Source organism: Peromyscus eremicus, chromosome 1 (genome assembly GCF_949786415.1).
Source record: "Peromyscus eremicus chromosome 1, PerEre_H2_v1, whole genome shotgun sequence".
Classification (NCBI taxonomy): domain Eukaryota; kingdom Metazoa; phylum Chordata; class Mammalia; order Rodentia; family Cricetidae; genus Peromyscus; species Peromyscus eremicus.
This window is the reverse complement of record NC_081416.1, coordinates 58,759,451-58,818,724: the sequence shown is the minus strand read 5'-3', so window position 1 is coordinate 58,818,724 and position 59,274 is coordinate 58,759,451. Positions and strand designations below refer to the sequence as shown.

Below are 59,274 nucleotides of genomic sequence, written 5' to 3'. Positions count from 1 at the left end.
TCGAGAGGGCCCCTCTCTTAGGCTATATGTGGTGCGTCCTGTGTCTGGCAACGTGCCATGTTGAGCCGGTCTCTGGCGACCTCTGTAGGTTGTGCTCCCAGCACAGGCCCCATACTATTCCCGTCATTGAGTACCCTCTAGCTTTTAGTTGTAGGGGTTTTTAGGTTTGTGAACCTGAGCCTTTCACCTGTTTTGATAATTTGATCTCGAGTTTCTATCCCATGGTAGTGTACTGAAACGGTTTTTGATGGGGCCGAATCGATCTGATTTTTGATGAATTGTGTTAGTCGTTGAAAAGCCCAAGGACCAAAGGTGAGGAGGAGAAGGAAAATGACCAGGGGGGCCAAGAGGGTGGGGATCAGAGTAGAAAGCCAAGGGGACCCCTTTAGCCAGCCCTCAAACCAATTGTTTTGATTTTCAAAATCACGTTTTCTTTGTGCCAATCTTTCTCTTAGTTTATCCATTGATTCTCTGACTACCCCAGTATGATCAGCATAAAAGCAGCATTCTTCCTTCAAGGCTGCACATAATCCCCCCTCCTTTAAAAATAGTAAATCCAGACCTCTTCTGTTTTGTAACACAACCTCAGAGAGCGAGGTTAAAGACTTCTCCAGGGCAGAAATGGATCTTTCTATGGCCTCTAGGTCAGTAGTCATAGCCATTTGTAACTGCATAAGGTGGTTGCTCTGCACGAGGGCAGTAGTTCCTGTATCAATTGCTGCAGCGATGCCTCCAATACCTAACAAAGGGGCAATAGTCATAGACACAGGTTCTTGAGTGTATCTACCTCTCTGCTCAAAGAATTCCATCACTGAGCTCTCTTGATAATAAGTGACATGAGGCCATAACTGGACCATCACACAAAATTCATGGGAATCATTAAATATCTGAGCAGATATGCAAGGGGTCAATCCTGTGTTACAGGCCCAGTAGGACCCGTTGGGGGCCTCGAGATAATAACTCCCTCTATAGGGTGTCAACGTTTGTTTACAGAGGTGGCTATGGGTCGATGGAATTTTGCTCAAACAAGAACTTCGTCCAGAGACTTCAGGGAGTGTTAGCTTATGTGGCTTAGTCTGATGCCTATTGCTCGGGGAAGTGAGGTTATTGGCAGTAGACTGAAAGGCGATTCCTTCATAATAAGGGGGACTGGAGGCAAGGCAGAGCCAGGAACCCAAGGTTTGGTTTGGATTTGTGGCATTTAGGGCCAGATAAGCTCCCTGGACCAAATTAAACAATCTATCTCCTGTTCCCCCAAAAGGAGTAAGGAGAGTGCCATTACTGGAGTCTACGATGGTAGTTACGGTGCTTGTATGGTTGGGAAAGGGACGAAGATGAGGTGAGGGGGGGAGGAGGCGGTGGTGATGGCACCCTTTCATGATTAGAGGGGACCTTTTGGTCAGAAAGAACTAAGTTGGGCCCTACCAACTTTGGGTACAGGTTTTCTATTGTTAGTAAGAACTTGAAAGTGACTCCTTTATCTGTGCCATCAAGATACCAGCGGAGTCCCCATGTTTTTCCCAAGGGCCATTCTCGATTCACCCTACCCTGAGGAGTGAAAGTTATGTTTAAAGGTAATGATAGCCCGTGATTATGGGCTTTCCAAGTATGGGAGCTAAAGCAAAAACGTCTATTCGTGCTAGGCTTACTGTACCCTCTTGTAACTGAAATAAGGTCCCAAGATGAAGTTGGTTTCCAGTAAGCTGCCCCTGTGGTTTCACAACCCCATTGAGCACAAAAGAAGGTCTCAAATCCCCCACATCTGGTAGCGGTGGCTCGGCTTCTACCATCCTTAGGACAGACATAAAAGTCAGATTGTGCTAACCTACAACGAGCTGTAGGACTAACACAGCCTGGGGCGGTCATCATGGCAGGGTTATTATCATGGAATGTCCCACAAGGGCTTGTCCAAGTAGTTTTAGGACTGTGAGGAAATTGATTGCAGTTTGGAATCGTTTGACCTCCTGTACCATTTAACTGGTGCTGGTCAATAGTAGTTATATCCCAAGAATCCAATCCTGCAGCCAGCTGACAGAAGTCGGGAGTGAATGACGGCCACCAGGAATAGGGAGCATGGTTTGCAGTAACCCTCCAGACTTCCTCCCCTGTTACTGTGAAAATTCGCCAGGTAAGCTTTTTAATAGCATGGGGGCTTTCCTCGGAGATGCAGGAGAGGGGAAGGGGGAAGAGTAGTAAGCAAGCGATGAAGTAGGGGTTGGTTTTCCGAGGCCCGCGACAAACAGGTCCTGCCATTGAGATGTCCGTGGCTCCCTTTATTTTCCAAGCCGGAGGCATTTCTGAAAGAAAAAGAGAGAATTTTTGTCTCAGGGTTGTTTCCTGGACATAACAGTTATTTTTTCCTTAGTCTAGGGAGGCAATCTGTGTAGAGTAAGGCTTAATCTGTCTTTCTGGTAGCCAACGAGCCCCATTTTCCTTGGAGTCATAAATACACGCAGACCCCTTTCCCCAGATTATAACTGGATCAGGACTGCCCCATTTTCTGGGTATTGGATCTTTCCAAAGGGCCTGCGCATATCCTTGTTTAGTTTATGGGTGCCAGTGTCGCTCAGCTGCAAATTTTCCGAAAACATCCAATGTCAGAAAATTTAATACGAATAGGGTGTGAGAAAGCAAAGCTTTGTGGTTTCCCTTAAGGGGAAATAGTGTCTCTTGTGAGCTGAGTTTATTAAGAGTATTTTTTAAAGTTTGGTGAGCTCTCTCCACAATACCCTGGCCTTGAGGGTTATAGGGTATTCCAGAGATGTGTTTAATTCCTAATTGTAAACAAAATTGTTTAAATTTGTTACTGGTATATCCCGGACCATTATCAGTTTTTATACATTTCGCCTGACCCAGCACTGTGAAGACATGTAACATATGATTGATAACATCTTTGGTGGCTTCTCCACTATGAGTGGAGGCACAAATAAATCCACTGAAGGTATCTACAGTAACATGTATAAACTTTAATTTGCCAAAAGAAGGAACATGGGTGACATCCATCTGCCATAGTTGTCCAGGTATAAGCCCTCTGGGGTTCACTCCATAACGAGGTTCAGGTAAGAGCATCAGGCAATTTTTACAGCTTTTTACAATTTCCCTAGCCTGTTCTCTAGTAATTGAGAACCTTAGTCTCAAAGTTTGAGCATTGAGGTGATGAAGGTGGTGTGCCTCACGAGTGGCTGCTACCTGATCATGTTCCAAGTGAGAAATCAAGATAGAACGTGTAGCAGAATCGGCAAGTTCATTTCCCTGAGCTAGGGGTCTAGGTAGGCCTGTGTGGGCACGAATATGGCCAACATAAAAGGGTAGCGACCTTTGTCGGATTAATTTTTGTAATTCAGAAAACATTTGGAAGGTGGGAGTAATGGGTTGGATATTGGGACCATTATCTGTTAAATGTATCTGAGCCAAACAAATCTAGGCCCAATCTTGAAAATATCTCTAAGTTTGGTAACAATAACCTGGCCAATTTGTTCTCTTATAGATATATTAGTCAAATATACCTCTTAGGTTTTTTTTTTATTAAAATAGAACAGTTTATGCTTTAAACTAGTATCTGAATAGCCAGATGACTAGTATTAACTTGTATTCCTTAACATAAAGAACATGCAAACTCAGACATTCAAAACCAAACATACATGTGGCCACATTTTTCATTCATACCTGTAGAGTAGACAGACATTTTTACAACTATGACCCTTTGGAGTCTCAATGTAACAGCAGAATAGCAAGACAAAGAAATTTGAAACATGTTTCATTTTTTTTTTTATATATCTCAAGTCATTTAATCATTATTTAAGCCTTTTTGTCCTCAGACCTTTATACCTTGCTTTTACGTATTTTAATAACTTGTATTTTACATATTTTTAAAAACATTTTTTATTTTTATATCTAAAACCTTTATATCTTATACCCCATATAAATTTTATTTTTCCTGTGGAAACAAAAGCATAATTTTCCCAGTATCTTGAACTGGTAATTTAACATTTCTTTTTAAGCAATACCAGGACAGAGAAGGGTTAACAAGAGAAGCTGCTGGCCAGCAGAAGAGACCTTGAAGTTATCACAGTAGAGGAAGGGAGGGGGAACAGTGGGCATAGAGCGCGTCCTTGGCTACCAGTGTTCCTGAAAAAAAAGTTTTTGTTAACTCCTCTGACTAAAGTCAGATTCTCTGTTCAGTGTTCACACAGTTTTTGTCAATTGCAGGCAGTCCCCATTACCCTGTCCAGAGCTCCTGTCTTTGCCCGCCTGTACGGAGAGCACGCACCCCCACCCTCGTGAGAGCAGCCAGCTGGCTGCAGTCCTGATAGCAAGAGAGCTACGGAGGGAGGGAGGTGGCCTTTGCTATGTCTCTCTCTCTCCTCCTCTTCCTCTAGGAAAATAAGGGAGGTTAGTAGACAGAAACAAATAACATTTATACAGACAATCCAAGTACTGGTACATCAGCACTGAGACGATGGCCTCATTCACAGCCAGCAAGCCCCTCCTGCAGTATGCAAGCCCCACCTGGCAGGAGCTACCTGTTTATCTCAGTTCAGTTGGGGAGTAGGGGTGGGGGACACAGTTCCCTTTATTGTGGCTCACAAATCCTTCCAGCGGGCTAGGCAAAGGTCTAGTGGAGAAGAAGGGAACTGTCCCATAGCGTCCGTCACGGTCAAGTCAACAATGAGAACAATTAATACATTACACACAAGACCAAGGACACACGAAAAAACTTTGCCCCAACGAGACAACCAACAAAGCTCCAAGAATAATGACAGCTTGATGTGCTGGGGGGGGGGGTTGACCCTCCAGGCTCAATCACACCAAAAACAATCCAGACTCGAGGATCTCTGTCCTTAATCAAACAGACATCAGGGGCTTCCACATCCCTGTCAGTCAGACATGCACCTTTTCTTCTTGGAAGAGAAGGAGAGAGTAAAGTAACAATGATCACAACAAAACATACAAAAAACCCATAAAATGGCTCTGACAATTTTCCAGGGACAAAATATAAAGTGGCACTTCCTCCCACCGTGGGGGAAGATACCCAAAGATGCTCCTAAACCAAATTGTCACCTCTGAGGTGGCCTTAGAGCTCTGGGATGTCTCCCTTCGCCGCCAGGTTCACTGTCTGGACACATCTGCCCCAGTGAGAGCCTGCAAAGTACAAATCGATCGATCGACCGGTACAAAACAAAAGTAACATGACAGAGAGACACAGACAAGACAGAGAGCGCTCTTACCGGTAGATGTCAATAAACCTCTGGACCCTTGGGTGTCAGGCAGGGGGAGTTTGAGAGAAAATCCTCTGCAAGGGCTAGTAAATGTGAAACATGCCCATCTCCCTCTGCTTCCTTTAGAACATCTCTAATCACACCATAAAAACTAAAAAAGGCGTTGGGGACATTTTCCCCATCTCTGAGTAATTTGTTAATATCTTTTCCAACCTTGTTCCAAGTCAAAGGGTGAATTCCTGGGCCGTTAATCACTAACCAGGGGCATTTCTCCTCCACAAATTGGAAGAATTTTATCAAATCCTTTTTCTTAACTCTTATTCCTCTCTCCCTAAGGTTACCTTTCATTTTTTTTTAAGAAAAAGAGCCTCTTTAGATAAATTTTTGCCCATGATCGATGGGACGACACACTTACCTCAAGACTCTCCCGCGTTGCACGAGTGATGCAGTCCGGGCGTCTCTACCCTGATCCTCTCTGGGGCCCCTTCCGTTGTCCGTCGTCCGGCAGGTCACCGTGCCTCGAGCCCCATGTTCGGGCACCACTTGACCCGTCCAGGCGCCACTTGACCCGTCCAGCAGGCCAGCTTATTGGGTGAGACCCGAGGAGGCACCTCCTGAAAGATCAATGGGGACGAGAGAGAAAGGAGACCAGGCGCATAAAGAAAGACAAAGTCAGTCTGAGTCACGTCAAGGTCTCGTTTATTGCAAGGGGAGTCAGGCTTATAAATGCTGGGAGCTAGGAGAAGTAGATAGGGGTATGGAAAAAGGAGGAAGTTAGGGTAGGGTAGGGTTCAAGGAAAGGTCTCTTTGTTCCAGGGCTTGATCAACAGACCATGCAGCAAACCATCATGTTTCAGGAAGTTAATCTAAAAGTACGTATTGTGGTTTTGTTGAAAAATGGTTGCTATTGAAACTGTTAATGGAAGGCTAGGTACACAGCTTTTTCTCATGAGAATCAATTAGGCTACTTGGCTCCTGACAGGAGACAAGAGACCAGTGGGTTGCTGGGGCTCACTGACTGGCCAGCCTAGTGAATTGGTGAACTCCAGGTCAATGGGTACAGTGCTTGCTCTGTAAGCTTGAGGACCTGAGTCCTCATCCACAAAAAGCCAGATATGAGCATCTATAATCCCAGGTTCAAGTCAAAATGGGAGCCAGAGGCATGTGGACAGAGAGCAGAGAACCCTTTCTCCAACAAGGTGAAGGTGAGGACCAATACCTGAGGTTGTCCCCCTTCCCCAACTCTCTCTCTATGTCTCTGTCTCTGTCTCTCTGTCTCTGTCTCTGTCTCTGTCTCTCTCTCTCTCTCTCTCACACACACGCACACACACACACACACGCAAAAGCTGATTTAAGCCCCTTAGAGGCTCCTCAGAGATGGCAGCTTCGATCTGGTTCTCCCTCAGCCTCCTCCACAAGCCACCGATGTTAGTTATCAGAAAGCTGTCTTGCTCCTGGCTTTCATTTGAGTAATTTTGTTTTCTGAGAGGCCCAGGCCTCTGCCTTTCCAGGTAGGCAGGCAGGTGTGAGCCAGAAGTCACAGATGTCATACCCAGGGCAGTGAGACCACGTGTCTCCGATGCCTTCCAAGTCCCCTGTCTTCATCTGTTCTTGCCACAGTTCTGTTTTGCAGCCCTGCTACTTGGCTCCAGCACCTTGGCTGGGAACTCTTCCAGGGCCGTGCTAGGCCAGGAGCCAGGAAGGAACTTCAGAAACTGGGAGGACCTGCTCTCAATCCTCCTCCCTCAGTCAGTGGAGGGTCATCAGGTCGCAGTTCCTAGAGCTCTGGTCCTGGTGGCAAGCCTCTCCTCTCAGTGGCCTCCCTGAGTCTCCTTGCTCTGCGCTCTTCTGTAGCAGCCTCCAGGATGGCACCTTAAGACCCACCTGCAGGCAATCCTGTTATCTGAAGAGCTCTCCACCCAGAATAGCACTGACCTGTGTAATCAGTAGACTGTAGTAACACCAAATGGAAGTCCTTCTTCCAGATCTGCACGGAGGTCATGGTACTTCAGCCTGTGGTCTCTGGGAGCCGCCACTTCTCCCCAGGACACTTAGCAGACTGGGCAGAGGCCTCCCTCCCACAGCCACACCAATGTGCCAAACATGAGCTGCCTTGGAAGCAGGTTCCCTGGCCCTGTTGAGTTTTCAGATGAGATGGCAACCTCCAAGGTCACCTTCTACAGCCTCACAGGGCAGCTCAGCCTGGGACTACCCAGCTCAGTGCTTCTGGACTCCCACACCTCAGAGATGGTGTGATACATGACAAGGTTATCGTTGATGGGTTTGGACTACTACATTGGAGGGTGGTTCAACAGCAGGTGGGGGGGGTCGGCGGGCATGAGGAGGGGGGAGATATAACTCATCCTTCTAGCAATGGCTTTGTGACTTGTGAATTAGTCTGGAAAGTTCTATTGAAAAGTCTTCCTTCCACTTGTTCCTACCTGTTCCCATGCCTTGGCTTCTGCTTATAGCAACTGTGTCTACTGAGCCAAGAGGTCCTGGCTGTGTGTCTGTGGCCTCTCTCAACTGGAACCTTGGACAGGATCCACTGCAGCCATTGCCACATGGGACTCTGAGAAATAGATTTCCAAAGTGCCTTGAGCCACCTCAGGTCCAGTTAAACATGAATAAAATCTCTGGACCCCAAAGCTAGTCTGTGGTGATATTGTGTTCCCCAATGTATTGTGCACCCTAATAAACTTATCTGGGGTCAGAGAACAGAACAGCCACTAGATAAACATAGAGGCCAGAAAATGGTGGCACACACACCTTTAATCCTAGCATTCTGGAAGCAGAGATCCATCTGGATCTCTGTGAGTCCACAACCACAGTGGAAACAGCCGGGCATGGTGACCCATGCCTTTAATCCTAGGAAGTGATGGCAGGAAGCAGAAAGGTATATAAGGTGTGAGGACCAGGAACTAGAGCCTGGTTAAGCTTTTAGGCTTTTAGCAGCAGTTCAGCTGAGATTCATTCCAGATGAGGACTTCCAGTTTGTGGAAACAGGATCATCTGATCCTGTTGGTGAGTGAGGTTATCTGTGGCCTGTTCTGTCTCTCTGATCTTTCAGTGTTCACCCCAATACCTGGCTCCAGGTTTGTTTTTATTAATAAGACCTTTTAAGATTCATACTACACTAGTCCATTGTGGCCCCTCATGTCCATGTCCTGACTCACCAAGGCAACACCAAATGGCCTCTGAGGAAGCTCAGTTTCAAGTTCCAGTTCTCATCACTTTTATTTTGTGAGACAGGGTCTCATATAGCCCAGGCTCGTCTCCAACTTGCTATGTATCTCCTGCCTCCACCTTCCAAGTACTGGAATGAAGGTACAGGTACTCACCACCATGCTGCTTTTTGTGGTGCTGGTGGTGGAACCCAGGGTCTCAGCATGCTAGGCAAGGACTCTAAGCTACACTGCCTGGCCACACCCTTCTGGAATGCTCTGTGTGGAGCATTGACTCCGTACTGTGGTTCCAGACAAGATACTGGGATGCACTCCCCCCTGACAAATGTACCAGTTTCTTTTCCTGACATTGCCTTGGACCTGCCCAAAACCCTGGGTTCCTCTTTACCCCTGGAATTGGAGTATCCTTTTGATCTCCCACCATGCCCTGGATCATCAGTTCGTGGCCAGGGCTGAGGGCAGGGCCTCTATAGGAGTTCAGATCTTTCTCTGACTTTTGGATCCCTTTGCTATCCCCAGATGACAACCTTGGTTTATTTACCCTTAGGTCCTAGCAGAACCGACATCTAGAGGGCCACACAACCCCAAATAAGAATGAACTCAGAGACAGTGAGGAATGAATGGGTGTAAAACCCAGAAGCTTCTCTATCAAGGTCATTTCAAGCAAGGGCTGATGTCCCTGCCTGGGTGAGGCCCTGAGGTCACAGCTAAGTCACAATGTCCAAATGTCCCAGCAACAGGGAAAGGCCTACAACACCCAGGGACCCTGTCATTGCAGAGGGGGTGGGGGGTGGGGGAAGGTCTGTGGTCTCCCTCAGAGACACCAGTGAGTTCCATTTTCCACTAACTTTATGATTTGGTTCAAGGGAGGGGGGTTTCTCCCTGATGGAGGGCAGGCTGTGCCTTCACAGCTGCTGTCGCGCTGTGTCGGGGTCTCAGGTTCGGTTTGGATGTCTCTGCTGCTTAAGTGTCTTGGCATCTCTCTTATTTTTATTAGGAAAGGGACATGTTCCCAAGCAAGATCAGCTGGTCCTGAATGAACACACGTGGGACCGGCCACAGATGCCCAGGCTGTCCCCAGGGAGCACGAAGACCTTGAGGAGACTCTAGCCTCCCGCCTGGCTGTTTCCAGAACCCTGGAACCAGGTCTGATGAGTTTCTGCTTTCTTCTGAGCAAAAGTTAATGGTTTTGTGCTGTTTGCTTGCCTCACCCTGCTCTGCAGAAAGAAAGATTGCTTTCTAGGTGGAAATGGGACCAGATCGTCTCTGGGACTTTGTTTATTCTCAGAAAGCAGGAAGCCCTGTGACTCCATGGGCCTGAGCAGATGGTGACATGTGCAAAACTCCTCCTGGCCAGAAACAAGAGTTGCCTGTTTTGGGTGGGACTTTTGTTTGTTTATTTTTTGGGGGATTTTGTTTTGTTTTGTTTGTTTGTTTTAGGATAGAGTGTCTGTATGTAGTCCTGGGTGGCCCGGAACTCACTATGTAGCCCAGGATGGGCTTGAACTCAGATCTGCTTGGCTCTGCCTCCTCAGTGCTGGTGTTAAAGGTATGAGTTGCCATGCCTAGCCACAAACATTTGTTTTAAATGAGTGAATGACTAGAAACCAAGTCAAGCTTCCTCCCAGGCTGATAGTAACTCCTCACTCCTGTCATGGGATCTCACTGGCTCATTCTACCAGAGTGGACCACTTTCAGAAAGGGCCAGATTTTACAGTTGTGCTGGTAACTTCTGGAAAGGCCAGCTTCCACAACCTATCAGCTCTGCCATAGAGCATGGGTTGGTGGAGGCTGGTAGTCTGCTAAGTTAGTATGTTTCAAAAGTTAGTATGGGGTTTCCTTCACCCCACAGTCACAAGGTTAGGCTGGATATTAGTGACTATTTATGGGACAATATCAGATATCCTACTTATCAAATATTTACATTACAATTCATAACGGTAGCAAAATTACAGTTATCAAGTAGCAATGAAAGTAATTTTATGATTGGGGAGGTCACCACAGCTCAAGGAACTATATTAAAGGGTAGCAACATTAGGAAGGTTGAGAACCACAGTCAGTCAGCCTTGTGCAGTCTTGAACACAGGGGTGTGTGTGTGTGTGTGTGTGTGTGTGTGTGTGTGTGTGTGTGTGTTTCTTCTGGGAACTTCAGTTTATCATGGAGAGGAGAGGCCATGTCTAGCTTTGAAGCCCAGGTTGTCTCTCCAGTCAGAGCAGATGCAGCTGGTGGCATTATGTGGGAGCAGATACTGTCGTCTTTCTTTCAGAAAACTCCCAATGCCCGGAAGATGATGCTAATTTCTGTGCTCCTAAGCAGAGAATAGGGTCTGGGGAGCAGTTTCCCTGTGAATGCCACGTTGTCTTTCCAGCACACTGTTGAGACCAGTGACTTCACAGGTGTACATGTGAATTTTGAAATTCTAGCCAGGTACAGTGGCTCACACCTGCAATTCTGGCACTCGGGAGGAGGCTGAGTCAGGACTGCTATTCATTTGAGTCTAGCCTGGGCTACAGAGTGAGCCCCTCATCTGCTGTTGGTAAGATGCAATCACACGGCACCATACACTAGGGAGAGACTGTTCATGGAAGGAAGAACTGGACAACACGGCGTCTGTCATTATTTTTAAGAAATTGCCACCATCACTCCAGCCTCCAGCAGCCACTGCCTGCTCAATTACCACTGTAAGTCCAGAGGCAGGATCCCCACCGGCAAAAGGATGGTTCACCAAAGCCCTGGAAAATTCCAAAAGGGCTGATTACTCTCTTTTACTCTGATTTACTGTTGTGTCTTTGAGAGGAACCAAGTGTCTTTGAGATATTCTTGTATCTACACAGTGAAGCACAAATACTATACAAAGATGAAAAATGAACCACATGCTACTCCCAGCAGCATGGCAGGGCCTCCAGAAGAGGAATAAGCAAATGACTGGAAGTTCTCAGATGTGGGCTCACAGGGGACCCTGAGGTAGACTGGTAGGGTAAGGAATTTATTAGAACATGGGCAGACAGAACAGCATGCTCTAAAGAGAGAAATCAGGGCCCACAGGTAGGTTTCTTATTACAGCTCTCAGAGGAAGAGGAAATTTTCACAAATGGAGTCTGAAGGTTCTCTGATTTCCAAATAGGAGGCAGGAGAAGGGTAGCCACAATCCCTTCCATATCCCTGTTGATGTAACTTACTCCCCTATGTGAGAATCTGAGCTAGAGATCCACAATGTGTCAGTGGGTGGCCTGGTATCTGAAAGAAAAGCTGTGCAGGTATTGTGGAGACAGAGATACTGGCCCAGTGTGCAATAGCCTCAGGCAGAGTTGGCTTGATTCTGTGGGGGGCCCTGAGTGCTGACCAAAATGTTCCTGTGGGCCCTCTATCTCAGGGTTCTGGGTGAGGTGGGGATTAACACACACGGGAATGCAACCTCATTCCTTGCCCAGTTGTAACCTTCATGATAGGAGAGAAGTGTCGAGTCCTGCTTGACCTGTTGAACAGGTTCTGAAGGGGGGAGTGTGGAACTGGGAAATGATAACTATGAAATATAGATGCAGATGAAGAAAAAGACAGAGACACAGGATAGCTTTGGGAGGGTTCTAGATCAATACTATAGATACTCGAGTTTTATTACTCACAGCCTTTATATACCCAAAGCAAGGGGGGCAAAAAGACCCCCGTTGAAGGACATCACGGTTCAAAGTGCAAAATATAGTTAAGTGTAAACACCTCCTTAGTACTCAAGACATATAGTGACCACGCCTTACAGCAAAGCATCCTGTAATTAGTCCTTGAAGTATAAGATACCTGGTAACCACGCCTTTGGCCAAAATATCCTATTATGCAGCCTTGCAGGGAGGAAACAAGCTCACACTCTCTGACCTTGAGTCAAGAGGAAAACAAGCCACAAGCTGGGGTCTCTGTGAGCCCCCACAACTCCCCCCTTCTTTATAATGTAAAGGGTCCCTCAGACCCCTCAGGTGACTGTGTCTGTCTTAGGTTGCCTTCTTCAACCAGACAGCCTTACCCATCTTCGAGATACATTTTCCACCAAGTGTACTCTGTTTTAGGTTGACAGCTAGCAAGAAGGATGTACTTGTCTCTGACTACCAGTCTCTGGCAAGGGAGGGTGCAAAGCTTAACTTTTTGCACCTCTAGATCAGTTTTCCACTAAGAGCTTGCAAACAGCTTGAATAATCATAGCAATACATCTGCTCCTTATGGCTGCTATAACTCCTAGTGAAGAAATAAAGGATGATCAAGATAGAATGGCCTTTTTTTAATGGTTCAGGATGTCCACAGCAATTTTAGCTATATCAAAATCCAACTTTGTCCTTTTAAAATCAGTGAACTCCTGTTGCAACCACATCAAATTTAAGGACTACTTTAGCATCATACCAAATTCCTCTCAGATAAGCTAACATTTTCATTGTAAACAGAAGAGGTTACATTCACCCAGTTAAATTTAGACTGACATTTCAAATGAGCTCTTATCTTTAACTCTTGAATCTCAACTCCTAACAATTGTGTTATTTCAAATAAAGCATTCAGCTTATGCTCCATTTTTATAACAATATCCTAAAATTAACAGGTTAATATCCTAATTCTAATATGAACTTAGCAGTGGACACACAATTGGTTAAATTACAATTTTCAACAACTCCAAATCAAGGACAAGAAAATGTTTTTGTGGTGGTGAGGTATGAGTAATTCCATAATTCTGAACCTTCTCTTTTTCCTCTCCTAAAATCCAATGCATTGCTGCCATCATCTTCCAAAGATACATTTGAGCTACCCAGTCCCAGAGTACCAAACAGCAGCAAAACTTTTGTCCCAGTTCCTCCTTATCAGTCTTGGAGGCCTCTTCAGTACTTCCAATTTGATTTCTCAACCAGTATACTGCCTCTGTAATAATGTTTGATTGCTCCAAAGAGTCTCTTTCCCACAGGGGGAAAACTCTGAGGCAACTGTTTCCAGGCATTCTATTTCCTCTAGGCAATCAGCAGGTAAACACTGGCAAAGGTGACCTCCATGTCCCAAGATATAATGTGGATAAATGGCCAAACACCCAGTCACAAACAGAGAGTCATTTCTCAGCCAGATTCAGAATAACTGGAACTCACAGAGGTCTAGGAAATTTGTGCAGCAGGCCTATCAGGAAGCTGGGAATCATTCCTTTCCTTCCCAGACTGCAGGATGTAACATTGGATGATCAGGAACACAGGTTCAGCAAATCTTACTCCAATTCCTCTGGAGGTGGGTCAGCAACGATGGTGTCATCAGGGCCAGCACTCATACTAAGTACTCAGGCAGCCATTGAGCTTCATTTTCTTCCTGTGAAAAACACAAACATGCCCTTGACCCCATATTAAAACAGGGTCAGGACCCTTCCATAATCCAGAGCAAGAATCTTTCCATTTCACCTAAGCAAAAGTCACTTGGGTGCCATCAAGACAAAATCTGTCTGTGGCAGATTGCTCCCAGACATCCACGTTAAAAAAAAAAAAATCAAAATGAAGAAGGCATGATTCAATGATTGGGGGTACAACTCTCCCCTCTTAATTTTTTGAAGCTGCATCTTGAGACTGCCATGGACTTGCTCAACAATGTTTTGTCCTTGAGGATTATAAGGAATGACTGTTTTACTCAATTTTCTATTGGGAGTAAAATTGTTGAAATGGTTTATTAATATATCCAGATCCATTATCAGTTTTAATAACTTTTGGCATCCCCATATAGGAGAAACATTTTAGGCAATGAACAATTACATGCTTATTGGCCATCAAAAATCCTGAATAAATATCTATTACCATATGCATGTATTTTAATTTACCAAATTTCACAATATTGTGAATTTATCATAACTGTTTTTGATGAAATGGCATCTTGAATTTGTTGAAACAGCATCCTAACCTGACCATTATTAGTCCAAATGCAGGAACAGTTTCTATAACTTGAAGAGCTCTATGAATATAATGACTATCTGTATATAAATTAAATGAATTATCTTTAATGAAATACTATAGTCATAGCTCTCAATTCTATTATCTGAGTTGAAGCTGGAGTTGTTTGTACTACATAACCTTTACAATTGATGACATAAGCAGCTCTCCCATTGGAGGAACCATCAGTAAAAACTAGCATAGCATCTTTTACGGGATCTTTCATCATAACCTTAGGAAATATAAAGGAATGCATTTGGGCAAATTGCAAGAATTGATCAGCTGGAAAATGATTATCAATTTGGCCCGAAAACTGAGAAAAAGCAATTGCCCAAGAATCGTTATTTTGAAATAACCAACCAACTTGTTTAGTAAAAGGAACATTGATCATATTTGGTTCTTCACCAAAATATTGCCTAGATTCCATCTGGCTTTTTTTGTATTAAACAAGCTACTGCTTCATAATAAGGGTTTAACACCTTAGCTGGTGAAACAAGAAGATGAAACCATAAAAGAGGACCATTTTGCCATAATACTGCTGTAGGAGTATGTCTAGTGGGCAAGATATATGCTTGCCAAGCTTGATCATAGTTAATATAATGCATCTGTTGATATTGAATAGCATTCTCAACTTGTAAAACAACCTGCCTACCTTTTTCAGTTAACTATCTGGGCGAATTAGCCTCATTATCTCCTTTTAAAATATCATTTAAGGGTTCTAAATCATTAGTAGATAATTTTAAATAAGGTTGTAGCCATTGAACGTTCCCTAATAACTTTTGAAAATCAAAGTTTTTTTTTTTTTTTTTGGTTTTTCAAGACAGGGTTTCTCTGTGTAGCTTTGCGCCTTTCCTGGAACTCACTTGGTAGTCCAGGCTGGCCTCGAACTCACAGAGATCCGCCTGGCTCTGCCTCCCGAGTGCTGGTATTAAAGGCGTGCGCCACCACCGCCCGGCTCATTCAAAGTTTTTAACCCACCCTTTCTTATTTTTAATTTTTGAGGCTTTGATTCCTTAGGGTATAATACATGTCCTAAATATTGAAAAGGCGGTTGTCTTTGCATTTTCTCTGGAGCAATTAATAACCCTGCATGGGCAAGGCCCCACTGAAGCTGTAAATATGTGGCAAGCAAATCTCATTATCAAACAACTTTGTAAAAACATCTACCTCTAGCAGTCCCTCTGGCAACATAGAGGGCTTTGTTTCATTATATCTGTTTCAGGGAGAAACATCCTCTGCCGCTGGGAGCCCAGGCTTCCCAGCCTTAGCAGCCCTCATACTGCCGTCCACAACCAGGCAAGAACCCCAGCACCATGTTGATGTCCTGCAGTGAGCACCTACTTAGGCCGGGCATGTGTGCATGTGTGCAAGTGTGCTGGCCATGCCATACCTGTGCTTCCCTGTGCTGCCCAGTGCAGCCATGTCCCTGCCTCTGCTGTGGCTTTGCCCTCCAGGGCTCGGCCACATTACCTCTTCCACAGCATCCTGGTCTCTCTGGAAACAGAGACTCCAGCCACACCAGCAGGCCCCCTGGGCCGTTCTAATCTAGCTATTACAGTAGGAAGAACAGTGCCTTTCTGAGAAGAGAGGAGACCTGCAGAGTCTCCAATTTTTGTGAAAGGGAAACTACTAAATCTCTCAAGACCTTTAGTCCCTCCTTAGTCTCCTCAAATTCAGCTTCATGTAGGTGTCCGCATCTAGTGACTCCAACAACTCTAGACTCAACTCAGGCCTGCATCCTCAGGACATCCAGATCATTCACTCAGACTCATGCTGTCATCCATTCAAACTACATGACATACCCAGACATACATATTTTTAAACCATTTACTTAGACCTAAAAAAAAAATTACAAACTCAAACCTTCGTGACTTATATGCTTGCTGCATCTCTAACTTCCTCTGGCTTTTAAACTATCTCCAAGCGAATGTACAAACAACTGTTTACTATTACTCTGAGTTTTCTCACTGCATTTGTATTTTTGACATCTGGAGTACTCCCTTCATCTCTTGGTGTTCCATCATTGGATTCAGAAAGCCCCACATTGGGCACCATTTGTTGAGTCCCGCTTGACCTGTTGAATGGGTTCTGAAGGGGGGAGTGTGGAATTGGGAAATGATAGCTATGAAGTATAGACGTAGATGAAGAAAAAGAGACACAGAATAGCTTTGGGAGGGATCTGGTTCAATACCACAGACGCCTGAGTTTTATTACTCACAGCCTTTACATACCCAAAGCAAAGGGGGCAAAAGACCTCCCCCTTTGAAGGACATCACTGTTCAAAGTACAAAGTACAGTTAAGTGTAAACAGCTCCCTAGTACTCAAGACATCTAGTGATCATACTTTTGGCCAAAACATCCTATTATGCAGCCTTGCAGGGGGAAACAAGCTCAGACCTCTGACCTTGAGTCAAGATGAAAACAAGCCAAAGCCACAAGGCACAAGCTATGGGCCCCTACGGAGAACTTATTTTAAAGATTATTTTTATTTTTGTGTATATGCATCTGTATGAATTTGTGTTTACTGCATGCATGTAGGCACCCGTGGAGGCCAGAAGAGGGCACCCTGGAGTTACAGTTGGTTGTGAGCTGTCAGTATAGGTGCTTGGAGACCTTAATTGCTGAGAAATCACTTCAGCCACAGGAGGGATTATTTTAGAATCAGTTGTGCTATGAGACTACTGAAACAATGCACTGGAATTGCCACAGGAGTCCCACACTGGCAAAGGGAAAGGCTGAAGTCTGGTGCCAGCCAGAGGGAGAGCTTGTCTCACAGAAAGATTTCACTGAGATCTGAGAATTTGTCAGGAGAGACTGGAGCTGACAGTGATGAGTCAGTGAAGGGCAGGACCACACCTTGACCAGAACTGCTTAGGAATGCACACCTCCTGCCCTCTGTTTAAGCCTGAACCTCATGTCCCGGCCTCAGAAGAGAGACTTGGGGGCAACTGGGCCACTTTGTTTCTCTTTCCAACATGGCCACATTGAATAAATCTTTCTCTGCTTTTCACAATTGCTTTTCAAAATGGTGTACTGGAGACAAGTGGCTGAACCTGGCTTATTGGGGCTGCCAGGGATCAGGCTTTTGCCACAAAATATCTGTTAACATCCATGGTTTACAGCTTCCTGAACTCTGAGCCTGCCTAGCTCTGTAGCCCAGCAATTCCTGTGGTGTTCTTCCATGCTGGAAGGAAGCCAGTTGCCCCGTCCCTGCCCACATGCACAATACTCTGCTTAGGGAGGCCTGGCCTTGTCCAGACCACAGGATCTGTCCCAGTTTGTCCACAACAGAGGTTTCAGAGACAATGTTTCTTTAGTGTTGAAACTGGGACAAGCCAGGCAGACCCACCCAGAGGTTCACACTCAGACAGGACTGGTTGCCTTGTGACTGATTTGTGTACTAAGCACTCCAAACAGCTTTCTGTAAGTGCTTCATTTGTTTTAGAGGGAGCATCTGAAGCAGGCCCCCAGGCTGCTGGTCCGTGGGATGACTGTATGCGCACAGCTGTTTAAAGCTCTCCATTCCTAAATTGCTACAGCACCTGCAGAGTGGCTCATGCTCAGGCCGACCTTGCTCTAGGTACATGGCGCCCATGTCTCGCTGCTGGCACAGTGCCTGCTGGGACAAGAGATGATGTGGTCTCTCCCTGCAGGTGTGTCCAGGCCACCACAGCACCATGGACCAAACACCCATCATCTGTGACTACGGTTCTGGCTTCAGCAAGGTGGGCTTTGCAGGAACCGAGGCCCCTCTGTCTGTCTTCCCCACCATCATCGGGAAACTGAAACATAACGTGAGTGACACCCTGGCTTCACCCTCCAGGCTCTTATGCTGCTTTGGTTCCTGCGACGGTCATAGCTCCCAATGTCCTGACTTCCACACTGCTTTCTGTTAGACATCTCAAGAAGGTGGCCTTAGGGACAGACTAGAGGACATGAGCAAGCAGCTCCCATTCAGGCTGCAGCCTCTTCCACACACTTCATAAGAGGCGGCTGCCTCTGGGTGCAGCTTCTCTTTGTCTCTAGTACCTCCAGTCCCAGCTGGAGTCACTGGCAGCCTTCCCCTCCTGCTTCAGGAACCCCTCCTCTAAGCTTGATTGGCAGCACCCCTCCCCACAGGTAGTGGCTCCCTCCTCCTCTGGCATTCTCTGCCACCAGCTTCCTCTGAAGTATGCATCTCTTTCTCTGTAGCTTAAGGTCTTAATGTGGGTTGTACCTGAAGTCGTCCCATAACACCAGGGGGAGGGAAGCACATTAACAGTGCTGTTGAGCCTCTCATTGGTGGGTGTGTCCTGAGAACCCCAGTGGATGCCCGGGACTCTGGAGAGTCCTGAAGCTTCATACTCATTCTTACTCAGACCTGTGTATCGTGTGAGTTATAAACCATGTACCCATCTACATTAAGCGAGAGATGCTGCAGTGTTGGTTGTGTGCGTGTGGCAGAGGCAGTCATGGCAGATGATGTTTGCAGAACATGGGTTCACAGAACCCCTGAATGAAGAACCATGGCTAAGGGGGAGTACTGTGCAAAGAGCATGTGGGGGCCAGCAGTGCTTATGGGTCAGTTATATGGGATGAAATAGAGGGTCGTAGCATGGGACAACTCCATTTCTCCATGAAGATGATAAGCAAATCTTCTACTCAGCCTGTCTCCTCCGTCTTCTTTCCTTCCATTAATCACATCCCCCGCCCTAGGCAGCAGGAGTGGCTCCTATGTTCAGGAGAGTTCTTTCTTTCCTTTCCTTTCCCAGGCATGAGACTCAGCTGTCTCATCTGTGACCCTGATTTCTACCCAGGGCTGGTGACCGGCAGTGTAAGGGCAGTGGGTCAGTCTCTGGAGGGAGGCCTGGAGGGAACAGAGAGGCTGAACAAGGACAAATTCATTCTTTCCATTGCAGTCCTGGCCTACAGGCCACCCAGGGACAGGAGCCAGGCCCAGCCCTGTCCACTTCCTTGCAGTAAATGGTGACTTCAAAGCTGGGTCATCAGACCCAATCCCCACACTCAGAAAACCACACTCAGAAAAGCATCAGAAGAGGCACAGCGTTGGCAATGCCATGTCCCCTTGGTCTTTCAGTCTTTGAGGTCTCACTCCACATGCTTCCAGCAGTGCAGAGGGTCCAGAGGGAATTGCTTCCACTTGACCGAGAAGGGGATGGGGGTTTCGGGAGGTGAGCAGCTCACCTGAGGTCTTGCTCAGACCAAGGCCAAAGCTGTGGAAAGGACTAGATAGCTCAGGGCACCAAGCTCTGTGCAGCTGGACTGTGGCTCAGAAACCTACTGTTCTACTGCAGTGTGGCATTACTGTAGCCCTGCAGCATCACTGTGATGCTCCACTGCAGCAAGGTGTCATTGTGCCATGCTCCCTGTGTCATGCACCACCATGTAGCACTGCAACACTGCAGCATGGTATTGCCACACAGCTGCATGGCTGCACCGTGGCACCATGCACCCATGCAGCCTTATAGCATCACTGTGCTGCTCCATTGCAGCAAGGTACCATTGTACCATGCACTACTGTAGCACTGTAGCATAGTCCCACCACATAGCTGCATGATAACAGATGGTACCACGCACCGATGCAGCATTGCAGCATCTCAGCATTGCAACATTGCCCAGCTCTATGACTGTCCTGTCACACTTGTACCATATCCTCCAACCCCCTTGTCCCTCTTCCCTATTGCATACTGCCTCATGCACACTGCTGCTCCCATCTAGCTTAAGCATGAGTTTATCCTGGAGACCCTGGACTCCTCTGATGAGTGAGTATGGCTCAGGGTTCCTCCATGAGCTCGCCGAATCAGCCTTCCTTGTACACTGAAACACCCACCTGCCTTGTTTTCTTCTTTCATCTGCTCAGACTCAGGTGTGGGCATAGCCTGATGGCTCTCAGTCTGTGCCCTTGCCCACTCTGCTCCTTCTCATCTAACCAGGCAAGTTCCTGCTAAATCTTCACAGCTCTAAACCTAATGTCTGTTTTTTGGTGAACTGAGGTAGATGCCCGGGCCCCTCTGACACCATGGGAAGTTCAATCCACCTTGAAAGTAGGCCATCTTCCTGAAACCCGGGAGCTAGCTCATGCTGCAGGCCCTTCTCCATCAAGCCTTCCAGACCAAGTGTACAGGATATGTCCCCGTGCCTTCTCTCCAATAACTTTTCTCTTCTGGCCTCAGTTTCCATACCTGCAGTGTGAGTGTCCTTATAGTGACCTTCAGCAGCTCTGGACCTTGCAGGCAATGGCTCCCTTTGCTAGCAAACCACTGCTGAAAGTGTGCATGGTTGGAGAGCCTCCTCAATGTCTGGGCTAGTGATTGGTGCCAGCTTCCAGCATCCTCAGGGCACTGGCTCATGTCCATAGATCAGAGCCAGGTATGGTGAGTCCAGTCCCAGCCTGCCGCTCAAGGGCTGTCCAGTTCTGCCCATGTTTTTCAGAACCTGCTGGTGGGGACGGAAGAAGAAGACTGTTTCATTGGAGCTGAGGCCCAAAATAATCTGGTACAGCTGAACCTGAACCACCCCATCACCCGGGGAGCCATCGCCAACTGGGATAATGTGGAGAAGGTTAGCTACAGCCTCTGGGGGAGGGCCCATCACACCCAAGCACTTAGCACCGAGGAAAGGATCTGCTGTTAGGGCCTAGCTCTATTGTCGCTCTCAGTCCCTCCATAGTCACAGTCTCAGGGGTCCTAGTTAGGAGACCTCTGTTACGGTTCTGCCTCCTCTGCTTACTGCCCATGCCACCAGGACGTGTGGCATGACATCTGGGACCCTCAGATCCCTTGTCTTATAAGATGATATGATTGTTCCTGTGCCATCATGGCTGGTAGGGAAGGATGGAAAAGAAGTCCTTGGCCTCAGAGGGAAGTAACACACAGTGAACGGTCTAACCAGCTGTCCACAACACCTGCACTTGAGGACCTGTTGCTTGCTCATGATCTAAGCGCTTGAGGCAGCTGTAATGAAATCCTACAACATGGCAGTAAAATTCTCAGACATTGGTTCTCTCGCAACCCTCAAGGCCAAGGTGTTGTTGGTACAGACTGCTGCTGAAGGCTGTGAGGGAAAGCCTGCCTCAGGCTGCTCCCTGGGTTCTGGAAGGCTTGCTGACAGTGTTTGGGGGCTCCTTCGCTTGGAGAGCGTTACCTCAGTCTCTGCACTCATCTCCTCAGGGCATCCTCCTGTGTGTGTTTGGTTCAGAATTCCCCATTTTATTAGTGTAGTACCTGAACTGGATCAGGGACACGCCACTCCAGTAGAGGCTCCTCTCAGTGTCTCCAACAGCACCCACTGCAGTCTATTCCAGAAATGGTGACACTGGGGTCTTGGGGCTTCCACAGAGGAGTTTTGGGCATCATAACTTGGATATAGCAATGGACTAATGCAGCTTCATCAGTCAGTTTCAAGCCCAGATTTATGCCTCCACCCTCATGGTTTCTGTGGATCAAGAATCTGGGCACAGCTTGGGTCCTGAAGGAGAGGGTGACACTCTATGTGATGAGGTGCAGTAAAGAAACTACCAAAATGGCTGCTCCATGGTATGGTTCAGGGGAAGGTTTTTTTTTTTGTTGTGAATCAGTGAGAGAAAATATGCAGAGGCATCTGGAAGAATCTAGAACAGAGAGAAAGAGAAATAGACTGGACGTGGCTGGGGCTGTCTGCAAGAGAGAGGAAAATGGATAGTGGAGATAGTGAGATAGAGATAGCAGAGGGAGTGGAGGCAGGGGAAAACCCATATAGAGAACAAACAGGCATCTGGGGGAGGGAAGCCTTGGGAGGTGAGAAGGGCCAGCATGGCGGCTTTGAAATGTATAACAAGGATTTGTGAGTAGGGACTGAGGAAGCCTGGAGGCCAACAGGGATTTTGATATACTATCATAAGTACATGTTAATGGAGAGTCATGTCCCTTCTGCCAGAGGCAAGAGAAATGAAATGACTCAGGAAGAGTTTCACAAGTTCCCGAGGAATGCTGGTTTTCAATCTAACTGCCAGAAATCCTTCTATAGTCCATCTTGAACTCATTTCTAGACATATGGAGGGCCTGAGAACTAACAAGCACGAGAAAGAGCCATGCCATCAGGAACAGGACACGTCCAAGATGACACCCTCATGCAACATCTCCTGGTCTGTCTGAAGGTGCATGAAGCCATAGCATGATGGCTGACTCTCCCAGGCCAGGGGGAGGACACAGCACGGTAGACAGGCTGATACTAGGCCTTTGTCACCAGTCACTCTGGTTTTTTTTTGGGGGGGGGGTCCCAAACCTTTGTGGCATTGCTCCTGGCTCTTCCTAAGCCTCTAAATATTGGTTTCAAACATCTACCCACATGCCATCATCTCTGAGGGACCATCCTCTATCCACCATCTTGTCCCTCACTCATCCCCACAACAGCACCTTATGTCACTGTCACTGATAGTGGCTAGCTATCAAAGAATATGCCTGCCTGGCTCTGTGGCTTCTCAGACACCATTCTGCTTCCTGGGTCTTCTGCTTCCTGGGTCTTTTGACTATGGAGCTGTCCCTAGCTGCTCTCTCAGAGAGCTGCATGGCCTCCCCTTGACAGAGAAGGCAGGAGCTTCACACGGGACAACTAGGACTGTTTGTTATGAACCTACGGTGTGCTTAAGTATTATAGGTGGCCACAATATGTCCCCAAAGTTTTTTTTTCCCCCTTGGTTTTTCAAGGCAGGATTTCACTATGTAGTCCTGGCTGTCCTGGAACTCACTCTGTAGACTAAGTGGCCTTAAATTCACAGAGATTTGCCTGCCTCTGCCTCCTGAGTGCTGGGATTAACGGCAAGTACCACCACCACCACCTGCTGTCCCTGAAGTTTTTATACTGGAGTCACAAGCTCTGTTCTCAGATGCTTTGAAGACATGGGTTTTCTTAAAGTTACCATGGCTCTGGTGAAACACCATGACCAAAAGCAAGTTTGTTTTGCTCAGAGTTCCATAGAACAGTTCAGTATCAAAAGCAGTGAGGACAGGAACTCATGCAGGGCAGGGATCTCGGGGCAGGAACTGATGCAGAGGCCATGGAAGAGTGCTGCTTTCTGGCTTTCTTCCCATGACTTGCTCAGCCTGCTTTCTTATAGAACCCAGGACCAGGCCCTCTCACATCAATCACTAATTAAGAAAATGCCCTATAGCTGGATCTTGTTTGTTTGTTTTTTGTTGTTGTTTTTGAGACAGAGTTTCTCTGTGAAACAGTCCTGATTGTCCTGGAAACTGCTTTGTGCACCAGGTTGGCCTTGAACTCACAGAGATCCATCTGCCTTTGCCTAATATTGGTATTAAAGGCGTGTACCACCAATGCCTGGCTATAGCTGGATCTTATGCAGACATTTTCTCATTGATTATCAGTTGAGGTTCTCTCCTCTAATGACTCTAGCTTGTGTCAAGTTGACAAAAAACTAGCAAGTATAGGGCTTAATTTTTTAATATGTATTTGTTTTATGTATATGACTGTTTTTTCTGTCCTGTCTATGTGCACCACCTGCATTCCTGGTGGCTGTAGAGACTAGAAGAAGTTATCAAATTCTCTGGAAATGGAGTTACAGATTGTTGTGAGCCACCACGTGGCTACTGGAAACTGAATCCAGGTCCTCTGCAAGAGCTGACAGTGCCCTTTACCACTGAGTTATCCACCCCAAGACGAGGGCCCTTACAAGTGACCAGTAAAGCTGGGCTGTGTGGAGGTACTCATTTGCCATTCCAGCTCCAGGGTAGCAAAAGCAGGAGAGTCAGGAGTTCAAGGCCAGCCTAGGTTACGAGGCCCTTTCTTAATACAAAATGGTAATCAAATTATAATGAGGCCTCTACAGTGGATCCTAATTCATGAGACTGTGGCCTAAGAAAAGGAGATCAGAACACAGATCTACAGAGCATGACCATGTGAGAAGATGGGGAAGACAACATCAGCAAGCGAAAGAGACAAGCCTCCAGAGGAGCCAGCAGTGACACAGCCATCTCAGATCTCTAGTCTAGGTGTGAATGTCAACCCCCTCTCAAGGTTCTAAGGACAAACAAAAGTTCACATTGGGGAACCAATGAGTTTACTGGCCTAACTTACACAACATAGGGGAGGGGTTACTCAAAAGAGCATGGGAGACCCCAAAACAGCCACACTGAATGCCTTCAGTCAGCATAGATGATGGCTTCCCTACTATATTAGTTAGGGTTCTCTAGAGTAACAGAAATTATAGAATTAATCTCTCTATACATAGAAAGGGGATTTATTAGAATGACTTACAGGCTGTGGTCCAGCTAATCCAATATGACTGCCTATGAACAGAAGGTCAAAGAATCCAGTAATTGTCCAGTCCCTGAGGTTGGATGTCTCAGCTGGTCTTCAGTATATGTTGAAATCCTGAAGTAGGCTCTAATGCCAGTGAAGGAATGGATTGCCAGTGAGAAGCAGGCAAAAGCAATTCTGTTGCAGGATGTTTGATCACATTGGGAAGATGTCACTGTTTTACCTCATCTGCCTAGGTACCTTCTGATTGGTTTAATAAAGAGCTGAATGGCCAATAGCTAGGCAGGAAGATGATAGGACAGTCTTCTGGGCAGAGATAGGTACTTCGGGTTAGAATCTGGAGTGGGGAATTCACCAGCGAGACCCAGAGGAAGTTGGTCATACAATACTGAGGAGAGGTAATAAGCCATGTGGCAGACTGTAGATTAATATAAACAGGTTAATTTAAGTTATAAGAGCTAATTGGGCCTAAGCTAAGGCCAAGCTTTCATAATTAATAAAAAGTCTCTGTGTCATTATTTGGGAGCTGGCAGTCCAAAGAAAGTCCCACTATAAGCTTCCTTCTTCCACATCCTTTATATAGGGTACCAGCAGAAGGTGTGGCCCATCTTAGAGGTGCATCTTCCCATCTCAAAAGATCTGGAACAAAAGTGGATCTTCCCACTTTAGATGACCTAATTAAGCAAAAGTCCCTTAGAGTTGTTCCCAGCAATGTAATTAGTCTTTTTCACTCTTTACTCTTTGGGAGGGCCCACCACCCAGCTCCCAAATAAATCACAGAGATTTACTCTTTCTTATGAATACTCAGCTTTAGCTTGGCTTGTTTCTACACAGCTTTTCTTAACTTAAATTATCCTGTCTACCTTTTACCTCTGGGCTTTTATCTTTCTCTTTTCTCTATACCTTTCTTTACTTCTTACTCTGTGTCTAGCTGTATGGCTAGGTGACTGGGTGGCTGGCCCCTGACATCCTCCCCCTCCTTTTCTTCTCAATTTTCTCTTCCCAGATTTCTCCTATTTATTCTCTCTGCCTGACATTCCTGTCTATCCTTTCTTCTGCCTTGCTATTGGCTGTTCAGCTCTTTATTAGACCAATCAGGTGTTTTAGACAGGCAAAGTATCCCAGCTTCACAGAGTTAAACAAATACAACATAAAAGAATGCAACACATCTTTGCATCATTAAACAAACATTCCACAGCTGTAGAGTCCCACAGAGGTTTCCTAGTGAGAATTTACTCAGGGTCCAAGAATCTGAGTTTGATTTACCCAGCAGGGCTGCATAAAGGGATGATTTGACCATGGGCATGGTTACCAAGTATTTGGAAGGCTCTACACTTGGCTGTGTGGTGTGCTTTGATCTAGTAAGGGGGAGGTCTTTTGCCCTGTCCCTTGGCATTGTTATAAAAAGTCCTTTTGAAGAGGCAGAAGGGGCCTTTGGGTATTGACTCAGGTACTCCCGAAGCTATCCTGTGTTTCTGTCTTTCCTCTTTTTGGCAGGGTCTCTCTAACTAATATTTTCTTATCCCTCTCTGTCCTTTATAGGAACCCTGGGAAAAGTGGGAGCAGGCCTCCCACACACAGCATAAACAAATGTAACACATTTTCAACTAATATTCTACAACACAGCCATTTTTGGGTTTTAGTTAATTCCAGATACAATCAGGTTGACAACCAAGAATAACCATTACACCTATGGCTGAGTGGATGGAGCTGTCCCCTAGCCATCCTAGCCTGTATACTCTAGCCTCTCTAGAAACCATGCAATTAGGGCAGAATGTTATATAAATGGCTGGAAGGAGTGGCTGGATACTCAGGCGAGAATCTAATGATCTTTCCCCATCCTCTCCAGAGGGAACGTCAACAGTGCACAGGCTGGTCCTGACACACTTTTACAAGCAGACAGAGCTCGTCTAGTGAAGATGATGGCAGTTTGGCTCAGAGGACAGAACCTTACGACAGGAATGAACAGCATGCCTCTTTGGCAACACTGTCATCTGAGGCCCACACTCCTTGAAGGGGTGGATGGTTTCTTCCATTTTAAAAATGAGGATGGAGGCTAACAAAGGTCACCTTCACGGTCCTGGGCAGGCACATGTTGTTATGTGGCAAACTTCCATCATTGCTGGGTTTTCTCTGTGACACCCAAACCACCTGTGTTTCCACCTCATCCCCGAGTTTTGGTGCATGTATCTGTCACCCATCAGACCCAAAGGACCTTTAGATAGCGCTAGGTCTGCCAATCCCTGCCAACCCCATTCCCTAACTTCAGGCCTGGTGTATCATCAGAGGCTGAATCACACTGTATCTTGCTTTGATGGTGATCCAGAAGTGTTGTCTACAATTCAGCCATCCTTTGGAATTATGGGGTCTGGTCCTGGGGCATTTTGGACACCCAAACCACTGGATTTCTATGTGCAATGGCAGTATTTGCAGGGTGCCAACCAAGTCCTTCCATATGCTCCACATCATCTCTAGGACTACAAATCCTCAGTGTCGTCACCACACAAATTATGGGACACTGACTTGCTTAAAGAACAGTGATAAGGGAATGTGTCTGAATATGTTCACTGCAGGCACAGCTTTTTATTTTATTTTATTTTATTTTATTTTATTTTATTTTATTTTATTTTATTTTATTTTATTTTATTTTATTTTATTTTATTTTATTTTTTTGAGATAGAGTCTCATGTAGCCCAGGCTGGCCTCCAACTTGTTTTGTGCTTTAAAATAGCCTTGAACTTTTGACTCTTCTGCCTCCACCTCTTGAGTGATGGGATTTCAGGTGTGCACTACCACGCCTAGTTTATATAGTGCTGGGGATGGACCGTAGGGCTTTGTGCAGGCTAGGGAAACACTCTAGCAACTGAGTTACAGTCCATGCCCCCAGTTTTTCTCCAAACATTTTTGATTCTTGGTTGGCTAAATCTTTAGATGTAGAATCTACAGATCTGGAGCTCAACTGTACTGATTTGTCAGAAGGATGGAAGAATATGTAGCAGAGATGATGGATAGCTAGGTAATAAATGAAAGGCATAGATAGATAGATGTTAGACAAGTGGGTCTCAACCTGTGGGTCACAACCCCTTTGGATAGCATATCAGATATATACATTATGATTCATAACAGTAGCAGAGTTACAGTTATGAACTATCAATAAAATAATTTTATGGTAGGGTGGTCACTGCAATATGAAGAATTATATTAAAGGGTCACAGCATTAGGAAGGTTGAGAACCACTGAGTTAGATAGGTAGATGGTTGACAGGTAGATAGACGATAGACAGAAGGTAGATTGATAGATTGATGGTGGATGCAGACACAGAGACAGATGCAGAATAGACAGAGAAAACAGACAAATAATAGGCGTTAAACAGGTAGTGAGATGAACAGATAGGTGTAGATGGGTAGTAGTAGATTATATCTAGAGAGAGAGACTAGTTGGTAAACAGAAGACAAAGATGACTTAGGTAGCTATAGATGTATCTGATACATAGATGAATAGATGGGTGATAACAACCAGCATGTCTCTGGACAGCAAACAGCTCGTCTACTGTCCTCTCTGCAGATTTGGCATCACTCTTTCTACCAGGCCCTCCACATCTCCCCCGAGCAGCACCCTGTAATGATAACAGAGCCACCGTTGAACAGCAAGGATGTTAAATCAAGAATGACACAGGTAATGGGGTATGGGGCCAGCTGAGGCAGGAAGGGAGGCTGCTGTTCTGTCCTGAATTAAAAGTTCCCTGGCTCTGGCCTCATCCTGGTCCTTCCTGCCATGATGGACTTGGTGGTCGGTTGGTGGAGTTTAAGGGTGGATCCCTGTCTGTGAGTGCTCCAGCCAGAGCACAGATGGCAGAGTCCTCCTTAAGCTTCAGTGGGGCTAGGTGCAGTGGCTGCAGGAAGCTGCCCCCTCCCCAGCTGCCGGAGTTCTCATCCTGACGCCCAGCTTCTCCTACAGAGGACACAGGAAAGCTAATAAAGCAGGTGGCCAAGTTGGCTCATCTGACTGGCATCCCTGGAGCTCAGTGGGATCTTCTGCAGTGATCAGTCCCTCATACACAGGCTCAGGGCCAAGGCATGATTTGCCCATCTCAGAGGCCACCTAGACCTGGAAACCGCAGTTCTACCCATCACGGCACAGGTGTGAGCTCACATCAAACAAGCCCCAAACTGGCCCCTGACCCCCACCCCAATGTGGACAGTCAGATCATGGAAATGGCCACAGCTGGCTCCCCTGAGGACCGGGCATGGCTGGCTTCACCCAAAAAGCATCCAACATCCATGAGGTTTTCAGCAAACTAGAATGGGACAAGAGAGGGATGAGACTGTCCCAACATAACTGCCTGTCCCCTCCTCAACTGTAGCAGACAACCGAGCAAGAAGGTGTGTGCACGCCAGGAAGGAGGCCTGTGAGAAACTGTGAAGGCAGGGGCTGAGCAGCTGAGCTCAACCTCAACCGGCTGGAGCTGCGGGTGTGCTCCCTGTGGAGCCCAGCAGAACAAAGACACATAGAGATGAAGGTTCAAGACTAGTCCGATCAGAAAAGTAGATGATTGGCTCCCATGGCTGGGGCTATCCCCTCCTTTTTCTCCTCCTCCTCGGACAAACCTCCTGCCCCTCTCAGCCCCTGACTCAGTATCACTTGTCTAGATAGATACTTGCAGGTATATAGGACAGCAAAGCGACTCCTATAAACAGTTTCAAGCAGCCCTTTCTGGGACCGCACCCTCCGGCATGAAGGTCATCAGCGGTGATATTTTGTACAGTTGTTGCAAGGTGTCTGTGGAATGTGAAGATGCTGGCACAAGGGAAGGGCTTAGTCAGACTAGCCGTTTGACTGACAGTCAAGCGAGAGTCAGACTGCAGTGCCTAGTGACAGGAAGATACACCCCAATGCATGCTGACAATCTGAACTCACAGACCTTATCTTAACACTAACCCTTTCACAATGCTGACACCTGTCCAGTGGCCAGGGAGAGGTGGGGCCCCCGGTGGGTCTCACCATTATGTCCTGATCCAACTAGCCTTCTCATCATCCATTATAGAAGTATCTAGAAGGAGCCAGGGCACCAGTGTCCTAATTAGCATTAACTGTCAACTTGGCACAGCCTAGAGCCACCTGAAAAAAAGTCTCAACTAATTGCCATTATCATATTAGTCTATGTGCACGTATGTGGGAGATTATCTTGGTTGTTAAGTGATGTAGGAGGGCCCAGCCCACTATAGGCAGCACCATTCCTGCAGGTGGTCCTGGGTTGTATAAGAAAGCTAGCCTGAGCATAAGCCTTTGCGTGAACCAGCAAGCATTGTTTCTCCATGGTTCCTGCCCCGTGTTCCTGCACTGGTGCATCACTGACTTCCTTCAGTGATACTCCATGGCCAGCAAGTATTCACCAAATAAACCCTCTGCTCCCATAAGTTGCTTTAGGTCAGAGTGTTTTTATCGCAGCCGCAGAGTGAAACTAGAGCAACCGCTTCCCAGCAGAGCTAGTTGGAGATAAGTGCTGGCCACCCCGGGCTTAGTCTCCCTGGATCCACAGCCTGCTGCAAGAGGCACTCATGAGCACCCGGACAGTGTGTGCTACCTGGCCGGCCAGCATGCCAATCTTCCTCCCCAGATCCTCTTTGAAACCTTCAACGTCCCTGCCCTGTACATGGCTAACCAAGGGGTCCTCTCCATGTACGCTGCTGGCAGAACCTCTGGTGAGTGGCCCTGTGGGATCCCCATCCTTCCCAGCCACACTGTCTAGTTCTTGGGGCTGGGGATACTCACCACAGCATGCAGCCTCTCCCTGACAAATAAAAGCATAGGAGCGGGTAGCAAGATGGGTCAGTAGGTAAAGGTGCCAAGCCTAAAGCCCCCATTTAATTCCCCCGACCCATATGGTGGAAGGAGAGAACTGACTCCTGAGGATTGTCCTCTGACCCCCACACATAGGCAGGCACTTGAGGAAACACTATACATACACACATACACACACGCATGCATACACACACGCATGCACACACACACACACACAAGCACACGCACACGTGCAAGTGTTCATTAAAAAAAAGCAAAGGACGTTCTTCAAGACACACAATGATCCTCACTTCATAATAAGAGCACTGGGAACTCAGAGTAGTGAACAGTCAGGCAGTTTATTTTCTGACCTGTACAGTTGGGTATCACCCTGGAGAAAATGCAAAATGGCTGATGATTTGGTGCAAAACTGGTCTTTATTTTTTTTAAGAATTGTTTTTTAAGTGTGTGTGTGTATGTGTGTGTGTACCAAGTGCCCTCAGAAACCGGAAGCATGGCCCCTGGAGCTGGAGTTCCAGGCAGTGGTGGATCACCTGATGAGTCCCCTGAAGAAGCAGTAGAGACTCTTAACTGCTCAAGTCCCCAAATAGTGGTTTTTATGGTCCCTGATTGCAAAAACACCCCTGCCCTTTGTTTCCCATAAGCTGGTTCTCCAGAAAGTTAAAATCATCCTCTCCTTAGCCTTGTCCCCTTCCCCAATGCCCTGTCCTCAGGAGCTCCAGATCCCCTCCCTCTCCAGATACTCAGCTCAGTCACCTGGCAGACTATAACTTTTCAACCTAAGATAAACTAAAAAATAGCTGTTGCCATCTGCTAACTGGGGAGGACAGGGGCCTAACGCATCGTTACCTGTGATCCTCTGGTGAGCTCTGAATACACCGTATTCTGAAAATGGACCATAATGAAATATTTCTTACACACACCTGGCTCTTTCTTTCTTCTGGTGACACAGCATGCTCCCAGAATGTAGACTCATTTTTTTTTCCTTAACCGATTTGCAAAAGTGTTACTGAATGAAATTAACATTATTAAGGAGCGCTGACACATAGGTGTGCTCACAAACCATCACAATCACACCCAAGGTTCCCATTGTGCCATTCTGCCCCTCCCACCTGTTGAGATAACGCCTGGATTTTCTAGATTTTGTGAATGGGACAGTGCCGCCAACACGCGGCCATGGGTCGCTTTTTCACTGTTCACTATGTGGCGGTTCTTTTGTGTTGTCACGGGCATCCATATTTCACTTCCTCTTCTTGCTGAGCCATGGTAGTGTGGTTCCATGTCAGGAATGTGCCAAGCTTTTGTCTACTTATCTGGGGATGGAAGTCGGCCATGTTTCCGGTTTTGGGGATTGTGATGAAGCTCCTATGGACATCCACACATCTTTGAGTGGATCTTCCTGTAGCGTTTGGAACAGCAGTGGCTCTCCATGGTTCTTCCACAGCTCTGCTGTATTGCCCTTCTCACTGCTGAGACAAAAACACCTGACAGGAGCGGCTAAGGAGGGAAAGGATGGTCTGGCTCAGCATTTGAGGGCGCAGTCTGTCACGGCAGGGAAGGCATGGCTGTGGGCACTCACGGCAGCTGGCCACATTGCAGCCACAGTCAAGGAGCAGACAGAGGTAACATTGGTGCTCAGCTCACTTTGTGTTCATCCCAGGATCCCAGCCCATGGGATGGTGCCACCAGCATTCAGGGGTGGGTCCTCCCTCTTCAATGGATGCAGCCTGGAAACTCTACCACAGACATGCCCAGAGGCTTGTGTTCCTGGTGATTCCTGATCCTGTCAAGTTGGTGACACTAACCATCCCACCTGCCAGCTCTTGGATGACCAGTCTTTTTATCGTGGCCATTCTCATAGAAGTGGCACTGTGTTATCTCCTGCTTTAATATGTGCTCCCCTCAGAGCCAAGGACTCTGAGCACACCCTCTTGTATCTACGTCAGTGACAGTGGCTCTCAGGTGTTTTAGCAGATTCTGTGTATTTCGACCACTCTCTTTCCAGCCCTCCTCGAACGAATTTCATCAGAAGTGTGTTTCATCATGTGTGCTCCCACCCAGCTTCCTCTTCCCTTCCCACAGTCTTTTCAAGAGAGTCCCATTTATCAGTGTTTTCATGTTTGGTGCCACATTCAAAAATCATTTCCTGGACCCCAAAGGCTTTCTGCTTTCTTCTAGATATTTATAGAGTTTAGCTTAATGTTCTGTTCTATGTTCCATTTGGATGGATTTTTAATGTATCCTGTAAGACAGGAATGAAACACATGTGTTGTTGTTCCTGTGGTGTTTATTAAAAAGACCTCTCTTAGCTGTGGACAAGGGATGAGTGCTGAGGGAGGGAGGATCAGTCTCCTTTGGGGTGTCAACACACACACACACACACACACACACACACACACACATACACACACACACACAGAGGCAAAAACACCCATACATATAACATAAAAATAATTTTTTTTCAAAAGTAAGAAAGTAGCAAGGGCCTATTTGGGTCCAGGGCGGTGACAGGAGGAAGCAGAGGATGGACAATGTGACTGAACTAGTAAGTATAGAGCTGTTCCAGGGAAGCCTGTGATTCTGTGCCATTATTAAACACACACACACACACACACACACACACACACACACACACACACAAAGTGATAAAAATCACATATTATAAACTAAGAAAGAGACACGATTCCTTTTCCTTCCCCGAAATGCCTTTGCATCTGTTTGAAGGTGACTTTCCCATGTATGCCCCGGCTGACCTCTGAGCTCCTGGCCTGTTCAATCAATCTTTTCTTTTTTCTTTTCTTTCTTTCTTTCTTTCTTTCTTTCTTTCTTTCTTTCTTTCTTTCTTTCTTTCTTTCTTTCTTTCTTTCTTTCTTTCTTTTTTGATTCTAGGTCAATACCGCATGGTCTTGATGACTGTGGCTCATACTGAGTCTTGAAATGAGGTGGTTTATCCTACCCTCTGGATTTCTTGAGTTTGAGATGTGGGCTCTGCTAGGTCTTCTGTGGTCCTGCCTGGATTTTAGAATCAGTTTGTCAGTCCTGAAAACAAGCGAACCAAAAACCAACCAAACAAACCCTCAGCACCACATGTCTTTGGGTTTTGTTTGGGGCTGTTGAAAGCGTGAATCAGTTTTGAAAGAGCCAGAATCTTAAAGGCATCTAGTCTAGAAACCACGGACTGTGGCATGTCTGGGAGGTCTCTGGATCCCTATTGGCACTGCGTGAGGACTCACGGAGTCAGGCCGGGTCTGTCTTTCATCTCACAGGTTCTGGTGCTGTTGAAAGTAGATTTATTTGTTATGGTTGGAGTGTGAAATGTCCCCTGCAGGCTTGAGTTATTGTGGGGCTATCGCTCATGGGTTCCGGGCGGTGACTGATCCTGAGTATCTCATTTTGATGGAGTCACAATTCCACAGTGGTTGGGAGGCAATGGGAACTGAGAGCAGGGTCTGGTTGGAGAGAGTTGGTTGTGGCAGCATGCCCTGACAGGGTCTGTCTGTCTGTCCCCGTCTTTGTTTTCTCTGGTTCATGTCTGCCATTTGTGAGTACATCTGTTCTAGCCCATGCTCTTGCCATGATGCTCAGCCTCTCAACATGGGTGCCGACTGCATAGACCATCAGTAAAAAATCTTTCCTCCTTTTAAATGATTGCTCTCCAGTAACTGTCACAAGACTGACACAGTGAACGTGTGTGCATGCACATTCCTGTGTGCTGTGTGTGCATGCGTGCAAGTATGTGTCTGTGCACTTGTATATGTGCACATGGAGGATAGAAGTTGATAGCAACAGCCTTCCTTACAACTGTCTGCTTTATTTATTTATTTTTTTGTTCTTTTAAAATTAAAAAATTTTTTTTTTGCTTTATTTTTTTTTGAAGGCAGTGTCTTGCCTCACTGAACCTAGACTAGAACTAACCAATCGGCTAGACTGGCTGGCCAGTGTACTCCAGGGACCAACCTGTCTCTATCCTCCAACCCCAACTACCCAGAGCTAGGGTTATAGACATGTGCCCCCATCCCCAGCATTTATATGGATGTTAGGGTTTGGAACTCAGGTCCTCATGCATATGCTGCATGCACTGGCCCACTGGGTCATTTCCTCATTTTTGATTGCTCATTGCTATTGCACAGATAACAGTTGAGTTTTGTACATTGATACTGTATTTTAATACTCTAAACTCGTGTGCGTGCGTGCGCACACCTTTTTTTCTAGATAGGGTCTTATTGTGTAGCCCTGACTGTCCTGGAACTTGCTCTGTAGACCAGGTTAGTCTCAAACTCAGGCTAGCCTCTGCCTCTCAAGTGCTGAGATTAAAGGTGTGTGCCACCACCACCTGGCAAATATATATCCTTAAAATTTTTAATTACATTAATTAATTTATAGTGTGTGCCATGGTGTATATGTGGGGGTTGGAGGACAACTTTTGGGATTTGATTCTCTATGTCATGTAGGTCCCAGGAATTGCATTCAGGCCATTAGGCTTGCCTTATGCCTTAACCTACCTAAGCCATCTGGCCAGCCCTGTGGTAAACATATTTTGACAAATAGCATTTACTTTATTATTTCCAAGCCAGGTGTGTTTTTTGTTTGTTGTTTGTTTTTTAAATTGTTTCATTCTTTTCTACTGACTGCCTAGGCCTGAGGTTCTGAGTGGAGGCAGTGAGGATACAAATCTTTGTCTTTCCCCCAGTTTTAGAGGGAAATCATTCAGCCTTACAGTGTTAAGCACTGCATCAGCTGAGGGTTTCATATTTTCTTCACTAATTTAAATGAGTTCTTATGTGCTCTTATTTACTGAGAATTTCTTCTTTTAATCAGGACTAGATATTGGATTTTGTCAAAGTACAATTTAGGCATAGTGATGTTAGATGTGACAACTTGCTACAATCTAGAATCGCCTGGGAAGAGAGCCTCATTGAAGGATTTACATTGGGTTTGCCTGTGGGCATGGCTGTGGGGGGTTAGCTTAACTAAGTTAATTGGTATGGGAAGACACAGCCCACTCTAGGTGGTACCGTTCCCTAGGCAGAGTGTCCTGAACTGTATGAATGGGGAAATGGACTGAGCATGTCAAGCAAGGAAGAGAGCCGGCAAGCATTTGCTTCCCTGTTTTTGACTGTGGATGTGATAAGACTAGCTGTCTGAAGTTCCTGCCTAACTTTCTCATATGGTGGAGACTATTATCTGGAATTATAAGCTAAAATAAACCTCTTTTTCTCCTAAGTGGCTTCTGTCAGAGTGTTTCATCACAGCAACATAAATGAAGCTAGAGCATGTATCTATTGGTGAAATCATATTAATATTGATTTTGAGCTGTGGAACAAAGGCCATTTAATTTTTTAAAAATCCGTGTTGTTGAAATCAACTTGCCAAAATTTCACTTTGGAGTTTTGTGTCTGCGGTCATGAGTGACAATGGCTTACTGTGTTCTTCTCCCATCTCCAAGGGACCATGGTGTACAGTATGTGATGGCCAATGTCTTGGGAATAGATTTTGTCATTTTCATCTGTTGTGGATGAGAGGGGACCAATTCTGTCCCCTGTTATGGCTGGAAGAGGAGGTCCCCAGGACTCAGCTTTGCTTAATTGAAATGTGCAGCTCTTGATCCCTAGGCTCAAAAAAGAAAAAGAGAGAACGGAGAACCTCCTCGACCCCAGTCCGCCCCAGAAGCCACTGTGTCACACACAGTAGGCCCCTTATTGTGCACCCCTTAGCATGTCACACCCTCTCTGAACTAGCACATGTGGGGGACCTTGCTAACTAAAGCACACACCTCTGGCATGGTGTTCAGGCTTTCCTAACACAGGGCACCTCTCAGAGAGTCGCAGTGCCCACCCAGGCACAGGCAACACTTCCTCCCTGGTCTTTGGCAGCTATTAGTAAAACTGCATGTCTGATTTAGTGAGAAAACCTACAGGCTTATATCCAAACCTGGTGGTCAGCCTTCACTCTAGTTCACGTCCTTTAGAAGAAGCTGGCTCCTTGGCCCCTTTCCCTTCCCTTCTGTATTTCTTCCTCCACTATCCCTTCCTACAGGACTAACAGTTGCCAAGGGGTGCTGTGTAACCCACATCATGATGACAGAATGTCCTCTTATGTAGGGACAACTATTGAATCTGGAGAAGGGATGACATACATCGTGCCTATTATGAATGGCTATCCTTTGCAACTGTCGACCATCAAGCTGGATGTAGCTGGCCAAGACCTGACTTCGTATCTCCTGAAACTGCTCTCAGACAGTGGGAACTTGTTAGTGGGTGCAGGTAGGAAACAACTATGCTCAGATACACCAACCAGTGCTGTGTATAACACCCTCCATTTTCAGTGCATGTGTGTATAGATGTACCTGTGTGTGTGCATTCAGAGGCTGAAGGACAACCTCAGGTTCCAGCTACCCACCTCTTTTGAAACAGGTCTCCTATTGGCTTGGAGCTCTCCCATGAGGGTATGTGAGATTATTCTGTTACAGAGGAGAGTTGATAAGTACCCCATAAGCAGCAAGGGCCTTGGGTCTTTCATTAAGGGCTTAGACAGGATAATATTTGACCCTTTTGTGCCCTCATCCTGGGCTATATTTTTAGTTTATACAGTGTGCATGACAGTCATTCCCAATAGGCCATTGGCCTTTATGGTCTTAGACAAGGAGTGGAAGACTGAGCCCTAGAGCCCTAAAAAATAGCATCAATTAGAAGGATGGCAAAAACTGGTCAGGCCAGAGTCCTTGCATGTTCCTGGCTGCTCACTCTTAGCAAGATCCATGTGTTCATCATCTATCTGTCTTCCCAAATGCTGATGATTATACTCATCCCTGCAGATGAAGGAAGTGGAAGTTTAAAAAGGATAATAACAAAATAAAAAAGAAAAGAAACCACAAAAAGGAAAATAAAAAAGAATAATTAATTTGCCTAAGTATTAATTAACCAATTAGCCAAATAAATAACAGAAGCGAGATATGAACCAGAATTGTCTCACCAAAACCCAATCCAGGAAAGTGAAGGAGGGAAACATTGGGATGCAGCAGAGTTCCAGAAGCCAAGGACAGAGAAAGGAGCAGCGGATGGTACCATTTGTTGGAGGGAAGGAACAGAGGGGCCTCCAGGCTCTAGAAGGAGGATGGAGGAGACATGGTCAAGGAGGTTGGGTTAGGTCAGGAGTGGCAGCACACACATGTAATCATGGTGCTTGAAGATGGAGGCAGGAGGATTAGGAGTTCAAGGACATCTTCAGCTACATGTATGTTAAAGGCCATCCTGGGCTACATGAGACCCTGCTTCAGAAGAAGAAGAAGAAGAAGAAGAAGAAGAAGAAGAAGAAGAAGAAGAAGAAGAGGAGAAGAAGAAGAAGAAGAAGAAGAAGAAGAAGAAGAAGAAGAAGAAGAAGAAGAAGAAGAAGAAAAGAACAAAGAAGAGGAGGAGGAGGAGGGATGGGGAACTGGAATAAAAGGAAGAGGGAGGAAGGTGGAGGGGAAGAAGAACAAGAAGACAAGGAGGGAGGAGAAAAAGTGGAGAGGAAGAAGGAATAAGAGGAGGAATGAAATCAGGAGGGGAGGAAGAGTTGGAGGAGGAGTTAGAGGAGGAGGAAATGGAGGAGTTGGAAAAACTGGAGGAGATGGAGGAGGGGTTGGAAGAGGAAGGAGAGCTGAAGGAGGAGGAAGTAGAGGAGGAAGAGTTGGAGGAGGGGATAGAGGAAATGAGTGAGTTGAAAGAGGAGATCCATTAAAGCTTGTTATGCAAGCATGGGTGCCTGAGTTCAGGTCCTTAGCATAACCCATGTCAAAGTCAAGTGCAGTGGAGGGAGTGGTGGGAACAGGTAGATCCCTAGGAAATCATTGGTCAGCCATCCTAGCCAATCAGCTGGAGGAAAAGGAGATGGAGGAGGCTGATTCAAATGAAAGTGGCAGTCTGCAGGCTGAAAAGAGCCAATGAGGCCTGTGGTCGGAAGGTTTCTCAGGTCTTGCCTGGCCACCCTGCGGTCCTGCAGCATGCTTATAAAATAATCACTCAGAAGCTTATATTAATTATAACTGCTCAGCCATTAGCTCAGGCTTATTACTGTCTAGCTCTTACACTTAATCTATAATTCTTATTTATGTTTAGCCATGTGGCTTGGTGCCTTATCTCAGTTCTGCCTTGTCATCTTGCTTCCTGTGTCTGGCTGGCAACTCCTGACTCCTCCCTTCCTCTTCCCTTCTTTTAGTCTGCTTGCCCTGCCTATAATTCCTGTCTGGCTACTGGCCAATCAGCGTTTTATTAAATCAGTGTACAAGAGCACTATTCCACAGCATTTCCCCTTTTCTGTCTAATAAAAAGGAAGGTTTTAACTTTAACATAGCAAAATTATGTATAATAAAATTGTTATCAAGCAGGAATTATAGTTATAATATCTAGTCTATTTATATTTTGCAAAATTAAAGAAAATATTCTATCTATCCTATATTTGTAAGTCTAAGGTTTCATATCTACTTTATCTTTTATCATAACCAAGAAAAATTATAGCTATAACTATTTAGTCTTCAACTACATCAGAGACCCCAGAAGGATATAATATTGCCTAAGCAAACAGGAAGTACATTGTAACGAACTTCCAAAATTCTGGAAATGACAGGTGTAGGAGACCAGCCCCTACTATTATTTACCCCAGGAACTCTTGAGGATTGAGGGATGAGACTTAGTTAGAAATGAGGAGAGAGAGAAACAGAGAGAAAACATGGGATAGACTCAGGTGGGCCTGAATCCTTATCCACTGGCCCAGAGCTTTGTTCAAAAAGGCTATTTATAACAATGTCAAGGGGTGGAGCAAAAGACCTCCCCCTTGCTAGTTAGACCCTTACAAACACCTGGTACCCAGGCTCATGGTCCAATCAACCTCTTATGCAGTCCTGCTGGGTATAGCCACTAGGAAACCTAGTGGGCTCCAACAGACAGGACAGTCTGCTGCCTGTCTGGACAGTCATCCAAAGTTCCTCTGTAGTGTTGGGACATCCTTCTTCAGCCTACAGGCCAAGAGTCTCTCAGTCGCTTCTCTCTGTGTCCTGTAGAATATCTGGCAGTTTCTTCTGCAAAGCAGGAACCTGAAGGACCATCTCACCTTGCAAAGTTCAGTGGTCACCTTCCTAGGGGTCCTGCACATCCAGTTTATACAACATATTATCATCAGCCTAGGCAAGAGCAGCCTCTTGTCCAAATGGCTATTTTTTTCCAAGAAGAAGAAAAACTCTATATGGAATGTCTTCAATGCCCATCTTCCTTTTTGAAGTAATTGATGCTGCCAGGAGCAGATGTGTCTTATTGTCCAGAAAAGCCTAAGTTTTTTAAACATTTTAAATGTCATATTCTGTAGGTCTTTGAAGAATTTGAAGATTACCTACCTAATTGAAATATATCTATATATGCCTAGAAATTTTAACTAACATGACTATAAGTTTGATTATCATAGATGACTAATAATCTGCATTTCTCAATTATACATTACAATTTTAAATGAGCTGCACAAATATAATATCTTAAACAAGAGTAGAAATATATACAGTATAACAAAATTAACTTTAAATTAACTGAAATCTATGGCAATATAAAACATTTTAAACAACTTGTTGCTCTTTAAAGGTAGATTCAATAATCTACCCTTTCATCCTATCATACCTATAATATCTCCTTTTCTTCTTTAGAAAGATATTACATTTATAATCAACCTCCTTTAAATAAAAATAAACATTTATAAAAATATTTTGAGAATTTGGACATAGCTTCTCATACTACTTCCTGCTGGATAGGGGCACTGGCAGTCAAATAGGGGTCCTGAGAAAATTAAGAATTATGATCAAATTCTGACTGGAGTAGACTGTGAAGCTGCATTGTCTGAGCCAGTTGCCTTGAAGCTGATTTTGGATGTTGACCATCTGGGCCATGTTGTCATTGGAGACCTTTCAGAGTGTCCTGGTTGATCAGGACCATATTAGCCTAGAAGCAATCCACAGATTCTCATCTTCTGTGGAAACAAAAGTAGAACCTCTTTTCCAAAGCACCGTATTCTTAGACACAAATTTTGAAGTCAAGATACCTTATATATGTATATATTGGTTTAACTTAGCAGCCTTTACAATCAAATGTCTCTCTGCAGTTAGAAATCCCAAAGATAACACAATCCATATTCTCTGTGTAATATCCATCTTTACATGGATTATTTTTATATTACTTTTACTGGCTCTTTAAAGACTTTATTTTTTTTAAACTATTTATTTCTTTATAAACTGTTTAGAGGTTCATTCCATCTGAATCTGTCTTATTGTGAATCTATTGCTTTAAACTGCAGCGTGGCTAGGACAGAAGCGGCAGCCTGGGCTGCTGACTCCGCCCATCTCAGCTTTTCAACATGGTGGGGGTACCCAGGAGAGTCCCATTTACCCCGTCAACTCTGGGATCCATGCTGCCATCAGGTAGTGTGCAGCTAGCCCATAAACCCTTTTGTCTGTATGAGTAAAGGCTAAATCCACCATGCAGCATGCTGTGCAGCTGGGAGACAGCTCTGTGTACCCAGGCAGGAATCCACCATGCTGTGCTCAAGCCCACACACCATGAACCCACCATGGCCAGGGGACATGCCACTGTACTGTGGCCCACCATGAGTGACATGAGATAGGAAGGTGTTTTGGTTTTTTTTTGTTTTTTTTTTTGTTTTTCAAGACAGGGTTTCTCTGTGTTGTTTTGGTGCCTGTCCTGGATTTCGCTCTGTAGACCAGGCTGGCCTTGAACTCACAGAGATTCACCTGGCTCTGTCTCCTGAGTGCTGGGATTAAAGGCATGTGCCACCACTGCCTGGCTAGGATGGTGTTCTTAACTACATTTATAATCTCTTCTTAAGCTCTCTCAGGTTTTAGGTGAAAACTCTTGCCACCACATCTGGGTGCCATTTGTAGTTGGAAGATTTCTCAGGTCCGGCCCAGCCCCACATCCCACAGCCACTTATAAAGTAATCACTTGAAAGGGCAGAGTCAGGAGTCACCAGCCAGACACAGAGGAAGCAAGATGACAAGGCAGAACTGAGAAAAGGTACCAAGCCATGTGGCTAAACATAGATAAGAACTATGGGTTAATTTAAGTGTAAGAGCTAGTCAGTAATAAGCCTGAGCTAATGACTGAGCAGTTATAATTAATATAAGCTTCTGAGTGATTATTTTATAAGCAGGCCACAGATCTGCAGGGCTGGGCAGGACCTGAGAAAACTTCTGACCACAGAGGCCTCCAGGTAAGCAACATAGGAAAGTCCCTTTTAGTCAAAACTCAAAGACAACAGTAGATAAAACATAAAAACCTAATCAAAAGACATTATCTGGGCTTCAAACCTGTTGTCAGAAACCTAGGAAGGAAAAGGGCATCACTTGCCAGGTTTTCCAGGCAACGGGCCTCACTGGTCATAACTAGTCCTCCAGAGGATCAGCAGGCATGGGGAGGGGGGGTGTAGGCAGACTTTTTTGTCCTGCCAGCCAACTCCCAAATAATCATACAGAGACTTATTATTAATTATAACTGCTTAGGTAATAGCTCAGGCTTGTTACTAACTAGCTCTTATATTTTAAATTAGCCCATATTTCTTATCTATGCTCTGCCATGTGGTGGTACCTTTTTTTTTTTTCAACATGGCAAGTTCAGCTTGCTTCTCTCCACATCTCCTCATGACTCCTGAGACTCCGTCCTTCTTCCTCTTTGTGCTCTCTTTTTGTCTGCAAGTCCTGCCTAACTTCTATCTGTCCAGCTATTGGCCAGTCAGCTTTTTTATTAACCAGTGAGAGTAATACATATTTACAGTATATAAAGATTATTGTTCCACAGCAGTGGCGGGGGTCCAGAACACCCAGGTAATAAATGTGAATTGGATTTTGTAGGCCCCCAAAACATCACACATGGCAGGGTTGCATCTTAGGCGATGCTGAAGAGACCCAGCTCTGTGCCTCCTATGAAGGGAGGATTGTTTCCTCATGCTGTGCCCTTACAAAGCCTGGCCCACAGCCTGGCCAAGACCCCACTGAAGGGGTTGCATGGACACAGTGGCTGTCTAGGAGTGGGACTACCTTCCTGTGCCCACTCTCGTGAGTGGCACCCTACGTGTCCCTGCTTCTTGGTCTTCCTTACCTTACAGCTGACCGTGAGTACATCCGGGACCTGAAAGAGAAACACTGCTATGTGGCACTGGACTATGACATGGAAATATCAAAAACCACAACACCCTCCTGCCAGAAAAAGTTCAAGTTGCCTGATGGCAAGGAGGTCAACATGGGGCAGGAGGCTTTCATGTGCTCAGAGGCACTCTTCAACACCAGCCTCATTGGTGAGTCCAGGATCGGGGGCAGCGGGCCAATGGACACTCACATAGAATGCCATGGGAAGAAAGGTGTGGGAGGGTGGTACTAGGGCATTCTACTTCAGGAGCAATGACTCCTGCTCTAATGTTTCCCTGGTACTGGCTGCTACTCACTCAGCTGCCTCCTACACTCCTGTCACTTTGCTGACTATTTGACTCCACCCCAGAGGTCTTAGCCCAATCGCAGATGGGATGGAGGACAACAGAGCACCGCTCTCTTCAGTAGTGTGCTGTTTATAACTCTCACTGTACAGGATACTTAGAAATGGAACAGTGAAGACAGTGGAGGCAGAAGCACAAGCAACGGAAGTTTGGGAGAGCTTTAAGCATCTAAATGGCCAGAAGGCTTTTGTTTTATTATATTTGTTATTATAATAGAATAGGGTTTCACTGTGTAGCTCTGGCTGTCCTGGAACTTGCTCTGTAGACCAGGCTGGCCTGGAACTCACAGAGATCACCTGCCCCTGTCTCCCGAGTGCTGGGATTACAGGTATGAGCCACTATTGCTCAGCTCTAGAGGGTTTTTAATGAGTGCTGGGTTGACTACTGTGTTAGTTGGTTTTCTTATTGCTGTGAAAAAAAAATGCCTGAAGAAAGCAGCTTAAGAAAAGAAATTTAATCATAGTTCTCAAGGAAACTGACTCAAACATTGGCTCAAAGAGAAGAACTTTGACCCCTAGTTCAAGGTTACTGTCTACCAGGCGCTCGAGGCACCTGGTCACACCCACAGGCAGGAAGTAGAAAGAGGAAGGCTGGTGCTCAGCTCGCTTTCTCCTTTCTGACCCAGGACCCTGGCCCATGGAATGGTGCCACCCACATTCAGGGGGTTCTTCCCTCCTCAAGTAATCCAGTCTAGACACTCGTCAGCTGTGCCCAGGGGCTCGTTGTCTCCACGCGGTTCTAGATCCTTCAGGCTGACAGTATTAACTCCCAGAACCACCTTCTCTCTAGTGGTGCACACCTGTCACCTAGCACTGGAATGCAGACTCAGGAGGATGACCATGAGCTCATAGTCAGCCTGGGCTACAGAGTGAGTAATTGTTTCAACAAATAGGGAAATGAGGGACTATGAAATCTCTATAGCGAGGGGAAATGAGATCTCGGGGAAGACACGGAAAGCCAACATTTCCTAAGATAAAAGTCTTAAAGCCGTCTTCCCCCTTTGACACAAGACCCACTGTGTTAGCTCCCTTCCCTGATGTATAGTGCAAAGCATGCAGTTTTTCTCTGCTTTTGCTTTTTGAGATAGGTGTTTGCTCTGTAGCCCAGGCTAATCTGGAACTCATCATGTAGCCTAGGCAATCGACCTGCCTCAAGATGTGGGATTGTAGGCATGGTAAAGCACACAGTCTGAAAGGCCTAATACATGCCAGTGAGCGGAAGTCATTAAAGTACTCTTCAGAGGCCAGGAGGATTCCAGGGAGGAATGCAGCCTCAGGCTCCTGATGTCAGCAGAGCCCTCTTCCAGGCACACCCCAAGCCACTCAGTAATATTAGTTCTTCAACCCTTAGCCCAGGGTCACCCTGTGTAAGGAGAGAGAGGTGCTGACTGGCATGCACTCCCCCCGTCCCAAACACTCACAACATGAGCTATAGCTACATGACATACCCATCATTCAAGGCTGATGTGGGTTGCTTGCTTATACAACAAAAAGCAAGTGAAAGCAGTTACTCAGTGGCACTTTCCAAGGCTAACTGTGAGTAGGAACACTGCCCTCAGATGCCAACAAAACAGGTGATGCCAACCTCATCTGAGGCGTGGGAGATCAACTCTTGTCAATGATGGTCCTGGAAGGCCAGGCTTGTGACCTGCTTAAAGTCCACGGGCCTTGAGGTTCTTGGTAGCACTTGGGGCCATCCAGAACCCGGGAGGTATCCCTCCTTACAATACTAAAACTGGGAACCTTTGATCCCAAAGCCCTCTTGTGCATTGTCCCCCAGGGAAAAGCAACCTGGGGATCCACATTCAGGCCCAGGAGAGCATCACATCCTGCGACCGCTCCTACTGGAAAACTCTTTTTAGTCACATCATGGTGTCTGGCGGCACCGGTGCCTCCTCAGGTCTACGACTCCGGCTGCAGAGAGAGATAACAAATCTGGCCTCTCCAGACCTCTGTGTGAAGGTATTGGCCTGAGCCTTACCGGGGGCCTCAGGGGTCGACCCATGCATAGTTCTAGCTTTAGGCTCCAGTCATTGTTCTTCCCATTTGAGGATGCACCAATAGCAAAAGTGGCAGGAGCCCCTGGCATTTACATCCTTTGTGTGGGGGTGGGGGGTGGGTGGGGGATGGGGTGGGGTGGGGGTGGGGACAGTGACAACAAGCTAAGCTAGTGTAGCAGGAGTGGTAGATGGGAAGGATCTGTGGTCTGCATGGTGGACAGCGGCAGGCTGAGGTGCTCAACACAGAGAACATGTGCTTAGAAGGCATCAAAGTGAATACTTCAGAGGGGATGGGGAGCTATGGGGGGTCAGGAAGAGCATGTAGGCTTCTTTTGTCTTTTATATGAATTCATGTGTGTATGCATGTGGACACAGAGGCCTTGTCCAGCTTTATTCATGGGTTCTGAAGATCTGAATTCAGGTCCTCACACCTGAGCCCATCTCCCCCATCTTCTGGAACAGATCTCACTATGTAGTCCTGGCTGGCCTGGAACTTGCTATGTAGACTAGCCTGTTCTAGGTCCTCCTGCCTCTGCCACCCGAGTGCTGGGATCACAAATATGTGCCACCAAGGCTTCAACATTTCCCAGTTTAAAAAGTTATCTTTTCCACTGGAGGGAAATGACTGCCCACAAGTTCTTTCAGGTATGGACATTATGGGTCCCATTCAGAACTGTTCATTTTTTTTTCAATGAATACCTTTTTAAAAGGTTTGTTTTTATTTTATGTGTACAAGTGTTTACTTCCATGTATGTGTGTGCACCGTGTGCGTGAAATGCCCATGGAGGCTAGAAAAGGCCGTAGGATCTCTGAAACGAGTTACAGACAGTTGTAAGTTGCCACGTGGGTGCTGGGAACTGAATCAGGTCCTTTGTCAGCACAGCAGATGCTTTTAACCACTCAGCCATTGTTCCAACTACAAAGGAATACTTTCTAAACAAAAAATTGTAATTGCACTTGTTTTCTTGTGTCTGTATGTGTGCATGCATCACAGCATGTGTGCTGAGGTCAGAGGACAACAAAAAAAAAATGGAAGCCATTTTTTTTCTTCTAGTATGTGGGTCCCAGGATTTAAACCAAGGTACAGGCTTGGTGGGTGGATCTTCATCCACCGAGCCATCTTGCCAGCCACAAGAACAGTTTTTTTTAATCCTTATTTATTTTGTGTGCGTGTGTGTGTGTGTGTGTGTGTGTGTGTGTGTGTGTGTGTGTGTGTGTGCATGTGCACACACACTACTGCACATGTGTGGAGGTCAGAGGACCACTTGAAGGAGTCAGTTTTCTCTTTCTACCATGTAGGTCCCAGGGACTGAACAAAACTTGTCAGCCTTGGGGCAGCTGTGTTTACTGAATAGCCTTCTCATCCGTCCAGAGTGATATTTTGATGTGGATTTTCTTCCCCTCCCTCTAGGTGGCCATCTCTCCATATGCCAAGTACGGTGCCTGGGTAGGTGCCTCCATCTTGTGCTCTCTCCCTATGTTCAAGGACATGTGGGTCACAAGTCAGGAATATAGGGAAATTGGCCCTTCCGTCATGTGTAGAAGAAACCTCTGACTGGTGACTTTCAGGTTCCATCACCCGGGCCAACATCACCATGCCCAGGCTGAGCCTCAGCCTAACTGAGCAGGCCACAGTTAGAACAAGCTTACAGCAAGGCCCCTTTTCTCCTGGAAGACAGTAAAAGTGTGTAACAGGACTGATTCTGCCTGGTGTCTGGGTGGCCCCTGTAGAATCCCAGTATAACAGGTGCTGATTCTTCCTGTGTGTTGGTCAGGATAACTCAGTGATGCTGCATACAAGCATCCCCAGCTCCCAGTGCCACAAAGTGATTTGCCTATTACCCTGCTGCCTGCATCCTGAACTAGGGGTCATTACCCTCACTTGAGACCTTCTGGTAAAGCAGATACCATCTTTAGCATTCACTCATTGTGAGTTTCTTAGTTCATTTTCTGTTGCTATAACAAAATATCCTATACCTGATAATTCATAAAGAACAGAGGTTTATTTAGGGCACAGGTTCAGGAATATGATACCAGCCTCTTTGAGGGTCTTGTGCCTCATTAAAATACAATGTGAAACACTGTGGAATGAGATAGCATCATGCAAGTTTAAGTCTCTTCCTCTTCTTATCAAGCCATTAATGACATCAAGAGGCCCCATCCTTATGACTTCATTTAACCCCAGCCACCTTCCAAAGCCTCCAAATACCATTAACATATAGATTTGGGACATCTTAAACACCAGTGGCCGAAGTTAGGAGTCCTCTGCTGGGTCCCACTAGCAATCAGGGGACATGGTGGGTGTATATCACAATAGACACAAGTCATACAAAGCCCCACCCCAACCCCAAGAGGACAGGAAGGAGCAGAGTTAGATGGCACAGAGGCTGGAAGGGGGTTAACAGTGCACACTGTGCAAGGGGTCTCAACCCTTCAGGGGATGTAGTCCTCATGAGATTGTTGTGAGGCCCATTTTATTGGGTCTGACTGTAGATGCAGGAACTGCAGCCAAGGTAGACTGGATCAAGGCTATAAAGGTCAACATAAGGACTTGAAATGAGTGAGTGGGAGCACTGGGGACTGAAAACAGAAAATATAAGCTGATACATATAAGGAAGTCAACCCCAGGCTGTAAGACATGAATCATTCCAGTCCAGTTTCAGTGTAAGATATGTTCAAAGCTAACTAGAGACTCATGGATAAGCAGGGGACACTAGGCCCCGTCCTCCCTAGCTGGCAGCTGTCGCCTGCATGTCTAGGCTCTCAGTTCATCCTAGGGTTGAAAAGTCACAGGCAGTCTGCTATGTGACTGAGTCCACAGATCAAAAAGGAGGAATCTTGAGTCCCAAGACTTACATTAGACAAGGCTTTGTGTCCTGAACCAACAGGGTGGGGACACTAGGAAGATGGTGCCTCCCTGAAGAACTCAGCCAGTGAGGAATTTAGGGTGCAGAGAAGGGCGATTAGGAATTTTGAAACATGTATTTTGTGCTAACAGTGCACCAGCTGTTTCTACCTTTTCTCTAAGCTGATGCCCAACTCTACAAGGTTAAAAAATAAACTACTGGGCTGGAGAGATGGCTCAGAGGTTAAGAGCACTGGCTATTCTTCCGTAGGACCTGAGTTCAATTCCCAGCAACCACATGGTGGCTCACAACATCTATAGTGAGATCTGGTGCCCTCTTCTGGCCCACAGGGACAAATACAGGCAGAACACAGTATATATAATAAATAAATCTTTAAAAAATAAACTGCTCTGGCTCTGAACCTCACCTGGGCAGCACAATAGAGCCAACTCTATTGGTGGAGGTATGAGTGAGCCAACCTCAAAGCTGTGAGCATGGGAGAGCTGTTCCCATTACTCATCTGTCATGTGGCAGCCAGCCCATCAATGCCTGAGGCAGGTAGGAGAGCTGGCCCTGAGGTCATAAGAGCTGGATACCTGTCCCTGCCCCTCTTCAGCTGCAGCAGCTTCTGCTCAGCAGCTGCCCCTACACCTTGCCTGAGCAACACAGTAGGTGTAGGTGTGGGAGAACTAACCCTGAGAATGTGAAAGCCAGATAACTGGCCCCGCCCCTTGCTCATTGCTGTTAAGAGGTGAACTAGTCAGGGCAATGCAGGAGAGCTCACCCTGGTGGTGAGGACAAGGGAGAGCTGGTGGGTTGATCAATCTTGCAACCACCTAGACCCAGAACCAGGGTTGTGAGTTGACTCACCCCAACATCCACCATATCTGTGATCTGCTGGAGCACATAAAGGGACCAGTCTTGCAGACCCAAAGCTTCAGGATCTCCATGACACAGGGCAACAACAGGATATCCAAGAGGAGTTCCAGTTAGGGCCCAGCATCAATAGTGTAACAGAAACCAGAGGGCTCAAACCAGACCAACACTGTTTGCAATGAACACTTGAAAATAAAGATATATGGATAAAAGGGTTTACTGTGTGACTCACTGTGTCACACTGCAGCTTTCATGCCAAGTTGAATTTTTTCCTTTTAATTTTTTTTGGGGGAGGGGGAGGTTACAAAGGCAGAGGGTAGATATGAAGGGATAGGAAATGAATGGGATGTAGATGCATGATGTGAGATACCTACCTCCAGGCTGTGCCCCCACCCCTGCCACCCACTGGACACTGTCCTGCCAAGACCCACTCTACTGTCCAACCTCAAGCACCTGAGCATCCTCCCTGTGGCCAGCCCTCACCTGCAACCCCAGCAGACTACGCAGGTACAGATGCAAACCACACCAGTTGGAAAAACAAGTGAGTGACTGGCCTCTCAGCTGGACTGCCCCAAAGTCCAGATCCTAACTAAATTAAACCCTAGGACACATTCTGTGCCCCCCCCCACATCCTAGCACCAGCAAGGGAGCAGGACCCTGTCCCCACCTCTGGTGGAACGCCACTGCTCTGCTGCAGTCCCCACCAGCCTGTAAGCAGATGAGATACCTGCCTCCAGGCTGCACCCCTCCCTGCCACCCACTGGACACTGTCCCACCAAGACTCACTCTGCCACCCAACCCCAAGCACCTGAACATCCTCTCCATGGTCAGTCCTCCCCTGCAAACCCAACCTGTAGCAGACTACAAAGGCACAGGTGTAAACCACACCAGTTAGAAAACAGCAGACTTCATAGGGCACAAGTGCAAACCACAACAGTTAGAAGAACAGGCACAGGCACAAGCCACAGCAGTTGGAAGAAAAGATGAGTAAACACCAGTGGTGTAAGATATATTCAGCAGGCCAGGCGGTGGTGGCATACGCCTTTAATCCCAGCACTCGGGAGGCAGAGGCAGGCAGATCTCCGTGAGTTTGAGGCCAGCCTGGGATACAGAATGAGTTCCAGGAAAGGTGCAAAGCTACACAGAGAAACCCTGTCTTGACAAACAAAACAAAACAAAACAAAACAAAACAAAACAAAAAAGCAATATGGATGGCACCACCAGAACCCAATGATCCTACAACAGCAAAACCTGAACATTCCAATTCAGCTGAAATACAAGAAAACTAACTTAAAAATTATCTTATGAAGATGATAGAGGCTCTTAAAGAGGAAATGAAAAATTCCCTTAAAGAAGTCAAGCAAAAGACAAACAAAAAATTGAAAATAATCAATAAATCCCTTAAAGCAAAGAAAGCCAAGAAAAAGCAAACAGGTGAAGGAAACAGTTCAAGACTGGAAAACTGAAATAGAAACAATAAAGAAAACACAAACTGAGGGAATTCTGGAAATGAAAAATCTAAGGAATTGAACGGGAACTACAGATGCAAGTGTCACCAACAGAATACAAGCGATGGAAGAGAGAATCTCAGGCATTGAACATACAATAGAGGAAATAGATTCATCAGTCAGAAAATGTTAGATCCAATAAATTCCTAACATAAAACATCCAGGAAATCTGGGACAGTATGAAAAGACCAAATCTAAGAATAATAGAGATAGAGGAAGAAGAAGGAGAAGAAGAAGAAGAAGAAAAGAAGAAAAGAAGAAGAGGAGGAGGAGGAGAAGGAGGAGGAGCAGGAGGAGGAAGAGAAGAAGAATATCAGCTCAAAGGCACAGAAAAACATATTCAACAAAATCATAGAAGAAAACTTTCCCAACCTAAAGAAGGGCATGCCTATGAAGATACAAGAAGCTTACAGAACACCAAATAGGCTGGAGCAAAAAAAAAAATCCCTTTGCCACATGATAGTTGTAACACTAAACATATAGAATAAAGAAAGAATGCAAAGGAAAAAGGCCAAGTACTGTATAAAAGCAGCCCTATCAGAATTACACCTGACTAATCAATGGAAACTCTAAAAGCCACAAGGTCCTGGATAGATGTTTTACAAACATTAAGGGACCATGGATACCAGCCCAGACTGCTATACCCAGCAAAACTTTCAATCAACATAGATGGAGAAAACAAGATATTTTTTTTTTGTTTTGTTTTGTTTTTTGTTTTTTGTTTTTTGTTTTTTTTTTTTTAATTTTTATTTTGCAATACAATTCAGTTCTACATATCAGCCACAGATTCCCTTGTTCTCCCCCCTCCCGCCCCCCTCACCTTCCCCCCAGCCCGCCCCCCATTCCAATCTCCTCCAGGGCAAAGCCTTCCCCACAGACTGAGATCAACCTGGTGGACTCAGTCCAGGTAGGTCCAGTCCCCTCCTCCCATGCTGAGCCAAGGGACCCTGCATAGGCCCCAGGTTTCAAACAGCCAACTCATGCAATGAGCACAGGACCCGGTCCCACTGCCTGGATGCCTCCCAAACAGATCAGGCCAATCAACTGTCTCACCCACTCAGAGGGCCTGATCCAGTTGGTGACCCCTCAGCCATTGGTTCATATTTCATGTGTTTCCGTTTGTTTGGCTATTTGTCTCTGTGCTTTATCCGACCTTGGTCTCAACAATTCTCTCTCATATAAACCCTCCTCATTCTCGCTAATTGGACTCCCAGAGATCCACCTGGGGCCTAGTCATGGATCTCTGCCTCCAGGTCCATCAGTAGTTGGATGAGGTTTCTAGCACGACAATTAGGGTGTTTGGCCATCCCATCACCAGAGTAGGTCAGTTCGGATTGTCGCTCGACCATTGCCAGCAGTCTGTTGTGGGGGTATCTTTGTGGATTTCTGTGGGCCTCTCTAGCACTTTGTTTCTTCCTATTCTCATGTGGTCTTCATTTACCATGGTCTCCTATTCCTTGTTCTCCCTCTCTGTTTTTGATCCAGCTGGGATCTCCCACTCACCCAAGCTCTCTTTCCCTCGACCCTCGCCCTTCACTACCCCCACTCCTGTCCAGGCTGTTCATGTAGATCTCATTCCATTTCTCTGTCGTTGGGCGATCCCTGTGTCTTTCTTGGGGTCCTGTTTTCCAGGTAGCCTGCCTGGTGATGTGAGTAGCAGTCCAGTCATCCTTGTTCCACATCTAGTATCCTGTTATGAGTGAGTACATACCATGTTTGTCTTTCTGAGTCTGGGATACCTCACTCAGGATGATTTTTTCTAGATCCATCCATTTGTCTGCAAACCTCATGATGTCATTGTTTTTCTCTGCTGAGTAGTATTCCATTGTGTATATGTACCACATTTTGTTTATCCATTCTTCAGTTGAAGGGCATCTAGGTTGTTTCCATGTTCTGGCTATTACAAACAACGCTGATATGAACATAGCTGAACAGGTGCTCTTGTGGTGTGGTTGAGCATTCCTTGGGTATATGCCCAAGAGTGGTATAGCTGGATCTTGGGGGAGATGGATTCCCAATTTTCTAAGAAATCGCCGTCACTAGATGCTGAAAAGGCATTTGACAAAATCCAACACCCCTTCATGATAAAGGTCTTGGAGCGATCAGGAATACAGGGAACATACCTAAACATAATAAAGGCAATTTACAGCAAGCCAACAGCCAACATCAAATTAAATGGAGAGAAACTCAAAGCAATTCCACTAAAATCAGGAACGAGGCAAGGCTGTCCGCTCTCCCCATACTTATTCAATATAGTACTTGAAGTTCTAGCCAGAGCAATAAGACAACATAAGGAGATTAAGGGGATACAAATTGGAAAGGAAGAAGTCAAGCTTTCCCTATTTGCAGATGACATGATAGTATACTTGAGCAACCCCAAAGATTCCACCAAGGAACTGATACAGCTTATAAACACCTTCAGCAACATAGCAGGATACAAGATCAACTCCAAAAAATCAGTAGCCCTCCTATATACAATGGACAAAAAAGCGGAGAAGGAAATCAGAGATACATCACCCTTTACTATAGCCACAAATGACATAAAATACCTTGGGGTAATACTAACCAAGCAAGTGAAGGACCTATATGACAAGAACTTTAAGTCCCTGAAAAAAGAAATTGAAGAAGATGTCAGAAAATGGAAAGATCTCCCATGCTCATGGATAGGCAGAACTAACATAGTAAAAATGGCAATCTTACCAAAAGCAATCTACAGATTCAATGCAATCCCCATCAAAATACCAACACAATTCTTCACAGACCTGGAAAGAATAATACTCAACTTCATATGGAAAAACAAAAAACCCAGGATAGCCAAAAGAATCCTGTACAATAAAACAACCTCTGGAGGCATCACGATCCCTGACTTCAAGCTGTACTATAGAGCTACAGTAATAAAAACAGCTTGGTACTGGCATAAAAACCGACATGTGGACCAATGGAATCGAATTGAAGACCCTGATATTAATCCGCACACCTATGAACAAATAATTTTTGACAAAGAAGCCAAAAGTGCACAATGGAAAAAAGAAAGCATCTTCAACAAATGGTGCTGGCAAAACTGGATATCAACATGTAGAAGGCTGCAAATAGATCCATATCTATCACCGTGCACAAAACTTAAGTCCAAGTGGATCAAGGACCTCAACATAAATCCAGCTACTCTGAACCTGCTAGAAGAGAAAGTAGGAAGTAGTCTTGAACACATTGGCATAGGAGACCACTTTCTAAATAGAACACCAGTAGCACAGACACTGAGAGAAACAATCAATCAGTGGGACCTCTTGAAACTGAGAAGCTTTTGTAGGGCAAAGGAAACGGTCAACAAAGCAAAGCGACAGCCTACAGAATGGGAAAAGATCCTCACCAATCCCACATCTGACAGAGGACTGATATCCAGAATATATAAGGAACTCAAGAAATTAGACATCAAAATGCCCAACAGTCCAATTAAGAAATGGGCTATAGAACTAAACAGAGAATTCTCAACAGAGGAAACTCAAATGGCTGAAAGACATTTAAGGAATTGCTCAACATCCCTAATCATCAGGGAAATGCAAATCAAAACAACTCTGAGATACCACCTTACGCCTGTCAGAATGGCTAAGATCAAAAACACTGAAGACACCTTATGCTGGAGAGGATGTGGAGCTAGGGGAACTCTCCTCCACTGCTGGTGGGAATGCAAGCTTGTACAACCACTTTGGAAAACAAGATATTTTATGACAAAACCAGATTTAAACTATCTACCCGCAAATCCAGCCCAACAGAAAGTACTAGAAAGAGAACTCCAACCCAAGGAACTCAGCTACATCCACAAAAACACAGGCAATAGATACCATAACAGCAAAACCCAAAGAAGGGACACACACACACACACACACACACACACACACACACACACACTACCACCACCACCACCACCAAACCCAAACAATAACAGGAATTAACAGTCCCTGGTCATTAATATCCCTTAATATCAATGGACTCAATTCACCTATAAAAAGACACAGGCTAACAAAATGGATATGAAAACAGGATCCATCTTTCTGCTGCACACAAGAAACACACCTCAACTTCAAAGACAGACATTACCTCAGAGTAAAGGGTTGGGAAAAAAATTTTCCAATCAAATGGACGTAAGAAGCAAGCCAGTGTAGCTATCCTTATATCTAACAAAATAGACTTCAAACTAAAATCAATCAAAAGAGAGAGGACATTTTACATTCATCAATGGAAAAATTCATCAAGATGAAGTCTCAATTCTGAACATTTATGCCCCAAATACAAGGGCACCCACATTTGTAAAATAAACGTTACTAAAGCTTAAATCACACATCAAACCCCACACATTAATAGTGGGAGATTTCAACACCCTACTCTCACCAATGGACAGGTTTGCCAGACAGAAACTTAACAGAGAAACAAGGGAACTAACAGATTTTATGACTCAAATGGACTTAATAGACATCTACAGAACATTTTACCCAAACACAAAGGAATATACCTTCTCAGCACTTCATGTAACCTTCTCTAAAATTGACCACATACTCAGTCATAGAGCAAATATCAATAGATACAAAAAATTGGAATAACCCCTTGTGTCTTATTGGAACACCATGGGCTAAAGTTAGAGTTCAACAACAAAAACTACAGAAAGCCTACAAACTCATGGAAACTGAACAATGCTCAACTGAACCACCTCTGGGTCAAGGAAGAAATAAAGAAATGAGAGACTTGCTAGAATTAATTGAAAATGAATCCACAACATACTCAAACTTATGGAATACAATGAAAGCAGTGCTAAGGGGAAAATTCATAGCACTAAGTGCCACATAAAGAATTTGGAGAAATCTCACACAAGTGACTTAACAGCACACCTGTCAGTAAGACAAAACTGCAGCCTAAAGAATGTGAAAAGATCTTCACCAACCACACATCTGACAGAGGACTGGTATCTAAAATATATAAAGAACTCAAGAAACTAGATATCAAAATACCAAATAATCCCATTAAAAAATGGGGTACAGATTTAAACAGAATTTTCAACAGAAGAATCTCAAATGGCTGAGATACATTTAAAGAAGTGTTCAACATCCTTCGCTATCAGGAAAATGCAAATCAATATGATTCTGAGATACCATCTTTCACCTGTCAGAATGGCTAAGATCAAAAACACTAATGACAGCCTATGTTGGAGAGGATGTGGAGTAAGGGGAACTCTCCTCCACTGTTGGTGGGAATGCAAACTTGTACAACCACTTTGGAAATCAGTGTAGTGGTTTTTCAGAAAATTGGGAATCAATCTACCTCAAGATCAACTTATACCACTCTTGGGCATATACCCAATGGATACTCAATCATGCCAGAAGGACATTTGCTCAACTATATTCATAGCAGCATTATTCATAATAGCCAAAACCTGGAAACAACCTAGATGCCCCTCAACCAAAGAATGGATAAAGAAAATGTGGTGTATCTACACAATGGAGTATAGCTCAGCAGAAAAATAAAACAATGACATTATGAAATTTGCAGGCAAATGGATGGAACTAGATAAAAATCATCCTGAGTGAGGTAACCCAGACCCAGAAAGACAAACATGGTGTATACTCACTCATAAGTGGATGTTAGATGTAAAGCATAGGATAACCAGACTACAATCCTCAGCCCCAGAAAAGCCAGGTAACAAAGAGGACCCTAAGAGGGATGTATGGATCTCCCTAGGAAGAGGAAATAGATGAGATGTCCTAGGTGAACTGGGAGGGGGGCGAGTAGACAGGAGGGAATGGGGGGATGGGAACATGAGGGATCAGGATGGTTGAACTGGGGTCAGGACAGAGAGGGAGAGTAATAAAAGAGATATCTTGATAGAGGGGGCCCTTAAGGGGTTAGGAAGAAACCTGGTGCCAGTGAAACTCCCAGGAAGCCACAAGGATGACCCCAGCTAAGACTCCTAGCAATAATGGAGAGAGTGCCTGAACTGGCCTTCCCCTATAATCAGATTGGTGACTACCCTAATTGTCATCATAGAGTCCTCATACAGTACCTGATAGAAGCAGAAGCAGAGATCCACAGCCAAGCTCCAGGAGTCCAGTTGAATAGAGGGAGGAGGGATTATATGAGCAAAGGGGGTCAAGATCATGATGGGGAAACCCAGAGACAGCTGACTTGAGCTTGTGGGAGCTCATGGACTCTGGACGGCAGCTAGGGAGCCAGCAAGAGACTGACCTAGTCCTTCTGCATCTGGATGACAGTTGTGTGCCTTGGTCTTTTGTGGGACCCCTAGCAGTGAGACCAGAACCTGTCCCTGAGCTGGCTCTTTGGAACCTATTCCTTATGGTGGGATGCCTTGTTCAGTCTTGATGCAGGGTGGGGAGGAGTTCTGTCCTGCTGCAACTTGATATGCCATGCTTTGTTGATTCTCAAGGTAGACCTTACCTCATCTGAATGGAGAGGGAGGAGGAGGGAGAAGAGAGGTGGAGGAGGGGATGGGAGGAGAGGAGGGAGGGGAAACTGTGGTTATATAAAATAAAATAAAGAAAACAAAACATTAGCTACATGAGGGGTAAAAAAAGAAAGACACAAAGAATAAATAAGAAGAAAGTAAAATAAATAAATAAATAATAAACTGCTCCACTTTCACTGAGTCCCTGAGTCTCTTATTGAGAAGTGATCCACCATGGGATCTGAGAGCAGGGAGCACAACATGGTGACCAGGACATAGGAGCATATCTAAAACAGGGGCCAACAGAGTGGCTGTCCAGAGCATGGCTGAGTCTACCTGAGGCTCCTGTTCTATGTCACGAGGCCCTGGCCAAGGTAGGCTTGGCACTATTGCAACTCCTGCACAGTGGGTAATGCCAATTGAGACTGCAAGGGCTTCTAAGATGGACTCGTGGGCAGAGGACAACCAGTCTAACGGCTTGGAGAATCAGATTTGAAGAGGTAATGGCCACTCCCGCCTTCCTGGGGTCTTCAATAAACAAACAAACAAAGCAGCTACCTACTAATAATGTCTGCTCATCAGATGCCCTGTAACCTTGACAACAGTCAGACATCCTGTAACCCTGACAACCACACACCCTTTTGACCACCACAGAGGTCTCTTTAACTTTGATTGTATGTGTTAGGGAGCCATTTGCGGCTTGCTCCTTCACAAGCCATTTCTGAAAGCCATGAGGAGACTACAACACCACCTTGAGAGTTCACACACCGCAGTGGTTCTGACTGGCTGGGTATTGTCCACAGAATACAACTGTCCATGGGCTCCAAACTTCTTTTTGTGGAGCTCAGGACCAATACTCCCAAACCTCAAGTGGGAACTGTCTGACAGAGCTGTGATGTCACCTGACTGGCATCACACACCAGCAGACCTTCCCATTGAACCCCGTGTCTCAGAGGCACATCCCAGCAGCAGGACCCTGTCTATGTGCTCCTCTGCCACACTTTGGGTGTTCTGACCGATGCCTGGTGCTGTTCTCCCCATAAATATTTGCATCTCTGCAGAGATGGGCTCTGTGCCATTGGGGCTCTTAGACCTTCAGCACTGCATTTCACACAGACTTGTTAGAAATGCCCTGCCCCAGGCCACCATTTGGGGCTTCTGGGGAGGAATCAAGACCCAAGAGCTCAGTCCCCAAAAGCTCTTGTGTCTTCCAGTTTGGACTGGAATCCCTCAATTTTAGAGCCGACCAGTAGATGTCACCCTAACACTGGTTGCCAGATCCCACTCTGACCTGAAGCCAAGGTTGATGAAGGTTTCAGAGGCACCTTGGTGGGGGTAGCAGGGATCACCTCTCAGCTTGCCTGTCCACACCCCTGGGTGGATAGCCTGCCTTGAGGGAGGGATGCAGAGAGATAAGGAGGGCACGGTTCATGTTTGGCATTTAAGGAGGAATCCAGGTTAGAAGAGCCTGTCCTTGACAAACGTCCAAGGTTAGAGACTCCAGGAAGGGGGCTGCGCTGGAAGCTGAGGACTAGACCTGAGCTCCTATCCATCCCAGGCCCAAGTTTGCACCCTAACACTATTGTGGGTCCCTGGGTGGTGTAGGCAGAGTTTTCTCACCCCAGGAGCCACTTCCACAGAGATTTACATTAATTGTAAATGCTCAGCCAATAGCTCAGGGTTGTTATGACTAGTTCTTACATTTTAAGTTAACCCATAATCCTTATTTTCACTCTGCCACATGGCGATACGTTTATTAGCATGGCACGTTCATCTCCTGCTCCCTCTGTATCTGGCTGGTGACTCCTAACTCCGCCCTTCTCCTTCCCAGCGACCAGCCAGCTTTTATTAAAACAATCACAGCAACAAATCTTCACAGTATACAAAAGAATTATTCCACAGCAGGGTGGTCTATGCTTTTGTGATAAAATACCCTGACAAAATGCAGCTTAGAGAAGGGAGGGTTTATTTGGCTTACAGTTCTAGGTTATAGTCCATCATTGCAGGGAAGTCGGGTGGCTGGCACTCAAAGCAGGTAGTCACATGACACCCACCAAGAGCAGAGATAGGTCTGCATGTGTGCTCAGTTACCATTCTCACTTTTGCGCAGTTCAGGACCCAAACCCAGGGAATGGTGCCCCCTACTTCTGGGCTGGGGCTTCCCACGTTAATTAACATAACCAAGACAGTCCCCCATAGACAGGTCTACAGTCCAGCCTGATCTTGACAAGCCCTCATTGAGACTGTCTTTCCCGGTAAAATTGTCAACTTGACAATCAGAACCAACCATCACACTAGGTGTCCTCAGGCAGAGGCAGCTCCATCACACTGGGGTGTGTGCTAGGTAGGCTGGAGAGCCTATGACGTCGCCCTTCAGTCAGTGGCATCTGCTGTGGGTGGTGTACCGGGATGGTGTGTACCCTCTTATCAACCTCACTGCAAACCTGCTAAGTATGAATCACTGTGATCATGCTGGAGCGGAGACCCCAGCCCTCTCCTCGGTTTAGGTCTTATCGGGAAGCTGTTTGGGACACCAGTGACCACGTGAGGGAGTGGCTGTGGGAAGGCAGTGACTCTCGCTGTCCTCCTAAGAGTCTCAAGGTGAACTTTTGGGACTCTGAGGACCCAGCTCTCCAGCCACTGCTAGCATGGTCATGGCACAGTTTCTGGCTTCTTCCCAAGGCACTGCT

General features: G+C 45.9%; 1 protein-coding gene across 1 annotated transcript; it reads left to right on the top strand.

Moving 5' to 3' along the window:
* The first annotated feature begins 17,957 nt into the window (after positions 1 to 17,957).
* On the top strand, positions 17,958 to 46,603 carry LOC131911745 (uncharacterized). The gene is made up of 8 exons (XM_059264056.1): positions 17,958 to 18,126; positions 20,765 to 20,893; positions 28,151 to 28,261; positions 30,204 to 30,288; positions 36,490 to 36,651; positions 42,524 to 42,712; positions 44,687 to 44,868; positions 46,318 to 46,603. Exons 1-8 carry the CDS (start codon positions 18,010 to 18,012, stop codon positions 46,459 to 46,461), a joined length of 1,119 nt encoding a protein of 372 aa, XP_059120039.1. The 5' UTR covers positions 17,958 to 18,009; the 3' UTR covers positions 46,462 to 46,603.
* Positions 46,604 to 59,274: the final 12,671 nt, after the last annotated feature.

Coding starts and splice junctions, on each gene's coding strand:
- LOC131911745 (XM_059264056.1), top strand. CDS start 18,010: ATGGACCAAACACCCATCATCTGTGACTACGGTTCTGGCTTCAGCAAG. Junction 18,127..20,764: donor TCGGGAAACTGAAACATAAC/GTGAGTGACACC, acceptor CATGTTTTTCAG/AACCTGCTGGTGGGGACGGA. Junction 36,652..42,523: donor GAACTTGTTAGTGGGTGCAG/GTAGGAAACAAC, acceptor CTTACCTTACAG/CTGACCGTGAGTACATCCGG.